Source organism: Schistocerca nitens, chromosome 1, assembly GCF_023898315.1.
Source record: "Schistocerca nitens isolate TAMUIC-IGC-003100 chromosome 1, iqSchNite1.1, whole genome shotgun sequence".
Classification (NCBI taxonomy): domain Eukaryota; kingdom Metazoa; phylum Arthropoda; class Insecta; order Orthoptera; family Acrididae; genus Schistocerca; species Schistocerca nitens.
The window spans coordinates 564,133,150-564,205,238 of record NC_064614.1 but is presented as its reverse complement, the minus strand read 5'-3'; positions in this window follow the sequence as shown (position 1 = coordinate 564,205,238).

Sequence of the window (72,089 nt, the reverse complement as noted above, 5' to 3'; positions counted from 1 at the left end):
TTATGTTAGCTTATTGAAGACTATTCAATGCTTAAGTAGTTACACATCTGTTAAAACTAATATAATCTTTTTTATCTACTTATGTGAGAAACTTGTTATATTTCTTTTGATGTTTTCTTATTATCTACATACTAGGCTAGCAACATTTTCATATTATTTTCGTAAAAGGAGCCATGTTTTCTCCTTTCCAATCAATTAGGCAAGCAACATTTCTGCCATTTTGTATAAAATTTTAACATTTTCTCTTGCCTATATGCCATGAAAGAAAATTTTCGTCCTTTTGCAAAAAAAATTTTACTTAGATGCTAAGCAAAAAATACTTTTAGTCATTAGATATAAATTGTAACATTTTTTCTCTTTGCCTAATTTTTTCGTCGTTTTGTAAAAAAATTTTACTGTTTGTTCCTTGCCAATATGTTAGGCAAGAATCACGCCGCAAAATTTTCAAAAATGAGGTAGGGCATCATGAGAGTTGGGAATACTCTCTTAGGATGTAAAGGTTGGCTGCAGCGCGCATACACAAGCTCTGGAATCTAAGATATTGTTGTCACGCCTCGCAGCGCATTGATTAACTAGTGGCAGTTTTGAAGCCAGTGTAGGAGCCCGCTTGCTGTGGTGCGCACGTGTGTTGGGCGAGGGGTCGTCGCCGAGCTGCCGTGCTGCCGTGTCAGCCAGCAGCGACACAGGATTTGGTATTTAGTTGATATTTTTTTATAAGTTGCAGCGCATTTATTAATTTAAAGAAAAGGATTTGTGTATGTGCGTAGCAGCAGACGGTAATTTTGATAATGATAGGAGTTGAATTCTTAAGGGGAAACCATTGTTTGATTAAGTATTGATTTTTGTCATTGATTTCTTTTGTAATTGTCAGGGAATTCTTTCACTATGTATTCAATTGAGAAGTATTTCAGTCTGCCTCAAGAGTTTGATTAATTTGTAATATTGATTTAATGCCACTGAAGGCAGATTTACAAACGAAGCGATTGTTCAAAGAGCTTCTAGCATTTTGTTAATTGAATGAGAAAGAATCGCTTTCAGAATATAGTTTTTTGTTTGAGTTATCATTTATCGAGTTTAGATTTGACCAAACCCTTTCTCTTGAATTATATGTAGTTGTAGTAAGCAGCAGCAGCCGCAGCAACAGCAGGAGCCGCCATACAGAACATGCATTGCACTCAGCATGAATAACAGGTTTCTTTATGTTTTTGTTAAATAATGGAATGCAGCAGATTAAGCAGTGGCAGCAGAAAGACCAAGTAAGTTGTTTGTTGCGCACAGGACCAATAAAAATAAAATAGAGTTTAGGCGATCTCTGTAATAGTAAAGTTAACAAGAGTACAAGCACGAGATTTTCAGTAGAAAACACGAGATAAGAAGATAGAGCTCGCGACTTTCAAGCTTCTCTGTAGTATTACTCAGAGGTACGAGGTTCACAAACATAATAATAGCATATTAAATAGTCTTAACATGGAGCCATTAAAAATTTTTTGTTGAAAATTAGTGATGGATGCGATGAGACCGAAAGGTGCTACCAGATAGAGGAGATTCACGGACGAGGAGGTAAAATGGAGCTATACTCAACTTTGGGCTACAATTAAGCTTCCAGCAAACCACAACGCTCCACTGGAAAGATGAAATTGCAGGACACTAACAACATAACCACAGACACCGACCCAGGTCCTTAAATTTCCCTCTTCCACAGTGATATCCCGATCGGAGTTTGCTCGCGTCGACCACTGACAATTAGCTGAAACATAAACACATTAATGGCAGACAACATTCTGGCGCATCAGACAAACATATGTGCCCAAATGGTTATAAATAAACCTTTACTTATACACAGCACTAATGAACCCAAGTCTGACTAACCTAGATTAGCACTTGCCCAGTAACGGCTCTTAAAATTTGATTAGCCAGTTTTCTAGAACAAAGAAATAAAATAATAACATAGGAACAGGAAATAGGAAAATTGTTTCTGCCAGTCTTGAAAGTCAGGCACAGACTCACGTCCTATTTGGCATGATCTCTAGCTACACATTAAGGACGGCTTCATGTCTATTGGTTGTGTTAAACACCATTAACATATCAGGCCCCCCCAACAAGTACAGCGACAAATAGCTGAAACAATCAAGACAGTTTTCAGTGCACTCATGTATTCAATTAACGTGAACAGCACTCACCAAGAAACAATTCGACGACTCCAGTTCGTTCAATTGCTCCTTCGTCGTACCGACTCGGTCACTCGCCAGCGCCACACGTCACTGTAGCTCACATAGCTGATACCCAAACGCAAGCCCCTGCAGAACGCGCGCCGCAGTTAAATAGCCATCCGCCAAAGATGCGAAGAAGACAAGCAGGCATCAAAAATCGACTCATTACCTACGGGATTACAATCGATGGAGACTGGCGCCAGCAGCGCACCAGCTCACACACCACCTGAAGGCCGTCTCAGAGACTCGTGAGAGAACTGCAATCGGTCTGCCGATTATACTGCAGTAAACAGCACATGTCGTGGGATCTGTACCCCTACGAGTTCCAGGGGGTCATGAATAATTTGCCGCATACTGCATCAGGGTTCACTCCAGTGACGATACTAAAGAATAAGGCAGTAGCCAACAAAATTAGGGAAATAATGAGATTCCCATGGAGGCAACACCACGTCATAGAGAAGAAATCGAAGTGGCGCTAAAGAAGATTCAAGCATTGTGGCCAAGTGAAATGAAAGGATGGGTAAAACGCAAAGATGTGGTTCAAATGGCTCTGAGTACTATGGGACTTAACATCTGTGGTCATCAGTCCCCTAGAACTTAGAACTACTTAAACCTAACTAACCTAAGGACATCAAACACATCCATGCCCGAGGCAGGATTCGAACCTGCGACCGTAGCAGTCGCGCGGTTCCGGACTGAGCGCCTAGAACCGCTAGACCACCGCGGCCGGCAAATATGTGGAACAATGAAGCAGGACAAAAGATTTTGATATGATGACACAGGCTACCGAGTAGGCAGAAGGTGGTGTGTCATAAATTATTTCCGCTGTATTATGGATTAGTGAAGATCCACCGGATTATACATCCCAATGTCATGAAAGTGGAGGCACTCAAAACAGGCAAATATGAACGAAAATTCCATATTAGCAACATAAAATCATCCAGAGAGTGACGCGAGAACAGGAGCAAAATCTATGGGGGGATGAGTAACGTTAATATCTCATGATAAAGGAGACAAATAAGTTATCCAGATGGGTGGCTGTCCAAGTGATAAGAGACAAGTGAATAGTGTTGGAGAGAGAGAAGAATAACTAGGTAATAGACTTTGTAAACCCCGTAAAAAGATGCAGTAGTGGACTGCACCGGTGATCTAGGGGTAGCGTCTTTGATACATAATCGAAACGTCTTCAGTCCCGCGTTCGACTCCCGCCACTGCTTAAATTTTGATTAATAATCAGCACTGGCAGCCGAAGATTTCCGGCATAGGAAGTCACCCTCATTCTGCCATTGGCCTTGTCAAAAAGAGCGGAGGAACGGACAGAGTTTCAGGGCACTATCTTGTCCTAGGGGTGGGAAACTGTCCCTAAAGGCGGAAGAATTAACAATGATCAACGGCATGTTGATGCAGAAGGCAATAGAAACCACTGCGTTAAAGACACGTAACGTGTATCCACAGGACATGGGGCCTGTAATTGAAGAAGTGTCATGATGATCTCTACATTGGCAAAAGTTTCCGGAATAGTCCCCCATTCGCATCTCCGGGAGGGGACTCCCAAGGGGGAGGTTACCATGAGAAAAAGATTAAATACTCAACGGAAGGATAACGTTCTACGAATCGGGGCGTGGAATGTCAGAAGCTTGAATGTGGTAGGGAAACTAGAAGTTCTGAAAAGGGAAATGCAAGGGCTCAATCTAGATATAATAGGGGTCAGTGAAGTAAAGTGGAAAGAAGATAACGATTTTTGGTCAGATTAGTATACGGTAATATCAACAGCAGCAGAAAATGGTGGAACAGGAGCAGAATTCGTTATGAATATGAAGGTAGGGCAGAGAGTGTGTTACTTTGAACAGTTCAGTGATACGGTTGTTCTTATCAGAATCGAAAGCAAACCAACACTGCATGGAATTCTACCAATGGCATCTACACCAAATTATAAACATTCCACACATCTATACAAGTGTTTTCTTTACTGACAAGGTAATGAGAAGTAGTTGAAGTGAAAATCTTAACGTCAGGAATGAGAAAGGAGAAAGACGAACTGAGTTCTGTAACAAGTTTCGGATAGTAATAGCGAATACCCTGTTCAAGAATCACAAGAGGAGGAGTTATACTTGGAAAAGGATGGGTGATATGGGAAGATTTCAGTTAGATTATATCATGGTCAGATAGAGATTCAGAAATCAGATACTGGATTGTAACACGTACCCAGGAGCAAATATAGACTCAGATCACAATATAGTAGTGATGAACAGTAGGCTGAAGATTAATACATTAGTCAGGAAGATACAATTAGCAACGAGATGGGATACGGAAGTACTAAGGAATGACAAGATACCCTTGAAGTTCTCTAAGGCTATAGATACAGCAATAAGGAATAGCTCAGTAGGCAGTACAGTTGAAGAGGAATGGACATCTCTAAAAAGGGCTATCACAGAAGTTGGGAAGGAAAACATAGGTACAAAGAAGGGAACTTCGAAGAAAACATGGGTAACAGAAGAAATACTTCAGTTGATTGATGAAAGGAGGAAGTACATAAATGTTCCGGGAAACTCAGGAATACTGAAATACAAGTCACTGAGGAATGAAATAAATAGGAAGTGCAGGGAAGCTGAGGCAAAATGGCTGCAGGAAAAATGTGAAGACATCGAAAAAGAAATGATTGTCAGAAGGACAGACTCATCATACAGTAAAGTCAAAACAACCTTCGGTGACATTAAAAGCAAGGGTGGTAAGATTAAGACTGCAACGGGAATTCCACTGTTAAATGCAGAGGAGAAAGCGGATAGCTGGAAACAATATACTGAAGGCGTCTATGAAGGGGAAGATTTGTCTCATGCGATAGAAGAAGAAACAGGAGTCGAGATAGGGGATCCATTATTAGAAGCAGAATTTAAATGAGCTTTGGAGGACTTAAGATCAAATAAGGCAGAAGGGATAGATAACATTCCATCAGAATTTCTAAAATCATTGGAGGAAGTGGCAACAAAACGACTATTCACATTGGTGTGTAGAATGTATGAGTCTGGTAACACAACGTCTGACTATAAGAAAAGCATCATCAACACAATTCCGAAGACGACAGGATCTGACAAGTGAAAGAATTATCGCACAATCAGCTTAACAGCTTACGCATCCACGTTGCTTACAAGAATAATATACAGAAGAATGGAAAAGAAAACTGAGGATGCGCTTGATGACTATCAGTTTGGCTTTAGGAAAAGTAAAGGCACGAGACTTTGCGGTTAATAATGGAAGCAAAACTAAAATCAAGCCACGTTCATAGGATTTGTCGACCTGGAAAAAGCGTTCGCCAATGTAAAACGTTGCAAGATGTTCGAAATTCTGAAAAAGTGGGTGTAAGCTATAGGGAGAGATGGGTCATATACAGTACGTACAAAAGCCTAGAGGGAATAATAAGAGTGGACGACCAAGAACGAAGTGCTCATAATAGAAACGGTGTAAGATAAGGATGTAGCCTTTCGCCCCTATTGTTGAGTGTGTACATCGAGGATGAAATGATGGAAATAAAAGAAAAAATTAGGAGTGGAAATAAAATTCAAGGTGAAAGGATATCACTGATACGATTCGCTGATGACATTGCTATCCTGAGTGAAAGTGAAGAATTACATGATCTGCTGAACGGAATGCACAGTCTAATGAGTACACATTATGGATTGAGAGTAAATTGAAGAAAGACGAAGGTAATGAGAAGTAGTTGAAATGAGAAGCTTAACATCAGGATTGATGGTCACGAAGTGGATGAAGTTAACGAATTATAATTCTACTACGTAGGCAGTAAAGAAACCAATGACGGACGGAGCAAGGAGGACGTCAAAAACAGACTAGCTACGGCAAAAAAGGCATTCCTTGCCAAGAGAAGTCTACTAATTTCAAATATCAGCCTTAATCTCAGGAAGAAATTTCTGAGAATGTACGTCTGGAGTAGAGCATTTTATGGTAGTGAAACATGGACTACAGGAAAACCAGGACAGAAGAGAATCGAAGCATTTGAGATGTGGTGCTACAGACGAATGTTGAAAATTAGGTGGACTGATAAGGTAAGGAATAAGGAGGTTCTACGCAGTATCGGAGAGGAAAGGAATATATGGAAAACACTGTTAAGGAGAAGGGACAGGATGATAGGACATCTGTTAAGACATGAAGGAATGACTTCCATGGTACTAGAGAGAACCGTAGGGGGCAAAAACTGTAAAGGAAGACAGAGATTGGAATATATCCAGCAAATAATTGAAGACGAAGGCTGCAAGTGCTACTCTGAAACGAAGAGGTTAGCACAGGAGAGGAATTCGTGGCGGTCTGCATCAGACCAGTCAGAAGACCGATGACAAAAAAAAAGGCCAGTCGGAGGCAAAAAGGAGGAGATGCATTGTGTATTCAATAGCAGGTGATTGTGTCTGTGCCATGAGTATAAAAACATGATACTTGAGCAGGAACAGAGTGGCCAACAGCTATCGTACGTGTGCTGAATTACTAAGGTAGAAAGAACTCCATCCAAACAGCCTCTGAAGGCCAAACGATACTGACGATACTGACCAACCGCTGTGTCATCCTCAACCGATAGACTCCAGTGGATGCTGTTACGGAGGGGCTTGTGGTCATCACACTGCTCTCCCAGCTGTTGACAGTTTTCATGGAAGGAAGCGCTACTTCTCAACACAGTAGACCCGAGCGGTGACCCATTCAAGTGCTAGCCAAGCCCAGCAGTGCTTGACTTCCGTTATCTGACGGAAATCAATGTTCAAAAAAATGTTCAAATGTGTGTGAAATCTTATGGGACTTAACTGCTAAGGTCATCAGACCCTGAGCTTACACACTACTTAACCTAAATTATTCTAAGGGCAAACACACACACCCATGCCCGAGGGAGGACTCGAACCTCCGCCAGGACCAGCCGCGCAGTCCATGACTGCAGCGCCTTAGAAAAAAATGTGTGTGAAATCGTATGGGACTTAACTCCTAAGGTCATCAGCCCCTAAGCTTACACACTACTTAACCTAAATTATCCTAAGGACAAACACACACACCCATGCCCGAGGGAGGACTCGAACCTCCGCCGGGACCAGCCGCACAGTCCATGACTGTCGGCAGCGCCTCAGACCGGTCGGCTAATCCCGCGCGTGAAATCAATGTTACCACTGCGGCAAGGCCATTGGCAGGTAAAAGGAAGAAAGAATTAATTTATTTGTAGTACGTAGGTCGCACTGCAATAAAAATGGCTCTGAGCACTATGGGACTTAACTTCTAAGGTCATCAGTCCCCTAGAACTTAGAACTGCTTAAACCTAACTAACCTAAGAACATCACAAACATCCATGCCCGAGGCAGGATTCGAACCTGCGACCGTAGCGGTCGCGCGGTTCCAGACTGTAGCGCCTAGAACCGCTCGGCCTCACCGGCCGGCGCACTGCAATAATTCTCAGAGATAGGGAACAAGTGTTTCAGCTGAAAAGTAGCGGAGGGATGTGAAAGATTAAAGTGCACTTACGAGTAGTACTCATGAATGGGCGTTCAACCAAAAAGGAGTAAAGGCTGGATGAGGATGACTTCTTGCAAGTTAAAGGTATGGATTTGTCTGTTCTCTTAGATGAGTAGGATAGTTCACTGGCAAGAAGAAGAAGTCCTAATGAGGATGGAGGAAGCAGGTACTGTGTGTGTGACTCCACTGGCAGCCATAGTGAAATATGCAGAGGACTACCGTAATCGACGCCACAGGAAGTACAGACCACTGTTCGTGCTAGGGAATAAATTGCGAGGAGACTATCCCACTAGCCCACACCACTCAAACGTAAGTTCGAGTAATACAGTAGCATAAGGACACGTAAAATGTTGGTGTTTTGTCAAGAGAGGAGGTAGTTCCACCTAAGGTATCAGGGGTAACACCAAAATAAGATGATATTGAACGGCAAAAAAAGAAGAAGAACAGCAATTGAGACAGACAGAGAAAAAGAATGGATTGAAGCTGAGAACAACAAATGTTGAAGAAACAAACAAAACTTGGCGACCAAAGGTTGTTCTATTGGGTGATGGTATTCCATTATCACATGGTTATAACAGATGAAAAGTAACATAGTCATAGAGAGATAGAACACCTAACATGGGATCCATGAGAAAGGAACTGTATGTAAATAAATGATTGGTGGTAACACCATATGTCCGACTAAGCAGTAACCAAACTTCTAACACCGAACATAATAATGATTGAGATGTGTGATGGAATAAAGGAACGCAAATATTAGGTTCGAAAGAATTGTTGTAGATACCACTAGGAAAAGAAATCTAAAAAACGCAAGCTCTGTAACATCATAATAGTAATGTTAGATTGAAAAAAGTAATTATAAATGTAACATTATCCAGTGCATTTTGATATAGTAACAAGCATACAAATTTATGATTATAATCAGGAAATGTATCTTGTACTGAGCGATTTTTGGATAGCCTCACGGCAATACTTGAGTAAAAAGTTGCATCATGAGGACTGTGCAGATGGGAGCTGGAAGAGGCAACTCGTAGCGAGCATGGGACGGCATAACAGGCATTGGTGCATGAGGGAGGCATGAGAGGCCACAGAGGTGAACTTCAGGCCAGCTGACGGCCTCCTAATCCCAGGACGATTACCCTCAGGATGGGCCCAGTGGGCAGTAGGATGAGGACGGGCGGTCGCACTGTTGCCCTACCTTCACCGTGCTTTTGTTCGCTGACAGCTCTCAGTAGACATTCTGCAAGCATCTATGAATTTTTGCAATGCTCTGGCCTTTCGCCAGAAGAAACTTAATGACAGCTCTCTGCTTGGAACACATGTCCGTAGCAGACGCCGTTATGGGGGCTACGTATAGCGAAATTATAGAAGTAGGAATATTCCACGGTGTCCCACAACAAACTGCACATTTTATCAGCCGAAACTGGCCGGCAAAACAATGTCTTGCGTTACTTATTCAACGCCCCTCGTAGAACTATTCCATGTTAATAAATGTCAGTTTAGTGTTCTCTGCGTTTTTTAAGTTCGAACAAACCTTTTGTTCGTGTTTATGTTAATAGGGAATTTTACTATAAATAATTTGGATCAGTGTGTCATTACGTAGCCTGATGACCCCCTGTTCAATATCTTTTGGGAGGTGCAACACCCATGTCTCATGTTGGTTAGAGCCACCTCTGTCCTGTTAGGTATCCACTGCGATACAGTTTTATTAAGACATAAGAGACCACGGGGAGCGTTCTGGCTGCCCATCAGTCCAATCGATGCAGTTCATACTGACATCAGCAGGGGAATGTTAAAAGCTCACTTGACTCCTCACACCCCTACGAGGTAGAATTAAAAGAGGAAGCAGGGAAGGTCCAGGCAACAGAGGCACATTTCGTCTCGGATTATTTTAGTAAGGGCGAGAGCCACTACAAGAGAGGCGTTTTGGACCGCAACGCTGCGCTGTCCCACTGTGTAGCCGGGTTCATCTGTCCCGTCGCTCTTCATCAGTATAAATGAGTGAGCCTGCCCCGTTCATTTCAGCTGTACGAACGTAGTTGGGTTATTTAGTTCATTATCTGCAGGCCAATAACTTGCAACTAGCCACACATGGCCAGCCGTCACTTCTACCCTGATGGAACCGTATGCCGCTGACATCTATCTCAATGACAACTTCACTATTATTGTCTTTCCTAGTGTCTCTCTGTCACCTCTCAAGTATACTCGTTATTACCAATAGCTTGTACACTAAATTTGTGATGCTAAGTTCAGCGTACAACGTTAATATGTAAATCATAGAAGTTGATTTAGCCTTTTCAATAGTTAACACGGTCCTTTCAGATGCGATTAAGATAGTAGATTATAGTATGTCATTCTATACATTTTGCTACAATGCGCTGTACTGTCGAGATAGCTACGTTACGAACACACTAGAAAAATATAAAAGAATTTACTGTGAGCGACACCTCATGGCGTATAGTTTCTGATTGCTAGTTGGTGATAATAGACTGTCTCCCAACTTCCTGTATGGAATCATCTCCACAGTTTTTGACACAGTGAGAGGATCTGACACGGCTGATGGCGAGGCTTTAGTCGGTACGGGCGTTAATTTTTGTGCCGTTCGTTTTTGCTATTGGAGAGTCTGCTTTCGTTCATTACCCGGGGCTTTCTCTGAAAACTGATAGGTGTAAAACTAATCTTCCTCTCTACTTGAGAAGAGTCGTGTATGTGTTGAGTCCAGTGTTCATCCTTTCCAGTCTTTTCATTTCTACAGTCAGTTGTAATCAGATAAACAACGGTAAACTTACACTGCCATCTGAACACAGCTGACGCTCTACTTTGACGAAAAGGAAGAGACCTTACCGCAGTGCTTTGCAGGAATGCCTTCGAAAGTGGATCCTAGTTAGTTCGAAGTAGAAATAATTGCTATTCAACCTTGTTGTCAGACAAAAGAGTTTCTAGAGACAATATGATTTTGTAGCAAAAAATATAGATGAAATGGAAAGCTAGGAATAGAGTTCGACATCTGAGAATAGATTCGAGTAAAAATGCTTAGGTTTTCTGTTCTTAATACCGTACGTTCGTAGGCACGTATGTAAATAGAAAATAAATAACCCAGATATACTACTTCTATTACATGATAGTAATTCCAGAAGTTGATTCTAGCTCTACGTTGATTGCAGTGTAAGAAAACCAATAGTTATCCTTTCATCGACACTTTTTTACAAGCATCAGATTATCTTATAATTTTTTATCTATTCGTAAGTCTAAAATGCATGTGAGTGGCGTATCTATTCTCCTGAATGTGGACGTTGATCTAGACTGGCCATATTCTAATTTTTATGCACAGTCAGCGAGGTACCTTTGTCTAAAAGAAACTAGAAGCTTCGTAAACCTAAATATAATGTGTTTATAAGACTTGTAAGTAGGCTGTTTAGGTTTTCTTATTGGTAACGCCACGTAGCGCTCTGTATGAAAAATCACTGGCTGTGCTGTGCGCAGTCTGTGGCTACTTTGCATTGTTGTCTGCCATTGTAGTGTTGGGCAGATGGATGTGTACAGCGCGTAGCGTTGCGCAGTTGGAGGTGAGCCGCCAGCAGTGGTGGATGTGGGAAGAGAAATGGCGGAGTTTTGAAATTTGTAAGACTGGATGTCATGAACTGCTATGTATATTATGATTTTTCAACACTATTAAGGTAAATAAATTGTTTGTTGTCTATTAAAATCTTTCATTTGCTAACTATGCCTATCAGTAGTTAGTGCCTTCTGTAGTTTGAATCTTTTATTTAGCTGGCAGTAGTGGCGCTCGCTGTATTGCAGTAGTTCGAGTAACGAAGATTTTTGTGAGGTAAGTGATTTGTGAAACGTATAGGTTAATGTTAGTCAGAGCCATTCTTTTGTAGGGATTTTTGAAAGTCAGATTGCGTTGCGCTAAAAGTATTGTGTGTCAGTTTAAGCACAGTCATGTGTAATTGTTCAAAGGGGACGTTTCAGGCTCAAGGTTTGTTTAAACCCTACGATTTCTGGTCCAACTAGATTAGGTTTATCGATGCCTTTTTTAGACGAGTGAACAGTCTGACCCAGGCATTTATTGTAGGAGCTACCCATTCAGCCCGAAAAGTCTCGAGACTGAATTAATAAAAAGCTGAGAAATGTTAAGATGATGGTTTTAACGCTTCAGGTATTCTGCATGGTCTCCACCAACTTGAGTACAACGCACAGAACGGTCATATAACAATTCGAAACTGTCAGAAAAGTCCTTCTTTGCAATATGGTTCAACTCGCACGTCACAATGACTTGAATGTCGATTATACACTGAAGAGCCAAAGAAACTTGTACACCTGCCTAGAATCGTGTAGGGTCTCCGCGAGCAAGTGCCGCAAGTGCCGCGGTTCTAGGCGCTACAGTCTGGAACCGCGCGACCGCCACGGTCGCAGGTTCAGATCCTGCCTCGAGCATGGATGTGTGTGATGTCCTTAGGCTACTTAGGTTTAAGTAGATCTTAGTTCTAGGGGCCTGATGATCTCAGAAGTTAAGTCCTATAGTGCTCAGAGCCAGCCAGAAGTGCCGCAGCACGACGTGGCATGGACTCGACTAATGTCTGAAGTAGTGCTGCAGGGAACTGACACCATGAATCCTGCAGGGTTGTCCATAAATGCGCAAGAGTACGATAGGGTGGAGATCTCTTCTGGACAGTACGTTTCAAGGCATCCCAGATATATTCAATAACATCCTTGTCTGGGGAGTCTGGTGGCCAGAGGAAGTGTTTAAAACTCAGAAGAGTGCTCCTGGAGCCAGTATGGACGTGTGGAGTGTCGCATGGACGCAGGTGATCAGACAGGATGCTTACGTACGTGTCACCTGTCAGGGGTCCCATATCACTCCAACTGCACACGCATTACAGAGTCGCCATCAGCTTGAACAGCCCCTGCTGATATGCAGGATCCATGGATTCATGATGTCTTCGTACCCATACACGTCCATCCGCTCTATACAATTTGAAACGAGATTCCTCCGACCAGACAACATGTTTCTAGTCAGCAACAGTTCAATGTCAGTGTTGACGGGCCAGATAAGTCGTAAAGCTTCATGTCGTGCAGTCATCAATGGTACACGATTGGGTCTTCGGCTCCGAAAGCCCATATCGATGATGTTTCGTTGAATGGTTCGCACGCTGACACTTGTTAATGGCCCGGCATTGAAATCTGCAGCGATTTGCGGAAGGGCTGCACTTCTGTCATGTTGAACGATTCTTTTCACTCGTCGTTGGTCCCATCCTTGCAGGATGTTTTTCCGGCCGCAGCGATGGAGATTTGATGTATACCGGATTCCTGATATTCACGGTACACTCGTGAAATGGTCGTACGGGAAAATCCGCACTTCATCGCTACCTCGAAGATGCCGTGTCCCATCGCTCGTACGTCGACTATAACACCACGTTCAAACTCACTTAAATTTTGATAACGTATCATTGTAGCAGGAGTAACCGATCTAACAACTGCGCCGGACATTTGTTGTCTTATATACACACGTCGCTGACCGCAGCGCCGTATTATGCCTGTTTACATATCTCTGTATTTGGATCGCATGCCTATACCAGTTTCTTTGGTGCTTTAGTGTATTTTAAAAACGATGAGTCTTCATGTGAATTTCTGCACGTTGTCGTATTGTGCTAGGCTTCTATTGAGAACAAGAATTCTCGTCACTCTTGTTAAAAATATACGTCCAGAACCAAACTCCAACATCATCGTCCTACAATTTAATGCAAATGGAAACCGCTAGAGATCTGCCTAACGACCATTAAGAAACTGGGCTCTTTCATGTCTGCAGAGACATTAAAACTACGTTGTGTTTTGAAGAGCTAATAAAAGACATTTTCCTCTGTTTCCATCCATATCTCTTCTGGCAGGCTCTGAGCACTATGGGACTTAACATCTGTGGTCGTCAGTCCCTATCTTTTCTGTGTAGCGCTTTTATCTTTCTATTTCAAATACGGCTTTCCAGAAAAAGAATTTCACGTCCTCATTGGTATTAACACTTTAATGAATTCAGCACCATGAGATGAGAAAGAGATCTGCTTCCTCGAAAGTTTCCCGTGGCAATTGAACGGTAGTCACAGTGATGTACATTATTCTTAATCACTTGACGAGTGCAGAGAAGACGAGGGGAGACTTGAAACAGGAGTAACGGGTTCTGAGTGTTAAACCTTTCACTGCCTTCCCTCTACCTCACGAAGCGGAAGCGACTGACATACTTACACGACGACCGCGCCTACTCGTCATGAAGATTTCGTGCAGACTTGTGGTATGTGCGGGACTTGGCCCGAAATGAAAGCGAGAGAAGTGGGAGCTCCAGTTGGCCAAGCATTTAGAAAATGTAACGTCTTTTGATCGGGTCGGGAGAGGCCTGAGCCATTTCTGCTGCCGCACTTTCCAGGCAGACGTTGGCGCTGCGGAATGGGTAGATCTATTACGGAACGGTAACCCGAGCGTCTATGGCTCGAGCCCCTACGCGGAAACAAGTGTTTTTGTTTTTTAGTTTAAGTTTTTACGCTACGCAGCAAATAAACCGAAATAATGCTCAATACAGTATACTGTACTTACTAATATTTTCATAAAAGGCATCAAAAGGACAGGGAAAGGAAAATTAGGGATTGAAAATGAAACGTCCCCTTAGAAAAATTATACATGATTGTGCTTAAACTGACACACAATATTTTTGGCACAACGCAATCTGACTTTAAAAATCCCTACAAAAGAATGGCTCTGACTAACATTAACCTATACGTTTCACAAATCACTTACCTCACAAAAATCTTCGTTTCTCGAACTACTGCAATACAGCGAGCGCCACTACTGCCAGCTAAATAAAAGATTCAAACTACTGAACGCACTAACTACTGACAGGCATAGTTAGCAAATGAAAGATTTTGATAGAGAACAAACAATGTATTTACCTTAAAAGTGTTCTAAAGTCATTATATATATAGCAGTTCATGACATCCATTCTTACAAATGTACTGTTTCTGATGGACACACGTCCAGATCATCCGCTCTCAAAAATCCGCCATCTCACTTCCCCACATCCACCACTGCTGGCGGCTCACCTCCAACTGCGTAACGCTAAGCGCTGTTAACAGCCAACTGCCCAACACTAAAATAGCAGCCAACAATGCAAACTAGCCACAGACTGCACACAGCACAGCCAGTGATTTTCATACAGAGCGCTACGTGGCGTTACCAATAAAAAATCCTATACAGCCTACTTACATAGCCCCCATGCTCCCTCACAAAAAATTTTACAAATTTTTTGGGCAGTGGCCAATGCAGATTTGAAACTTTTTTTCATAATTACAATAACAAAGATATCAAATGCACACACTTATTGATACACTGTTGGTCAAAAGCAAAGATTTCCTCACAGTCCATAAAGACAGTCCTAATCATCCATCACAGTATTAATTACAATTTTATCCACAAAGTCTGAGCAGTAAAAGAAAATGCACACAGAAGTAGTGGATTTCCATACAGTCTTGAAGAAGTATTGTTGTCCTTCCAATGGAGAGACAGTGCTGACTGTTGACATGCAGACAGGTAATGGGCCACAACAGAGCAAACCCACAGCAGAGTCATTCGAAGTTTTGAAAACTAGTGGTAGGTAGGTCATCACAGAGCAGACCCACTGTAGTCCTGGTAGAGAGTATGGTATTGGTGGGCCACCAGAGGTGCAGAACCACTGCAGTCCTTGTAGAAATAATGGTATTGGTGGATCATCAAAGGTGCAGACCCACTTCATTCCTTGTAGAGACGGCCAGCAGCCATCTGTTGCGACTGTGCAGGTGCACAATCACCATCGAAGAGTCTTGCAGACAATATCTTAAGTCCATAAACCACCACTTGCGCACTCACAAAGTTTTTGGAATTGTCCTTAGAACCAGCAATGCTGTTAACCAGTCCCTTGCTGAATTATTAACACACATGCAAACACTAACAGTCCCAACTTCTCACATATTGTGCATATACTATGACCAACAGAAACGTGTGCAGTGAAATGTATGCTTACAAGGTACTTAATTTGATCAACTGGTGTCCATTACAATTTTATAACATGAGAGTACAATCACAAAGGTACAGAAGACATAATTAAAAAACAGAATAATACAGATGACGTTTGTAGTAATACAGGCTTTACTAAAAAATAGAAATAAACATGTACATTAGTGTTACAGGAATTATGACATAAGTAAATACATAAAAGGTCAGAATAACTTTCGAAACATCAACTTCACACATGAGCATAAAAACAAAACAGAATAAATAATGTCTAAACATCTTTACAGAGTAAATAACATAGTATTAGAAAAATTCTACAACATAACTCTCATCAGCTAAACACATAAAGACAGGAAAAACACAAATACCCAAGGGTACACAAACACATAATGGGATAACACAAGGGGAAAGGGCAGGGTTTGTTTTCAGTGTAACATTTGGTACTGCAGTCCAACCCAAAACTTCATTCCATAGATCTTTCGTCTTATTTCAACATTTGTTTCCACCAAAAAAAAATCCTATCCAAGCATGCTTTCTGTATTTATATGTTCACATATTTCTTACCTCATTATTTATTTTCCATTATCTTACCTCATCATTTATTTCCAAGAAAATCCTACCTAAACCTGTTGTCCCTAAACCCTACTTTTTTGTTCATATCCTCATTCAAAATACTTTTTTGGCCAAACCATTTTCTTATAGCTTCTCAATCATTTCTTCCAATTCATCACAACTCGTTCTCTTATATAGCCTACCCCATCTTAAGCTAATTTAAATCTGCTGAGCTCTGATGCTAAACACTAAGGGACGAGGCAATGCAGCAGCACAAAACAATTAACACAAACAGCAATGACAACAAATGGAAATTGGCAAAGCAAAAACACGACAAACCCACAAGCAGAAAAAATAGTACACTAAAGACAACAATGCAGATAAGGGAAATGTATAATCACATCTTAATGTCTATGTAATTAAAGTGGTGCACCACAAAATCTTATTCTATAAAAAATTACCGAGTAGTTGAAAAGAAAATTATGTATGCAGTTACTGTTATTAATCCCTTCTTATTGTTCTTTCCATTCCAAGTGCTCCTTTTTCGAAGAATGTGGATCATAAAATTATTATTTAATAGATCTGTTGGCAGAATTTGTCCACATTAGCAAATGCATTTAATTTTATTTTATTAAACCAATGCTGCAACACAGCTAGAAACCAGATATTAAACAAAATGAGCAATCTCTCAACTAGAAAGACAATAGATGTAAAATGTTTCTCATCAGTTCATAAGCATTACAACAAGTAGCACAAAGTACGATATGTTTCCAAGTAATGAGTGTGTCGTATTTGCGATGATTTCTACAATGGAATGTCAATAACGAGGTTAATGGTCTCTTTTTTTTTCTACCTAATGGCTTTCTCTCCAGGCGACTCGCACAGCTGGTCGCCCATAACGCATTATGTCAAGGTCAATTAGCTTTCTTACCGAAATATTTACGACACCAGTTTGCACTACAGTGACAGTGTCACATAAAAAATTTCACAGGTCGAGAATTTGCGTTGCAAATGTGTAGAAACAAAATCCTATGAATATAAATGGTTCAAATGGCTCTGAGCACTATCGGACTCAACATCTTAGGTCTTAAGTCCCCTAGAACTTAGAACTACTTAAACCTAATTAACCTAAGGACATCACACACACCCATGCCTGAGGCAGGATTCGAACCTGCAACCGTAGCAGTCCCGCGGTTCCGGACTGCAGTGCCAGAACCGCACGGCCACCGCGTCCCACTCCTATGAATATAACAGTGTCCAAAAAATTTTTGTCGGCGTTGTGATACATTCACGCATGTACATACATCTCATAACTCTTAAAGTACGATTCTTGGTTTCCAACAACCTTTTTCAAAAAACCAGTGTCCCTAGCCACTACTCATTATTCCTTACCTTATAACACATATACATATTTGTCGACAATTCTTCAATATTTCATCATAATAAATACGTAGCATAATCAAATTCCTCATATAGCATCAGCTTATTGATCATAAACATACCTCAACAGCATAATACACATCGTCGTCGTAATAATAACATCATAATACCTCAGTCAAATCTCAAAAACGTCGTAGCTTTCTGCAATAATTTCAAAACTTAAAAATTCTCTGCTCATTTCAATAGTGTCATCTACCTGAAACGTACATTAAAAATCATGATCCCATACCAAATACATCATTCAAAGCTCTCATAGTATCACAATGGTTCCGAAAAAATATGAACAGTTCACAAAGTGCAGACAAAATACAATTTCATAAGTGTGAAGTTATCCAACTACGTAATTACGTAAACATCTGTCACTGACGTAGTAAAAAACAAATGTTTCTTTCTCTGTTAAATAATCAGATAGCTGTGTAATTCTGTGTTAGAGAAATATGGTACCGATGTGTAAAGTTGTATAAGCAAATACCATATTAGCTAGGGCTCCTTGTGCTTGCCAAACACATGGTACACAAAGTAGGCGTGTACCCCCTGAGGATTAATGTAATTATACCCTCAGGTTTTACACATTACAGCAATGGAATGAAATGTATCACGGAAAACTTTCTTTGTAATTGAAAAATCTTGAAAAATAAATGGTTTAAGTACAAAATTAATCACTCAAATGCGTGTCTTGTAGCGCTAAATGTGCGTCTTGCTGTAAGATAATTTTGTGGAAGTGTCGTAGTTATCGTCCTCTGTAAGCAAAGTTCTGCAGAAGTCAATGTACTTACCTCATCATAAACGAAAGTGAAATGCTATGCGTATAGATATCATAGTTATTACGTACCTTACCGTGATCAAGGAAGTACTATACTGTAATGTATTGTTGTGCTATGAAAAAGGCTGTCACATTGTAGCTAAACCACAAATGTTACTACTAAAACATGTTTTACTTTCCAGAATAATACATAAAACTGTGCAGACATAAAACAGAAACACCGCAAAAGCAACATTGTAAATTGTGTCATTCATTAGAAGCGTCGTGATAAAATCGTGTAGCTGCCACATAAACTAACCACTGTGTCATCTGGTATCTCACAGACAGTACTTTAAATCCAGAATGTATTTTCAAGTAAACCAAAGTGTTGCATTAAAATCTCATTAGCAGTACTGGTAAATGTTCTAAGTATGTGAGCCTTATAGTCGTTACGTAATCGTGCAACTAACAAGCAAGAATGTACAAATAACAACACTGTGTCGTCTGTTTACAATAACAATGCATTCGTAATTTCTGTTTAAATAAGTTCTCTTGGTTCTTGACTGGATATTTAACTTCAAACATTGTTGCATGTTAACAGATTCCATGTCTGACAAAGCATATTAGTAATGTAAAGTGAAAAATTTTATAGCAAAGACTAGGTTAAAAAGTAGATTATCTCTCAATAAATGGTTTTACATGTGAAATGTGGTGCAATCCTTTACTCTTCCTAGTGGACAGAGTTTAAACGTCAAAGCAATTATCATGTTGTATACGTCGGTAAGGAATGCTAAAATTTTTCTCAAGGTTAGCGTCTATGTTATTTTTCGCTGACCCAGCCGGCGCACGTGGCTGCCTGTGGTGCGAGTCATTGTCTGTTCCCTTGTTGGCGCGCGTCGTTATTGGGATTAGGAGACCTAACTTCTACAAATTCACCTTGAGGAGAAGGCCCTGCCCTGTTTGAAGCTCGCCAGCTCTGATGGAATTCAGGTCTGTCGTTTTGTCGGTAGTTTACATAGTTTCTTGTTCGTCGGTCATGTGGTGGAGAATTTCTCCTGGAATCGTAACTGCGTGGTGGACCGTTGCGTCTGAAGTTATTCTGTCTCCCTTGATAATAATTATTTTTGTTCCCATATTGTCTGTTTCTATGGTTGTCTCTGTCACATTCATTACTATGGAAAAGCGATCTTTCTCTGTAACTATTATTCTGCCAACGGTTGTCATAAGGTTGGTGTCTGTTTTGGTCACGATTAGTGTTGTGAGAATAGCCTTGTCGTGTCCAGTTATTATTTCTTTCATTTCGGAATTGTGACAGACGCGACCTGCAATTGTTCTGTTTCTGTTTTCGCGTCCCACGATTGTCAGTGCCAATTTATAATTCTTGTAAGAGTCCCTGAAAAGCTTCAATGGCGTCTTTGCAACGTCCTGCCAAAATAATATGTCGTAAATGTTCAGGTAGTTTGATTAAGCAAATGCGGATGAGTTCTGAGGGGCTGTATGGGTTTGATAGGTACTGATTCTTGTGCAACATGTCTTCAAAATATTTCACAAGACTGGAAAATTCAGATTGTTCAAAATGTTTCATCATTATGATGCTATGTTTTACTCGGTCTTGTGTAGCTTGAGACCAATATGCTGAGAGGAAGGCATGATAAAATTCTCATTCACTGTGGTAATCATGAATGACCAATCGCATTCTCACAGCTGGTTCATTCTCTAAGTAGCCACACATAAATTCTATCTGTGGTCTAAAGACCAGTTGGGAGGAAAACAATGATAGAATTGATGAAGCCACGCTTGTGGATGAATGTCATTGCCGAAATTCTTAAATGCTTTGAATTTACGTCTAGTAATAAACAGCTTATAGTCAAAATCATCATGTTGGCGAGTCACACATCGGTCATTGTTACTTCGTTTCGGCGGTTCCATCTCAAAATTCGGTGTACCATGCCAATTTCTTTCATAATTTCCGAAGTACCCCGTGTTATTATTTTGTGGCTATTCCGTATTACTATGTCCCTCTTCCCGTATTGGAGCGCGAGTGTCCTCTGAAATACGTAATTCTTGTATTACCTGTGTCAGCTGATCTTGTACTTCCTGGATTTCTCTTTGGCGTTGCGTATTAATTTGATTCTGATTTTGTTTGAATTTCCTAATTTGTTCACACTCTTCTGTGTCATTAAAGACTACCGGTTTTGTGTCATTCAGATTATCATCTACCTTCGTAGAAAAATTATTTAGCTGATCCGTAAGTTCAACTACTTTCTCTGATAATGAACTAATTTCCTCCATGTGTCTTTCTGAAGCAATTTTCAGAGTATCTACTGTGACCTTTAAGTTTTCCTGAGTTTTTGCAAGTTGCGTAACCGAATCGGTAGATGCAACTGAGTCAATTTTAGCTTGCAAGGTCTCATGATTATCATGAACAATAATTTGCAGTTCTTTTATGGCTGCTTCGTGATTCTGTAATGCATTTTCATGCCGCGAAAAAATAGGCTGAAAATGCTCACAAATTTGTGTTTTTACGTCATTACAGACTTTTTGACATTTCGATTCAATGTTATGTAACTCAGTAGTTAAATCTTCACGTGTTTGTTCAAGCGTGGTGTCTAACTTTTGATGATTTTGTTCCATTGTGTCTAACTTTTTAAGATTTTGTTCCATTGTGTCTAACTGTTGCTGTGTTTGTCTCTGGTGTTGTTCCATTGTGTCTAACTTTTGAAGATTTTGTTCCATTGTGTCTAACTTTTGAAGATTTTGTCCCATTTGTTGCATTAATTGCAATAATAATGTATTAGTGTCTGGAATCTGTTTCTCTATGCTTTTTTGCAGTGCATTTTCACCGGCAACATTCACATTTTGACAAGCAGAAAATGTGTCTTGACTCATTTGAGAAAACGGTGAGGACCCAAAACCTGAGTCTACAATATTTGCAAAATTGTGTCCTGTCATTCCCGATTCCTGAGGCGAGCTGTTGCCGACCGATCGATCGATAATGCTTCCCTGTTCACTACCTGTTTCACTGTCTACGCCATTGTTTGCCGCCCGCTCCATTTCCCTATGCACAATTACCAAATTTCTACTTCGATCATTAGTTAATTCATTACTCGGTGGCGCTAACACACTGCTTTCGTTTCCACTGTCATTTCTCAGTTTACTTTGGAGCCTAGTATTACGTTTTCCACACGCCATTATTGTCACAATATTTCACATGATAACACAGAAATGCACAATTTGAAGAGCAAAAATAAGAGAACACATTAACATAGCAGTGAAAATAATGTCTAGTAAATTGCAAGCGCAGCTGTGAAATACTTGGTGAAAATCTACATGCATGCCACAACTGTTTTACTATACAACAATGAAAGACTGCAACTACAAAGGAGATTCTCTCTACAATTACATGCTAGCAATGAACAAAAGCTACACTAATTACACAAACAACAAGAAAAAATCAGAAGATTCCAGTGAGGTATCCTGGCAGGGTCGCCATTTGAAATGTCCCCTTAGAAATACTATACATGACTGTGCTTAAACTGACACACCGTATTTTTGGCGCAACGCAATCTGACTTTAAAAATCCCTACAAAAGAATGGCCCTGACTAACATTAACCTATACCTATCATAAATCACTTACCTCACAAAAATCTTCATTACTCGAACTACTGCAATACAGTGAGCGCCACTACTGCCAGCTAAATAAAAGATTCAAACTACTGAACGCACTAACTACTGATAGGCATAGTTAGCAAATGAAAGATTTTGATAGAGAACAAACAATATATTTACCTTAAAAGTGTTCTAAAGTCATTATATATATAGCAGTTCATGACATCCATTCTTACAAATGTACTGTTTCTGATGGACAGACGTCCAGATCATCCGCTCTCAAAAATCCGCCATCTCACTTCCCCACATCCACCACTGCACTGCTGGCGGCTCACCTCCAACTGCGCAACGCTATGCGCTGTTAACAGCCAACTGCCCAACACTACAATAACAGCCAACAATGCAAACTAGCCACAGACTGCACACAGCACAGCCAGTGATTTTCATACAGAGCACTACGTGGCGTTACCAATAAAAAAAACCTATACAGCCTACTTACAAAAATAAATTTCCAGGAAGGAACTGTAAAGTGTATATAAAATTAGATACTTTTATTGGGCTATTTCACAGTTACTGATTCACACATGCTGGGAGCGGTGGAGGGGGAAACCAGTAAATTTGTTGGGACGTTGTTACACATTGTAACATTTTTACAGTTTCGTGTTTGTTTTAAAGTTTGTGTAGAAGAACAAATTTGGTTTACAGACATAAAAGGTTCTCTGCAATCGTACAGTTTGCCAAAAAATCACGTATCATTTCGCCAACGTAAAATGGAATTTATACCGACGCAATCTTCTCGGGAAATAATTTCTTGTTCTCTCTGTATGTGATAAGATCAGTATTGAAAGTTTTTGATAAAATTCTTTCCGTGACGATAAAAATAGATATAGCAGCATTGCACCAATGGAGTGCATTTGGGGGGATCACTTTAATAATGGACGATGGCAGTACTTCTCCATCATGAAAAATCGTGTAATTGTGGATTTGTTTCCCCCCACCAGACAATTAACGGAATAAATTTGTTCTTGTTCAGGTGAAATTTGGTCTCTTACTTCATCACATTAGCCAAGAAAGTTTGAATAATGCTGTGGTAAGATTCCCAAACTGTAATGAAGTAATGGCGACATTCCTGTGTTCTGCTGCGTACTAATCCACCGGTTTTTGAATCCGGGGTCCAAAATTTTGCTCTGGCTTTTCTTTTCATGCTTTTTATGGGAATATTAAAAAATGCAATATCTTCAGCATATTTTAGTTTGTTTATAGTGTAACTCCGCCTGGGGTCAGTTGCCTTGCAACAGCCACTGCCGGTTCCAAGCCCTGATAAAGGAGGAGGGTTGGGCATTGGGCTAACAACATAATCCTGTTTAAAAATAACTCTTTGTTGCGAAAAACAAACTTGCCTCGGACATGGATGGATACAATGGAATACGAAAACTGCAAAGGACAAGCGGCACACGATCTAGAAATTTTAATTTTGCATCTTGGAATGTTCAAAGTCTGTATAGACCAGGAACCATCCAGACTATGGACTCAGAAATTAATCAATATAAACTGGACCCGGTGGCGGTGCAAGAGACAAGATGGCTAGGAGAGGGAACTCACAAAGAGGATGGATACACACTATTCTACGGCGGATATGTAGATAAACAAGAATTCGGCACTGGTTTTGTAATACACAACAAAGCAGCAAATTCGGTGAAGGAATTCAAAGCTGCTAATAAGAGAATATCCTACATAGTACTTAGAAACCAAGTGGCAGACATCACATTCATCAATGTTCATGCCTGAACTGAGGATAAAACAGATGAGGGAAAGGAAGAGTTCTATGACCAACTAGAACAAACAATTGAGAGCACACCAACTAGAAATATTAGGATAGTGCTGGGAGATTTTAATGGAAAAGCTTGAAAAGAAGAATTCTACATACTAACTATAGGAAGGCACAGTTTGCACGATGAGACCAATGAGACTGGTCAGAGGATGATCAACTTAGCTATCTCAAAGAACCTGAGAGTAAATTCGACTTACTTCGAACTTATGAGAATACATAAGGGAACATGGTGTTCTCCGGATGGAAGAACCACCAACCAGATAGATCACATCTTGGTGGACCAGCGCTATTGCCATAGAGTCATGGACGTCAGGTCGTATAGAGGAGCCGACTGTGCGTCAGACCACTTCCTCATTGTGTGTAGGCTTCAACTCATGTTCACCTACATGCATAAGAAGCAGGGGACACTAGAACCTGCTTTGAATGTTGAGAAACTACGAGAAAGTGACATTAAAGAACAATATGCTATAGATATCAAAAACCGTTTTGAGGTCCTAGAGACCCTAGAACCAAGAGAGAACGTGGATGAAAGGTGGAAAAAATTAAGTCCACGGTACTAAGTGTAGCGGAGGATATACTGGTAAGAAAGAAGATAATGAAGAAGACGAAATGGTTCAACGAGACATGCCATAAGGCTACAGAAAAAAGAAGGAAGATGAGAGAGAAGTGGCTAGCTGACAGGGAGAATGAGCAGAAAAGGGAACATTTTATCAACATCAGAAGGGAGACAAAGTGAATCCTAAGAGCAGAGAAGGGAATATATATATCCAATCTGCTAGAACAAGTTGAGGTAGAGAGCCAAAACAAGAATTCAAGGCCATTCTTCAAAAATGGTTCAAATGGCTCTGAGCACTATGGGACTCAACTGCTGAGGTCATTAGTCCCCTAGAACTTAGAACTAGTTAAACCTAACTAACCTAAGGACATCACAAACATCCATGCCCGAGGCAGGATTCGAACCTGCGACCATAGCGGTCTTGCGGTTCCAGACTGCAGCGCCTTTAACCGCACGGCCACTTCGGCCGGCGGCCATTCTTCCAATACATAAAAAATCGGAAACGTGGGTTTCAGACCCCAACCTTTTTCATTAGAGATAAGAATGGGAACTTGATAAATGACAAGGAAAGAATTGTAGGAAGATGGAAAGAATACTTCTCAGAAGCGTTGAATCGCCCAGACCAAGATGGAATATTACCTGCAAACACTGCGGAGGAAAGGAAAGATGAAGAAGAATGGGAAGTTAGGAAAGGAGACGTGAAAATCGCAATCAAAGGACTCAGAAACGACAAAGCCCCAGGGGAGGACGGAATAACATCAGAATTAATCAAGGAGGGAGGTGACAGCTTACACTTAGAGATATATAAACTGATCAAGTTGATATGGGAGAAGGAGGCACTGCCAGAAGAATGGAAATTGGCTATAATATGCCCAATATACAAGAAGGGAAGCAAAATGGAATGCGGTAACTACAGAGGAATCAGCTTGTTAAATGTAAGGTATAAGGTGTTGCCCACCATTATCCTCAGAAAATTGCAATCATTCATAGACAACAACATACAGGAGTACCAAGCTGGCTTTCGACCAAACAGATCGACAATAGATCACATTTTCACACTAAGACAATTGTTCGGAAAACATTGGGAATATGATAAAGATATCTACAGCCTGTTCGTCGATTTTCAAAGTGTATATGACAGCATCCACAGGAGTAGCCTATACAATGCAACGTGGGACTTCAGAATCCCTGAGAAGATAGTGAGAATGGTGCAACCTTGTATGGAAGGGTCAAAGGCAGCAGTACGTTTCCGAGGAGCCACATCAGAAACATTGGAGATTGAGACAGGCCTCAGACAAGGGGATGGTCTCTCATGTGTTCTGTTCAATGTCATCTTATAGAAAGTAATAAAAGAGTGCAGGCAACGGGAGTGGGCTGGAGTAGAGATGGATGGTAGCTTCAATTGTCTCGAGCCGGCCGCGGTGGCCTAGTGGTCCTAGGCGCTTCAGTCCGGAACCGCGCGACTGCTACGGTCGCAGGTTTGAATCCTGCTTCGGGCTTGGATGTATGTGATGTCCTTAGGTTAGTTAGGTTTAAGTAGTTCTAAGTTCTAGGGGACTGATGTCCTCAGATGTTAAGTCCCATAGTGCTCAGAGCCATTAGCCATTTTTTTTTTCAATTGTCTCGCATATGCAGATGACATAGTACTATTAAGTGAATCAAAGCACGAGTTGCAAGAAATGTACCAGAAGATGGACAATTATGCACAGAAGGTAGGGCTCAAAGTGAATCGAGACAAAACACAGTTCATGCAATTAGGAAGAAGACAAGTGCAGGTAGAATTTCTTGAGTTAGATGGCAAGAGGTCCAAGAGAGTAGAACTGCTCAAATACTAAGGATCTTGGTTTACCACGGACAACAACGTAAAAATGGACATCGAGAAAAGAATAGCAGTGGGAACGAAATGCATGCATTCCCTGAGAGAGACGCTTGACTCTAAATCGATCTCAGTGAACACTAAGATGAAAATCTACAACACAGTGATATGCCCAGCAGCAATGTACGGTTCAGAAACATGGAGCATGACTAAGCGAGAAAGGGAAAAACTCTTAATATTTGAAGGAAGAGTAATGAGGAAGATACGGGGACCAGTTTTAGATAACGGAAAATGGAGGAGGAGGAAAAACGAGGAAATCTACCTTCTGATGCGACAACCAACAACACAGAAGATAAAGAGCAAAAGAACACAATAGGTGGGCCATGTAGCCCGTATGCCAGATGGAAGACGGGGGAAGATGGCACTAGCGGGGAAACCAAACACCAAACGTCCCATTGGACGACCAAGGCAGCCCTGGATGGACGACCTGGCGAATGACCTAGCAGCCCTGGGAACTGAAGACACCTAGAGGAACGGGGCACAAAACAGGAAGGAATGGAGGCAGTTTGTGGAAGCAGCGCGTGGTCTGCAGGGCCTGTGATCGCTGAATATCTATCTATCTTTTATAGTGTAAGTAATGTAAAAATTGAACATAAAAATACGTTTGCGGGTGCGGATGCGATCCTACGACCCTAGGACTTGCATTGTCTACTCTTTCCACCACACAACCCGACGCCTTTTTTTCCGTCTTTGTTCATCATTCTTCTTGGCTTTTCAGCTGGGCGGTTGTCACATGACACACCTTCCAGTTAACCGTTAAATATTTCATTCGGCTATGTTGTTAAAGAATCTCTGACCGAACACGATGGGCTACCATGCCGGCGATTTCAGAAAACAACGCCACTGTAAACGGCGTGTGCTTCATGCAGTGCGCGCCAGAAACGATAATTTTTTTTTGTAAACTCTTGGCCATGTGGAGCTCCCACTTTGTCACTCTTATTTCTCGCCAGGTCCTGCACGTACCGAAAATTTGGACTAAATAGGAGGTGAAGAGTAAAAGCGGTGCCCTTGTAAGTAGAAATGCACTTCGCCAGCCGGAGTGGCCGAGCGGTTCTAGGCGGTACAGTCTGGAACCACGTGACCGCTACGGTCGCAGGTTCGAATCCTGCCACGGGCATGGATCTGTGTGATGTCCTTAGGTTAGATAGGTTTAAGTAGTTCTAAGTTCTAGGGGACTGATGACCTCAGAAGTTAAGTTACATAGTGCTCAGAGCCATTTGAGTCATTTCTTTTTAGAAATGCACTACAAAATCGTTTGCCTGCCGAGTAACAATGTTGTTGTTGTTGTGGTCTTCAGTCCTGAGACTGGTTTGATGCAGCTCTCCGTGCTACTCTATCCTGTGCGAGCTTCTTCATCTCCCAGTACCTACTGCAGCCTACATCCTTCTGAATCTGCTTAGTGTATTCATCTCTTGGTCTCCCTATACGATTTTTACCCTGCACGCTGCCCTCCAATTTGGTGATCCCTCGATGTCTCAGAACAATTCCTACCATCCGATCCCTTCTTCTAGTCAAGTTGTGCAACAAGCTCCTCTTCTCCCCAATTCTATTCAATACCTCCTCATTAGTTACGTGATCTACCCATCTAATCTTCAGCATTCTTCTGTAGCACCACATTTCGAAAGCTTCGATCTCTTCTTGTCTAAGTTATTTATCGTCCACGTTTCACTTCCATACATGGCTACACTCCATACAAATACTTTCAGAAACGATTTCCTGACATTTAAATCTATACTCGATGTTAACAAATTTTTCTTCTTCAGAAACTCTTTCCTTGCCATTGACAGTCTACATTTTATATTCTCTCTACTTCGACCATCATCAATTATTTTGCTCCTCAAATAGCAAAATCCCTTTAGTACTTTAAGTGTCTCATTTCCTAATCTAATTCCCTCAGCATCACACGACTTAATTCGACTACATTCCATTATCCTAGCTTTGCTTTTGTTGAGGTTCATCTTATACCCTCCTTTCAAGACACTGTTCATTCCATTCAGCTGCTCTTCCAAGTCCTTTGCTGTGTCTGACAGAATTACAATGTCATCGGCGAACATCAAATATTTTATTTCTTCTCCATGGATTTTATTACCTACTCCGAACTTTTCTTTTGTTTCCTTTATTGCTTGCTCAATATACAGTAGAGCGTAGTATTTATCTGCTCGGTGCCGCGCGGTATTCAAGGCGCGTTCTCTATGGCGGGGCAGGACGGCAGCAGCGGGCCGCCTGCATGCGAGAGGCCGCGATAAGGCGGCGGCGCGGAAGCTGCGACCGGCGACTGCGGCGTGGTAACAGCTTGCGAAACAGCCGGCACGTGACCTCGGTGTCACCTCCGCTAAACAAGGAGCGGGCAGCGCGGCTGCCAGGGGACCAGTGCTGGCCGTATGTACCAGTGCACACAGTGTAGCAATGTCCACACCAGCCAATGAGCTGCTGCTGTTGGGAGCTATGTAAATGCCTCTGATAAGCACTGCGAACAAAAGATTTAATACTGCCACGAGACATCACGGTAATGCCGTGTAACACCGCCTCTGTCGTGATAGTAACGTAGATTCGCTGAGGAAGAGAGCACATACCATATTTCGATAAAGCTACTCATGGATGATCAGATCCCATAGAGGTACCAGACAGTCTCAGGCATTTTCAGTGAGACTGAGATCGAGTGATTTAGTGGGCCAATCGAGGTGCGACAGAGTCCTTAGCCTTGTGGACAGTTCAGTTCTCACCTCGGAAGACGGGAATCGTCACACCACAATTAGTATGAAGATGTAGAAGAAAGGTCAACACATGGCCACGGAGGATTTCGTGTTCGTAGGATCTACATGAGTCGGTCCAATTTATGGTATTAAAAAGACCCCCAAATCACTTATGGCCTGAAATTCAAGCCCACATACGTAACGAACTACGGTCAGCAACTGCTCAGGTTCTAAATTTTTGGGCCCATTGCAGACGTCTAGCTTTATGAACCAATGCGAGGAAAGGCCTTTTGCGGTGTTAGCAATATTCAGCCGGAAATTCATTGACGTGCACCTGCATTCACGGACAGCAGCGTTTGAAACGGATCGCGCGTTAGCACGCCGCTTACAGGATTCGCGGGAACACCCCGGCCCTAGATAAAATCCACGCGAGGGATTGTCGACGAAGGCTGGTAAGTCAGCCGGCCAGGGTGTAGTTTTTACGCGGTTTCCTACATCTCGTTAAGCCAATCCTCGCCGGTGTCCACGTCCCTCCTCAGTTACCAAATTCACAAATATTTAGAAAACATTCGCACATCTCCACGTAGAATAACACAAGAATCAGTCAGCTGGGGTACACTAATTGCGCCCCAGATGGAAAGATGGGGCGACAAGGAGGTTATCTGCCCACCCCCCACCACTAAAATTGACAAATCCAACAGTTAACATGCCGACGCCGTGAAGAAACGGGATAAAGGCCAGGAAAAACAGAAAAGGTTACTGACAATGCCTAAAACTTGTCTCCGTTACATGGCGATTAGAATCTTCTTATTACCGCGACTCTTTCGCCGTGTTTCATGTCTGCGTGTGGTACACCATTCCTTGTAGACAGGCTCTACAGTCCGTGTCGACACACCAGTGTATTGGGTAACTTCATCAAGCTGTGGTCATGGGAACCTCCAAACTCCTTAGCTCCTTGCCGGTTTGTCACGTCTGCATGTCGGCCCATCTTACTTCGATGATTCTATGCAACCGAATGGCACATTCGTGATACTTCTCTAGCGCGACTTCAGTAGAGAGACACATGACCGCCTGGTACGAGTTTTGCACCGTCTACAGAGTTCCAAAGCAATCATTGTGCTCTTTTATGGGGGTGACCGCCGGCCGCGGTGGTCTAGCGGTTCTGGCGCTGCAGTCCGGAACCGCGGGACTGCTACGGTCGCAGGTTCGAATCCTGCCTCGGGCATGGGTGTGTGTGATGTCCTTAGGTTAGTTAGGTTTAAGTAGTTCTAAGTTCTAGGGGACTTATGACCTAATATGTTGAGTCCTATAGTGCTCAGAGCCATTTGAACCATTTGGGGGTGACCAATATTTTCCCTGCGGAGTTTTGTTAGATGGCTCACGCTAGTAAAGAAAGCACTTTAGTAGACCAACTTACCAAACGCATCCACATCCTAAGAAAGCAGGAAAGCTGGATAGGATAATACGTCTTAGATACAATATCGCCACAGGAATAGCTATGCACGTGGATAGGTACTGCTATCGTACACGATAAACGACTTGCAAGCTGATCACCGGACTACGATGTGCCGTTAGTTTCCAGCTTAACAGTGTCTGTCTGCCGCATAAGCAAAGCAGTAGTCCATATGGAACTACAAACACAGAACATGACTCATAAAAAGTTCGTAGACTTATAAGCAAATTATACTGGTGAATCAAAATACCAGGACAGAAACTAATTTCTGTCGAAACACGGGATACCTCCAACAGTAAATTTTTCCTGAAAGTTTCGACTCTCACCTGCGCGGAACGATAAGCACAATTACATTTCAGAACACTCTCACCTAAGAAGCTTCTAATTACATTACATAGCAACAGTGTCCTTCAATCTCTGACATTGTCCACTGTGGTGGAGATGCCTCAAAAACTCATTCTGGGTACGAAGCAATAAGTGTGAAAAAGCAACGTAGTTATCTAAAAGGTACAGTTTATGAGGAGTAGTATTCAGAGAGCATGTGGACAGACCAGTAAAAGAGGGAATGAACACACCGCAAACCCGCTATTTCAAAATATCACGAACTGAAAGTAACAGTATTATTAAAAGAAAAATGAGCCTTTCAAAATTGAGATAGCACATAGAATATAAGGCAAAAGCTGAAGCCGGCCGCTGTGGCCGAGCGGTTCTAGGCGCGTCAGTCCGGAACCGCGCGACCGCTACGGTCACAGGTTCGAATCCTGCCTCGGGCGTGGATGAGTCTGATGTCCTTAGGTTAGTTAGGTTTAAGTAGTTCTAAGTTCTAGGGGACTGATGACCTCAGATGTTAAGTCCCATAGTGCTCATAGCCATTTGAACCATTTTTCAGCAAAAGCTGACCGAAAATACAGAGAGGTAGTTCCCGAAAAGCTTGGTTTAAAAGAAACTAAACTCCGCCCGAAAAGGCCATGAAGGGCCAACGGTACCGACCTGCCACCGTATCATCCTCATTAGCACACAGGAGTCACTCGATGCGTACATGGAGAGGAATGTGGTCAGCACACCGCTCTCCCCGCCGTATGTCAGTTTACGAGACCGGAAAGCTTGGTATCCATCCTTTGAATGAAACAGAAAACAAATAGCATCGTGAATAAGGATGAGATTGAACCCTGGTTCCTTATGCAGTCAACTGCATCGTGTCAAAGTTACTAAGTTGTGAGTGTGATGGAACATAAACTGAAGTTGTCAGTCTGATCTTTTTTCTGCAGGTGGCAACTCAGCCACCAAAAGAAACCGCTTAACAGTTAGTGAAATCTGGCAAACAGCTACCAACTGCTCTCGACTATCTGTTATTCGCGAACGATATGGCAGTGTATTAAATAGTAGCTAAATTTTTGTGTGACTGTAACACATTTATTTAAACGAAATTGTACGTGTCCATGAAAATGTAAAAAATGTAACCTCGTAGTTTATATGCATAAACCAGTCTTGTAATGATTTAAAATGGAATGATCATATAAAGTTGATCGTCGGTAAAGCAGATGCCAGACTAAGATTCATTGGAAGAATCCTAAGGAAATTCAATCCGAAAACAAAGGAAGTAGGTTACAGTACACGTGTTCGCCCACTGCTTGAATATTGCTCACCAGTGTGGGATCCGTACCAGATAGGGTTGATAGAAGAGATAGAGAAGATCCAACGGAGAGCAGCGCGCTTCGTTACAGGATCATTTAGTAATCGCGAAAGCGTTACGGAGACGATAGATAAACTCCAGTGGAAGACTGTGCAGGAGAGACGCTCAGTAGCTCGGTACGGGCTTTTGTTGAAGTTTTGAGAACATACCTTCACCGCGGAGTCAAGCAGTATATTGCTCCCTCCCACGTTTATCTCGCGAAGAGACCATGAGGATAAAATCAGAGAGATTAGAGCCCACACAGGGGAATACCGACAATCTTTCTTTCCACGAACAATACGAGACTGGAATAGAAGGGAGGTACTCAAGGTGCCCTCCGCCACACACCGTCAGGTGGCTTGCGGAGTATGGACGTAGATGTAGATGTAATGCATAGTATCATCAGTATGACCAAATGGCAGGATAAAAAATTACCTCCCAGGACGAACGCTACAAAAAAAAATTCTTTGTTACGTTTCATTCTAAGGATATCTCATTAATAGTTAATTTAACCTCTGCGTAGCAAAACAGTTTCGTATTTAAGTTTCACAAGCTGCGATATTGTGGCGAATAAAACAATGACCCGAATATAGAATGAATTTCCTTTACATTACGTCTATGGTCACAAACTTTTTGTCAACAGATTACCGGTTTCGGTCTATAATGACAATCTTCACATCTGTTTTATAAAAAGGACATTGTAAACCGAAACTGGTAATCTGTTGACAGATGTTTGTGACCATAGACGTAAAGTAAAGGAGGTTTATTCGTATTTAAGAATGAAAATACAAATCGTGTTCTCTTTTACAAGCAGACTTCAAGAGATAAGTTAAACCTTATTGAGGAAGTCCAAGTGGCTTTTACTGGATGCTGCACTACACTTCAAAGTGACACATACGTACAAGGCACTATTTTTCAACACATTCACCAAGTCTCACGAAAGAACAGTCGTAACGTCTCACCACTCTTTCAATTCCTCGACGACGTGGTCACGGAACCATTCGAGACAAGCTGTGCGACCTCCTCATCGTTTGGAAATCTGTTTCCCCAGACGTTCTTTCATCTTGCCGATTCCCCGGACGTCGTCTATGATCGATGTCGATAGCCTTCATTCCCGATCAGCATCACTGACGTACTGCGACCTTCGGCACGCGGTCTGAGGCGTCTTGTCACGGTCCGCGCGGCTTCCCCCCTCGGAGTTTCGAGGCTTCCCTCGGACACGGTTGTGTGCGTCGTCCTTAGCATAAGTTAGTTTAAGTTAGATTAGGTAGTGTGTAAGCTTGGGAGCAATGAGCTCAGCAGTTTGGTCGCATTAGACCTTACCACAAATTTCCAAACTACAGCGGAAAGCGACATTGCATTTCGCCCACACACCGCCAGAATAAAAGTGCGAATCTGTGTGTAATTTGGACGTTTCGCTCACAAGGAAAATACGGTTCCACGCACTTCAATTTTGGAGTACATATCCAGTTTCCTTGCAACTTCGCCCCCTCACCGTGATGCACCTATTATCCTTACCGCAGCAGAACAATGTCTGCAGGATTGTGTGTGGCAATGCATCAGTCTTGTTGCGCAACGCTGTTGGTGTGGGAAGACACGTGTAACTTACTTTGTGAAGTCCCTACGTATTTTTCCTAGAAAGCCTTTTACTGCGTAAAGGGAAGGAAGACTTGGTTTTAACGAACCGCCAACAACTCGGTCATTAGTGACAGGTTGCAAGCTCGTGTTGGGAAAGATTGGCAAAGATATCGTCAGGGACGTTTTTTAAAGAAACCGTCCTATCATATGACTTAGGCGATATACGAAAACAATGGAAACCCAACTCTGGATGGTCAGATCGGCATTAAAACTCCAACCCTTCACAGTGGGAGTGCGATATGCGAACCACTGCACCACCTCAGTCAGTTTCACGGCTTCGAAGCGTGATTAGATGTTAATTGACTACTGAGGTCACATCCTTGGTTAACAAGGACGATCACTAAGCCCATCGCATCACTGATTTATAAGGGGCTCTCAAATGACAACCGAGAGTCCACCACAACGGGACCATGGAACGGCTTCATTCAAAAGAGATCACCACAGGCTTTAAGACATTTATCCCACTGGGAGACGACACGATCAATTCCTGTTTCGTAGAAAGAGGTCGACCGCTGACGGATCCAGAACAGCATTCACTTTTGCACTTCCTCGTCCGACCGAAACCGACGTCCACGATTGCCTTTCTTCAGAACATTAAAGATGTGGAACTCACACGGCGAAAGATACGGGATTAACGGTGGACGTTGCAACGTTTCTCAGCCAAATTGCTGAAGCGTGGCCTTCGTCCGATTAGCAGTGTGGGAGCGGGCGTTATCATGCAATGGGATGATTCCGCCCGACAGCATTCTGACAGCCCAAGGGCAAAGTGCAAAGTCAACAGTGGAAACTGTGGTGTCACTGCCAGACACCACACTTGCTAGGTGGTAGCCTTTAAATCGGCCGCGGTCCATTAGTATACGTCGGACCCGCGTGTCGCCACTGTCAGTGATTGCAGACCGAGCGCCACCACACGGCAGGTCTAGAGAGACTTACTAGCACTCGCCCCAGTTGTACAGCCGACGTTCATAGCAAGGGTTCACTGACAAATTACGCTCTCATTTACCGAGACGATAGTTAGGATAGCCTTCAGCTACGTCATTTGCTACGACCTAGCAAGGCGCCGTATTCAATTGATATTTATTATTAAGAAGCATGTATCATCAAGAGCGATGTTCTACAACTATGGATTAAAGTTAAGTAGTACATCATCTACGTACTTTATTTGCAATTCTCAAGACATTGTCCTGTTCCAGACCTCACGCCAGTCTGCGTGCATTTCGGCCTCCTCTAGTAACACGGTGTTGGCTCTTCTGCCAACACTACAGAAACATCCAACAACTCCCCACCAAAGAAATCCAAATCTGTTCGCACAAGTTTTCGTATGGCCATAATGATACCCTTCTTCGACTGCAGGGTCCTTCTGTTCGTCGAGTTCCTCTAGCGTAGAAGCTCAATTAATATGCAGAGCTATGAAGAGCCTTCGCAGAAACTGCGACCTGTCACAGAGCCAAAACACCCGGGAATGCTGTCAGGCGGAATCATCCTGTTGCGCAACAACGCCCGCCTCCACACTGAGGAGGCATTCTGAGACGATAACTGTTGGTATCAGCAAGTCATTGCCTGCTGCCTTAAAGCAGCGTCTGTGAGCCAATAGTTTGTGGTCAATAACGTCGCTGAAATAGATTAGCTCCGGCTGGAACCATCGACAGTGCAGCGACCATGCACTTCGTCATGAAGCTATCCTAATGAAACACCAAATAATTGTGTAGCAATGCGTAATACCCGCACTCGTGACTATTGTCTGAATAAGATCCCTACGATATTTAGCACTGTTTGGAGAGATGTTCTTGCCAAGAGCACGTCTCCCTGCATCGACTTTGATCTTTGCCATCTAGATAACTCGAAAAATAAATAATCCTACAAATGAGCAAATGAAGTTAAATTATATAATTCTTATATGCTGCAAACCCCTGAAAACTATCGCAGTAGCCGGCCACGGTGGCCGAGCGGTTCTAGGCGCTCAGTCCCAAACTGCGCGACTGCTACGGTCGCAGGTTCGAATCCTGCCTCGGGCATGGATGTGTGTGATGTCCTTAGGTTAGTTAGGTTTGAGTAGTTCTAAGTTCTACGGGACTTATGACCACAGATGTTAAGTCCCATAGTGCTCAGAGTCATTTGAACCAACTATCGCAGTGGCTAGCACACTGGACTCGCATTCGGTAGGACGACAGTTCAATCCCGCGTCCGGCCATACTGATTTAGGTTTTCCGTGATTTCCCTAAATCGCTCAAGGCAAATGCCAGGATGGTTCCTTTGAAAGGACACGGCCGACTTCCTTCCCCGTCCTTCCCTAATCCGATGAGACCGATGACCTCGCTGTCTGGACTCCTTCCCCAAACAACCCAACCCCTGAAAGCTATAGTTCTTGACTGACTGTATGAGAGTAGATGAAACGGATGTGTCTTCGCAAGCATATGGGTGTGTTTCTGTAAAGTATTGTCCTGTGTTCAAATGGTTCTGAGCACTATGGGACTTAACATCGGAGGTCACCAGTCCCTTAGAACTTAGAACTACTTAAACCTAAGTAACCTAAGGACATCACACACATCCATGCTCGAGGCAGGATTCGAACCTACGACCGTAGCAGTCGCGCGGTTCCAGACTAAAGCGCCTAGAACCGCTCGGCCACCAGCGGCCGGCTGTCTTGTGTTCACAGTAGACCAAAGAGTAACATGATTTGTTTCACTGCTCGCTGACCTTAAGTGTCTCCTTACTGGCTTTAGGTATCACAGCAAAGACGGCATTTTTCAGAGCTGGGGATGTATCGTAACACAAGGCTAAGATCTTTCGCCACTGAGAAGTCTTCTAAACAATTTGAACGAGTAAGGCGCGCATTCAAATAGCCAAATCTGAATCCCTGAATCCAGTGTATCGTCCTTGCTATAGTACGGAGTATGTACTCGTATTTCTCATAAAAGGAGGTAATTCCCGAAATTAAGTAGGTGTCCGGGCTGATGTTCATAGCGTCGCCGACATGCCTTACAGCTGTCGGTAATGTGGTCTTTATCGGCCGCACTAATATGTGAGACGAGTTCGATTAACATTGATGAGGCATAAATGTTTAACAGATACTGAAATAAATTTCTAAAAATCAAACACAACACGCCTTGGAAACGTTTAACATTACTTAATATTACTATACCACACACGCGTATTGATTCCTGATGTTATCAACTGATCTCTCTCTCTCACACACACACTCACACAGACACACATACACACACACACACACACACACACACACACACACACACACACACACACACACACAAAGAAAGTACCTGTGACCTTTGTCACTGCCTTGTGAAAGACGCGTAGACGCATTGAAACATCAACAATACTAGCCTCGACCCGAATAAGACAGCCGAGGGTAATACAAGAGGACGAAGTGTGCCGCGCCGGCGCCTGTAAACATCCCAGCAGACAGCCTTGCAGAAGAGCTGGGTGAGTTGAATAGCGCGCAGAACGGCTGAGCCTTGGGCGCCATGGTGACCTCAATACGCGCCGCGAGTGGTGTTTACACGAGAGCGTATCTACCGGAAGTCCGCACTTCCCGCCCGAGCGCCGCATTCTGCTGGAACCAACAAAATACCGCATTCTCTGCCGGCTTTTCTTCCGTGCGCCCGTTCCCAGCTACCACGTGAATGAGGCTGTTCTACAAACGGGACTAGCGGAAACTAACACATTTCATTCACGTCGGAAGAAGCGCCGGCTTCCCTCGTCTACGTTTATTTACTATTACTACCTTTTCGGTTGTTCATTGCTCCTCGTAAGAATATCACTTGGCTAGTTTCTGTCTTACGTTTTTCTCTTTTCAGTAGTCTTTCGACTACAACCGCTTTCATCAACAGCAGCGTAATAAGCCATTTATCTGGTGGATAAAGGTTCCTTTCAGCCTTTCCTATGCATTATGACCTTTAGTTATAGAAGTGCATATTGCTCGTAGATGTTTTACAATGTCGTCTGTTCACCTTCCAGTAGGATGCAATCATGATCTTTTCCTTTCTCTCTTGGAATCCAGTAAAAAATATCCTTAGCCACACCTTCCGTCTACTGAACTAGTTGAGTGTCACTCCTAGCACAAGTTCTTCATGTCAACCTATTTTCCGGTCCATTTACATGTTTTCCTGCTTTTTTTGTGTAATTTACATTCTGTATTTCTCCATTGGTCGCTCAACAACCTCCAGTTTCCCAATGCTTTTTCGTGTTTATTGTCTTTATCTCACTCATAGATAACATTATTGGGATTTAACAGCGATCCATCAGCTCGAAGTTTTGCGACGTGGGGTCAGCACACCTGCTCCAAGAGTCATCATCGTAAGGCGGACAGTGCATTATCTGAAGATGCCACACTACTAGAGGCTAAATGACTGTGTGATTGATCCTGTTTTTTTACTAATTTTTCCTTGTCTCCCTATTACAAGTAAAATATAGTACTACACATGAGTCATAGGGCAACGCTGGCACCACCCTATTCTGCATTGTTGGCAAAGTTATTCAACATGGTGGATCCAAGATGGCGGCCAAAGCTGTGGCAACGTCACAGTCACGTCACGGCTGGAAATAGGTCAGTTGGGCTACCTTCACTAATCTAACTCCACCCTCCTCCCATCCCCCTCCCCTCCCCTTCTCACTCCTACCTGGAAATTGGCAGGAAAAGAACTCCGTCCATGCAGGGCTGCCAGATGGAATGGGTGTAAGTCATTATTTTATATGCATTGTTTATTTAAAAAATCTGAGTTGTCATACCCTCCCCTCTTCTCTCCCCTCCCCAGTCCGTAAATTGGTGGGAAAAGGACACAATTGGTGCTGGGAGCTGGACAGGATGGATGAAACTATTTTGTATGCATTGTTCATTTAAACAATTTTTGTCATAGGCAGTAGCCCCATCCAGTGTGTTCACCTTGAGGACCAGAGACCAACTGACCTAGTTCACAACACCACCACCAGACGGCACTGTTGGCACTTCCCCTCTACCATCCATTACATAGTCCAAGATGGTCTGGGGAAGATGGCGAGAACTTTACTTAGTCTGTGCCTAGTTACTGAACTGAGAGGACAGACATAATTGATTACTGTGTGTACAATGTGTTCAGTGGATGAGATGTCTGTGCAGGAGGAGGAGGAGTTTAACAGGAATATTGGCTGTATTCATGCAGCAGAGGACTGTGTCGATAGCCACCTGCAGGACATTTGGAAAGCAATGATATATGGTGAATGTATGAAGAAGACAAATACAGTTCATCAAATAATGAAGATCCAGCAGGACAAGTCAGTCTTCCGAAGTGCAAGAAGCAAGACGTTCACCCACTCCAATACAAGCATCCAAGTATACAATTGAGGAAATGCTGGTCATGAGTGAGAAAGAATTTAAGAAGTGCACTACATGCAAGCACATGGCTGAGGACTGTACACATAGCCTCCTACACAATGAGTGGAAACAAAAAATAATAGATGAGCATTTGGTGAATACTTTTCATCAAATAATGGCAATGCAGTGGGACGGCATCAAGATGCATTTCAGTAATCAAGCTCAAACCGCTTGGCACGAGGTGTCAAGTGGACTAATCTGCTCGACGAAGCGCCTATGGAACACGACATTCCATATGCTGCAAATAAATATCTCCCAATTCGTCACATTGTAGACAGGTTCAAAATGGTTCAAATGGCTCTGAGCACTATGGGACTCAACTGCTGAGGTCATAAGTCCCCTAGAACTTAGAACTACTTAAACCTAACTAACCTAAGGACAACACACACATCCATGCCCGAGGCAGGATTCGAACCTGCGACCGTAGCGGTCGCGCGGTTCCAGACTGTAGCGCCAGAACCGCTCGGCCACCAGCGGCCGGCTTGTAGACAGGATTTTACCTGATAAGGCTAAGGGGATAGGCAGAAGAAAGGATATTGGTATAGGTCAACGCCTTGTAGCACTTGCAGTTCATCCACCCTGAGTGAAAAAATTAAGTTGAGTTTAGGAGTGATGAATTTCAAGCGAGTTATGAATCATGCACGTTGTACACTAAAGAAGAAGTAGGAGAAGAAGAAGGGTGGGAAGCAAAAGTGTTTGAAGAACTGTATTCTGACAGCGATGTATGCAGCTAAAAACGCTCTGAAGCAGAAGGGTACGGGAAGAAGAAGAGGATCCGTTAAAGCACCTCGCGTTCTACTAATATACAAGACGTCTGGTGGTTTTCTTCCATTCCTCATCCCAGTCCTCTCCGCTCTCTCTCTGCGGTAGGGTCCCTCGCTGATGGTGCTGCAACTATTGCTCGAACAGTCAAGAACACGCAAAACTCCCACGTGCAGTTAGAAGAATTAGGAAAACGTAACCGCATGATGGAAGCCGCAGCCTTCGGAAAAGGACTATACTTGAAACTGTACAGGTAAGGGCTTGGTTTACTCATAAATAGAAAAAGGCTCATTAGCAGTCGTACCTGATCGGGCCCTCACAAATACTGATCTTCTTAAGTTCGTTAGAAAAAAAAATTCAACGTATTTATGCGGGATACATTACCGAAGACGATGTGGAAAATTGATGAATGTGGTATTGTGAATTTAGATGTTGCTAGAGGTCCCGGCAACAACTAGGTGTCAGATGTTATGAAAAATGAAAATACCGTCTACTATTTCGACTCATTTGGTGATCTGCAACTGCCAGAAGAATTACAACGATACTTCAATGGCGGAAGTGTGTTCTACAAGTTTCGGCGCTATCAGGACCTCAATACACACCTCTGCGGACAACTGTGCAGCATGTTTCTCTTGACGTTTATAAAGAAGAGGAATAATATATAAGGAAGAGCTTTAAAAGTTCCTTCATCAGTTGAGGTTCAGCATCTATATTACGTGCAAGTTATTTCCCGCCATTTGATCACTTGTAAATGGAGTATTGCATTGTTTGGACTGGAGACGTACAACAGCATCCCAAATACCACCGAGGCTAACAACAAACTGCACTGAATATTTGAAATCTTGTAGTCAAGGGAAGGCAGGATTCGGTTACGATTGTCGACGGGGCCGTAATCACTTACTATTGGTTGCCTTTTACAGTTACACATATTTAGTTTTAGAACAGTGACTCCAGACTCAACAATAAATAAAAAAATACCACACGTTATTAATGAAGGAATAAACAACTGTGTAAATAATAGTATTTCAGTGCGTTACAATTAAGCAAATCACCATAAAGTAGAGATATACACTCCTGGAAATTGAAATAAGAACACCGTGAATTCATTGTCCCAGGAAGGGGAAACTTTATTGACACATTCCTGGGGTCAGATACATCACATGATCACACTGACAGAACCACAGGCACATAGACACAGGCAACAGAGCATGCACAATGTCGGCACTAGTACAGTGTATATCCACCTTTCGCAGCAATGCAGGCTGCTATTCTCCCATGGAGACGATCGTAGAGATGCTGGATGTAGTCCTGTGGAACGGCTTGCCATGCCATTTCCACCTGGCGCCTCAGTTGGACCAGCGTTCGTGCTGGACGTGCAGACCGCGTGAGACGACGCTTCATCCAGTCCCAAACATGCTCAATGGGGGACAGATCCGGAGATCTTGCTGGCCAGGGTAGTTGACTTACACCTTCTAGAGCACGTTGGGTGGCACGGGATACATGCGGACGTGCATTGTCCTGTTGGAACAGCAAGTTCCCTTGCCGGTCTAGGAATGGTAGAACGATGGGTTCGATGACGGTTTGGATGTACCGTGCACTATTCAGTGTCCCCTCGACGATCACCAGTGGTGTACGGCCAGTGTAGGAGATCGCTCCCCACACCATGATGCCGGGTGTTGGCCCTGTGTGCCTCGGTCGTATGCAGTCCTGATTGTGGCGCTCACCTGCACGGCGCCAAACACGCATACGACCATCATTGGCACCAAGGCAGAAGCGACTCTCATCGCTGAAGACGACACGTCTCCATTCGTCCCTCCATTCACGCCTGTCGCGACACCACTGGAGGCGGGCTGCACAATGTTGGGGCGTGAGCGGAAGACGGCCTAACGGTGTGCGGGACCGTAGCCCAGCTTCATGGAGACGGTTGCGAATGGTCCTCGCCGATACCCCAGGAGCAACAGTGTCCCTAATTTGCTGGGAAGTGGCGGTGCGGTCCCCTACGGCACTGCGTAGGATCCTACGGTCTTGGCGTGCATCCGTGCGTCGCTGCGGTCCGGTCCCAGGTAGACGGGCACGTGCACCTTCCGCCGATCACTGGCGACAACATCGATGTACTGTGGAGACCTCACGCCCCATGTGTTGAGCAATTCGGCGGTACGTCCACCTGGCCTCCCGCATGCCCACTATACGCCCTCGCTCAAAGTCCGTCAACTGCACATACGGTTCACGTCCACGCTGTCGCGGCATGCTACCAGTGTTAAAGACTGCGATGGAGCTCCGTATGCCACGGCAAACTGGCTGACACTGACGGCGGCGGTGCACAAATGCTGCGCAGCTAGCGCCATTCGACGGCCAACACCGCGGTTCCTGGTGTGTCCGCTGTGCCGTGCGTGTGATCATGGCTTGTACAGCCCTCTCGCAGTGTCCGGAGCAAGTATGGTGGGTCTGACACACCGGTGTCAATGTGTTCTTTTTTCCATTTCCAGGAGTGTAGATAATGTTTAAAAAAGAAAAACAAGCCACTGTGATCATTCCTAAAGACCTTACACGCCAAGAATGGCAATAAATTAAGAATGTTTTAAGAACTCGCTGCAATTGCAACTTACAGGTACTGAAATATTAAAAGTGGCCACAAATACAGCAGAAGGTATCAGACACCAGGAATGGCAGTAAATAAGGTTTTAAAACTTACTGCTAAAATACAAATACCAAATAGGATTTTAAAGCAAATGACCGCAATCGCTGCTGAAGGCCTTACACGCCAGGAACGGCAATGATATTAAAAAAAATTGCAAACTGCTGTAAAACAGCAAATACAATAGCTAAACTTAATTAAAAAACAAGCAACTGATCCAGACAGTGCTCCAGGAATCGACCTCTGAGAAGGTCCTGCAAGAAACACTTTCACGAGCGATGAGATAGGCAGCCAAGGGTTGCATTCACTTTACAAGATGGTAACTCAGAGTAGTGGCAGTCTAATGAATGACTAATGATAATCTTGCTGAAACCACCTGCCGTCCGATAAACCAAACGCAACGATGGAACAATACGCCAAAGCCGGAACCGACCGTCTACACTGCGTCCCCAGAATACTCTGTTTAGAGCGCCCGGAAAGAGACCTTCTCTTTCTGGGCGCTCTAAACACAGTATTCTGGGGACTACCAGATTTCCGTCCGATTCCACAAACCCGAAAATCTGAACAAACAAGTCACAGTACAGAACACCAGACAAACTAACAGTAACTAAAACCCCATTCGATTTGCGTGCGAGCCAAAACCGAAATGTAACCAACCCGAATCAGCAACCACAGGTCATTGCGGAAACAATCGTAAAGCGAGCCAAAACCAAGCACCAAATGAGTGACATCAAATTCACAAACGCACACTAAACTCACCGTGACAACTGTGACGATGGTTGGCAGAATTAATTCACAGTTGAGTAACCGCACCGTCTAATCACTGAGTCAAGTGCTTTTAACACAGTAGGGTCTTCAAGAAGATCCACCAAACTGCACATGACGGCGTGATGATAATCTGTCACAACATCACATACGTACTACGGAGCCCACACGGGTGACTGATTGCGCCCTACTTGGATTGAAATGCACTCATCTTAAAGCTTGCTGGATCCGGTTTTCGACGAGGTCGTGCATCCTCGTGACCACAGCCCTTCCATGCGGCAGTCCATGTGTTGTCACCAGCGGACACGACGTGTTTGCTTGCACTACACGGACCTGGCTCCTCCTGAGGCCCCAACCGAATTGGCCTCTCACCCAACCCGGAAAAACAACGACGTCGCCCCAAAATTAGGGCAACAGTTACTAGATATCGATAACCGCCGCTGCTGCCACTAGCGGACAGGCAACGCTTGCGAAACCGTGGCGGCAGTCATCACAAGAAGAACTAAACGATACCGTCTGGCCTCCAACAGAGGGCGGAAACCTACTAACAGCGCCAACGCGAGCTGCAGCACGACTCAATATTAATGGTGAAAAACACATTGTGGAAATAGAACCTGGTGTATACCATATCGACGATTTAAATGAAGTCTTAAAACAGCCGGGAAAAGGTATTGAGCTACGTGCAAATATTAATACTCTTAAATCTGAAGTATGTGAACGCAATGATTGACTTCAGCAAAAAACAGTTTTTGATGTTGAGCACGTCATACAATGATTTTTAAATGAACACACCGACATTTGACTGTATTGTTGTTTACTTAATCATGAGCCAAGTTTCGGCCTTTTATGCCATTTCCAAGTAATTGAGGTTATATTATTAACGTATATTTCAGGACATCAAGTTTAAAATTGACCCTATATTAAGAAAAATGTTCCATGGGGAGCGAATATTTTTCTTAATTTATGGCCAATTTTGAGCTTGATGTCGTGCAATAGTCACTTGAAAATGGCATAAAACGCCAAAACCTGGATCGTAATTAGATACACAACAATACAGCCAAATGGCGGTGTGTTCATTCAAAACTTTAATCAGAAATGTTCAGTAGGACGCCTACAGGATTTCACAAAAGGACAGGATTGAAAAAGGATCCTAGTAAATTTTACAAGTCATAACAGACTGTGGACATGCTGCCCGTCAGCACATTCCGAATCGAGTGCAACATTGCACTCAACTCCTATCTCAACGAAGGTGTGATTCATATTATTTACGGATTCTTCCCCTCTGCAACAGGGTATCAGATTGTTGCGTCTACCATTAATGCAATATACCTTCCCGTAACAGTTCAGACACTCGGGTGTTTGAGTTGCGTATTGTGGGCCAAAATAATCAACTTGTTGACTTTCGTGGCGACGAAATCATTGCATGGCTACATCCAAGGCAGGATGTGCGTACGGCATAAAATCAATGCAAGCAATCCACAGCACGCCACTTCGCTGCCGAACGCAAAGTTACAACACGTGCGAACTACGAGTTTCTTAATTAGTTAATTAGAAACCTCGCAATGACGTCCTCACTCATTGTAACCAGTCCAACAGAGTAGGCTGAGCGAATTATACTTCCGGAATAATGCTCTCATAAACCTTATACTTCAACCACATTTAACAAGAATGATGAAATTAGGATTACCATCCAACACCAAGACGCACTGACGCTTCCATGCAAGAGTTTCATATATTTGGAGGGAACATTCAAGAAAACCGACGACAGCGCTACAGTGAGATCCAAGCTTATAAGTAACGCTTTAGCTTTCAGTAGGGCGCCTACTGTTCCAAGAGACACGCTATGAACTCAAAGGCTCTGAGCTTGACCGTACATGCAATGTCGGCATAACATCTACCATTAAAACATACGTCTCTGCATCACGCACAGATTTGAATGGTCTAGAAAATGCGGGATGGTTTATAGACTATCCGGCGGATAGAACAGTTGCAAAGTAAAAATGATTTACTGCGTGCATACATCCAAAAATGCCTATAAGCTACTTTGAGGACATGAAGCAGATTATTATAAATGCTAAATAGGAACTCATTCTAGTAAGGAGTGCGACGGAAAATAACCCGTACATTTAAGGAGTTCAAGAGGAGAATAAGATCGCAGTCAGAGATAATATGGAAAAGGTCTCACATTAGTGTATCAGATGTGGAGCGTTTGAAGCTTTTAAAAGTCCTGAATTCCGATACACATCACTAATATTCCGCTCTTGGGAAGTTTTCGAGCACCCAGTGGTACCGAGTGTGAGCAGACAAACATGAGCTATTAAAATCTCTTCGCAGCTAGAGATGCATAGATTCATAATACTTGCGTTTCAGACTGATAAAAGAGGGAATATAGTGAATGATTCCGCTGTATTCGACAACTGCAAGTTAACTAATGACAGAGTCTACCTGAATTCAGAATTCTATCCATACGACAATTTACACCTGCAGTGGGATGAAAATGTATACCGTCTAGAATATGAAATTATGTGAAGTTTTGTACTTCTTACTAAGAAAGTGCGGAAGAAGATGGAGAACGATGTCTACTCGGTCCACAGAAATTCAAGGATCTATCAGCGATCATCGTAATACACTACTCAAAACAAAACGAGATAATTAAGTCTGGGCCTATGGATGTACGAATTGAATTTGAATCTTCAGCAAATTTCCCGGAACATGCTGCCGCGTATGCTCCAGTTCTATATGTCGTACGTATGCTGTCCTGGGCAAGTTCTGCTAATGCATGACCTCCTTCAAAAAGATTTTCCCGGGATGAATAGGCCTCTAGCTTTTGTCCTGTCTTCACACTGAAATCCCCTACCAACGGCACCTTTGAATCCCCGCCAGCCTAGCAGTTTTACTTTTGGATTACTGAACATGGTTGGACAGGGATCGAATACAATGCGTGCTACAGTCGTACAATTGTGGTCATCACAAAGTAAACCACCGACAAAATCCGTAATATGGTAATGAAAGGCCATCGAATAAATTTGCTGAGCCTGTAGATAACATCCTGGCCGGATAATTGTCTATGAAGAACCTTTGTGCAAGGTAAATGCCACTTTTGCTCACATTACAACATTTCAACTCAATAGCTGGAGACATTTAATCACAATCCACAAGACTTTTTGCGCCGATTTGTGACTGTTGATGAAACTGGCATCCATCATTACACACTAGAGTCGAAACCGAAGTCAAAACAATGGGCAAAAGCTGGTAAAAGCGCACAAAAAAGGCAAAGTCCATTTTGTCAACTGGTAAGGTGATGACAATTGTTTGTTGGGATTCCCAAGAAGCAGTCCCCACAGATTACTTGAAGAAAGACAGCGCCATAACTGGACGTAATATGCTTCATTGCTGGATCATTTGATGTTTGGATTGGCTGAAGAAAAGACCAAGGTTAGCATTCAAAAAATTGCTCTTCGCCAGGATAATACACCTTCCCCCACATTAGAGATAACAACTGCGGAAGTGCATTAATTTGGCTTTGAATTGGTTCCTCGTCCACCGTTTTACCAGTCATAGCCCCAACTGACTTCTTCTGGAACTTGAAACTTTGGCTTGATGGGAAGAAATGTTCATCAAAGGAGGAAATGATAGTTGCAGTCAACGAGTATTTTGCAGAGTTTGACAGAACGTACTTTTCTGATGGGATGGAAAAGCTGGAAGATCGCTGGACCACGTGTATATCCCTCAAAAGAGACTATGTCGAGAATTAAGGTGAATTGCTTAAGAAGCAAACATTTTTTTTCTTTTTTACCAGACCTTTACACGTGCATTAGACATTCGACCATTGCACTCCACTCTATGACTACAAATGTCTCTCTAACAATGAGAGCAAAGTTCTAGTCTACATGTGTCTCAGATATAGATCAATGACGTTTCTTTTTTAATTTGCGAAGACGATCTACCTAAATCAGTTGCTAGATGCCCATCAGTAAAAGCGTTTTGTTTCATTCTTTGTTTGATAAGTGTCAAAAGAACTATATTCAGAATCAAAGTTGCCATTTACGTGCAGTAATAAAAACAAACAGAACTTACTCACTTTTCGATAAATAGCGAAAAAGCTTAAGCATCAAAAGTGTAGAGGAATTTGTTAATAACGTTTATTTGAAACTAAGAGCTTCATGAAAGCGAAAGCCCGCAGATGCTCATTAGCTGTCGTAAACGAAAAATATTCCAAAACAGCGACTTAAGCATAAGCAACATCCCTTTTACGCAAATGTATTCGGAATATTAAGTCTAACTTTCAAAAGCGAAAAGGCCTGCTAAATGCGCGCTCAGAGCTCGAGAAACATCCACTTGGTTTAAGAATAAAAAAAACTCCCACTTCGCTAAAGAAGCACTCTTAATACTCTTTGCAGCACCTTGGCAAACAAAACGGCCTGAGAAACGCGAGCACTGTGTACAAAAAAGGCCTCCTTAGAAGTGTTGTCAAGACAATGTAGTTACTGTGCGGTGAAATATTGTGTAAAACCCGGAGGAAGAGTGCAGAAAAACAGACACTTCGTTTTAAGAACTCTCTTTTTATGAAACTGGAAATCTTAATAAAAGGTGTCCATAATTTAAGTTTCAGTTTCAAAACGCTGTAGAAAGAGAGCCACTGCTAAAAATGACGTCAAGTTTGAACAAAATATTATTGGTGCAGGGGGAAACGTCACGGAACAAATCAATTTAACGAAAATTTTCTCAATAGATGGCGCTGTAAGTAGGATCGGCTACAATTGACAGATGAATCGCAATACGAAGGTTATGATTTGCACATTACACAATCCGTACTGTTCAATGTGTAGGACTGCACAAGTTCGGCAGTTTTCAGTTTTTGTACTGTTAGTTAGGTGAGCTCATCCACTACGGCAAGTCGTACCACATCGAAGAAGAAAAATCGATTTGTAATTTACCTGAGGCCAAAAACTGCATAAAAAGCCAAATGACCTCGGCTTTTAACTGTTCTGAGTCCAAATTTCGCATAAAAAGAAAAAATGACATCGGTTTATAATTGTCGTGAGACTGGCGCGAAACATGTCGAGTAAGCTGTCCACCGTTTTCTGCCAAAAATTCAAGTCGAGCAACAGCGTGTTCCACAACAGATCGGAATGTCTCGAGGGTCACGCTCATTACGCGTTGCGCAATGCGATTATTCAATTCAGCTACGTTCGTAACTGGAGCACTGAACATATCTTTCAGATAAAGCCACAGGCAGAATTCACACGGATTAAGATCAGCTGATCTGGACGGGCAGGCTGTAGGGGAATATCGGCTGATAATTCTAGCATATCCGAAATGCCTCTGCAGCAGCTGTTTCCCGGGCTGTGCCATGTTCGGAGCAGCGCCATCTTGCATAGAAATGATCCTACCCACAGATCCACACTTTAAAGGGTTGGAATGACGTTGGTGCGCAAAAGACTCTCATAGCGTTTATAAATGACGGAACAGGTGAGAAAACCCACAAAACTGATCTCCTCGAAAAAATGCGGCCCTACGATAAACAATGATACGCACCACTTAGGCACCTTTGCAGAGTGAAATAGTACTAGCTGATGTGCGTGTGGGTTTCCAGTTGCCCATTCCAGTTCTACGTGTTGACATGTCCTTGGAGATGGGAATGGGCTTTTCAGTCATCAGAATGTTCCATGGCCGTTCATTGTCCACTGCTACCAGAGCAAGAAATGCCAGAGCGAAGGTTTGTCTTGATGACAGGTCAACAGGATGCAACTCCTGAACCTGAGTGTTTGTGTATGAACAACAATGCAGGATGTTTCGTAAGATTTTATGCTCTGTATTCGAAGGCATGTTCAACGTTCAGGCCATTCCCCGTGCACTGTATGTTTCCTCGCCACTGCTCGACCCCTCATGCAAAGCCGTGGCCACATTTTCGACTGACATCCGATCAATTACGATCCTTGCTCTGCCACACTGCACTTCGAAAGGATCTGTCTTTTTTTTTTACCTTTGTAATCATTTTCTCCCAACCCTTAGCAGACATCGGGCCAATGCCTTTTTTTTCATACCACTGAGTGTCCGGAACTTCTCCAGGGCTGCTGGCGCACAGTCAACGTTCTTGCAAGAAGAGCTTTACGGGCAGCTCGCTGTCTTTCATGGAGACAGTCACGTAGGGAGTCTCGAACGTAAAGTGAGGAACGGCCGTGTGCTGTGCGTCTGTTGGTGTGCTACTCTGACGCTTACAGCGCCATCTATTGGTAAAATTTTCGGTCAATTTTGTTTGTTCCATGACGTTTCTCCTTGCGTCAATAATACGTTCAAATTTTACACTATTCTGAGCGTGTTTGTGTCCTGCACCACGAAACGGAAATTATACTCTTCGTTATATGACACGCCCGCGAAGCGCTAAACACGTAGTTACTTACCTGTATGTAGCGTGGCTGCGATGCGCTATGGTGAAACTGCTGTTGCACTGATAAGCACGGGTGTTCTTTATGTACTATCTTTTCTCACTTCTAATGCCGCAGTAGCTCGATTCTACTCCCGTCACCTGTGAGACTGACCAATGAGAAGGTAGGCACAAAATGCTTATTGTCTGCTTCAATTAACCACTTCGGGTACGTAACATTTCTCCATATTCATAAACTGATTCAAATGGTTTTCATGTACAAACACACGCAGCCAGGTTTCCAGTTCCTACGAATTACATGACTCTAGTAACATCAATGCCAAACTATGCGTGCTTTCGTTTCGTTTATTTTCTTAAAAAACGAATTAGAAAAAATGTCAGAAGTGGAATAGCGTAGGGAACTTGATTACCGACAGTGGGATTGAAAATGAACTTCTCTTCTTCGAAAAATTATTTTGGCATTCTAGAGCCAAGTCATAATCTTCGTTCATATTTTTGTGCTGTAAAATGGGTGCCCATCGTATTCCTTGCAGTTGTGGCATGTCATTTAGTGGTTAGACCATCAGTACCTTGAAGGACCAGTTTATTGAGCATAAGCGTTCAAAAATGGTTCAAATGGCTCTGAGCACTATGCGACTTAACTTCTGAGGTCATCAGTCGCCTAGAACTTAGAACTAATTAAACCTAACTAACCTAAGGACATCACACACATCCATGCCCGAGGCAGGATTCGAACCTGCGACCGTAGCGGTCGCTCGGCTCCAGACTATAGCGCCTAGAACCGCACGGCCACTCCGGCCGGCGAGCATAAGTGTCATACACGCTTACAATAGAGCAGTAAATCTGCTATTGCTGAACAATGCCTTGGGACCCGTTATCGTATGGAATATAACAACACCGAGATTCTGGATGCACTTACAGCTATTGTGATAGTCGTATGTAAGAAAGCAATTGAAATTAAACTAGCAAGTAGCCTTATAAATAGAGATGGAAGTATTTGCTTCAGTTCTGCATGGAATTCTGCTCTCTCCCTGGCAAATAACAAATGGCGGAGGTAACCCTACCTCAGACGTTGGATACTAACTTCTCCTTTTTTTTCATCTCAGAATAGCACTTGCAACCTACGTTCTCAGTTATTTGCTAGATGTGTTCCAGTCTCCGTTGTCAGTTTCTTTCCTCGTCGATTCTGTGGAGAACCTCCTCATTCCTTACCTCATCAGTACATCTAATTTTCAGTATTCCTCTGTAGCTATTCAATTCTCTTCTGTTCCGTTCTCCCACAGTCCATGTTTCACTATCGTACAGCGCTATGCACCAAAAGTTCTCAGAAATTTCTTCCTCAAATTAAGACCTGAAATGTCCTTTTTGGCAGTGCGAGTCTGCTATTTGTACTCTCCTTGCTCTGTCCATCATGGGTTATTTTGGTTCCAAGACAGCTGAATTACTTAACTTCGCTGTTCTCATCTCCGCTACTTCTCATTACTTTCATCTTCCTTCGATTTACTCTCAGTTCATGTTCTGAACTCATTAGACTGTTCATTACATTCAACACTTAATTCCTCTTCACTATCACTGACGATAGTAATGTCATCTGCAAATTTTATCATTGATATCCTGTCACCTTGAATTTCAATCCCACTTCTGCACGTTTCTTTTACTTCCCTCATTCCTTCTCCGATGTACCGATTGAACAGTAGAGCTGAAATATTACATCACTGTCTTACACCTCCATCAACCGTGCACTTCGTTGTTGATCTCCCAGTCTTATTGTTCCGTCTTTGATCTTGTACATGTTGTATATTGCCCCCCTTTCTCTATAGGTTACCACTATTTTTCTCATAATTTCGAACACCTTGCACCATTTTGCATTCCAAAAGACTTTTTCCAGGTCGACAAGCCCTATGAATGTGTCTTGATTTTTCTTTAATCTTACTTTCTTTATCAGGCACAACGTCAGAACTGCCTCCCTGGTGCCTTTACCTTTCGTGAAGCCAAACTGACAACAGATCCTCAATTTTCTTCTCCTTTTGTATATTACTCTTGTCAACAACTTGGATGCATGAGCTGTTAAGCCAACTGTGGGATAATTGTCGGCCCTTGCTATCTTCGGAAATGTGTGGATGACGTTTCTCCGAAAATGTCCACCTGCTTAGCTGAGTGCTAACGTGTTTACCTCCCATGCTGCGGGCCCGGGTTCCATTCCCGGTCGCGTTGGAGATTTTCTCCATTGGTGAACTGGGTGTTGCGTTGTTCTGATCACCGACGAGCAAGTCGCCAAATTTGGGGTCACCTGAAATAAGACTGGCACCCGGCAACCGAACTTCCCCAGATGGGATCTCCTGGCCAACAATGCCACACGATCACTTACTTTTTTTCCCAATTGTCCGATGGTATATCGTCAGTCTCAAACATTCTACACACCAACCAGTATAGTCGTTTTGTTGCCACTGCCCCCAATGATTCCAGAAATTCTGAGGGAATTTATCCATCCTTTCTGCCGTATTTGATCTTAAGTCGTCCAAAGCTTTTTTAAATTATGATTGTAATAAATGATTCCCTATCCCTTCACTGCCCAATGTTGATAGCTGTAGTCGTTGGTCATTTATGGTTGTGTGGTGGCACCGATGTTTACATTATGTATGTGTGCTGTCTTTACGCATAAGTTCTGCATATTGAAGTTTTAAATTTTCTTTCTTAATACTCTCACCTAGCATTTGTGTTAGAAAATGAGGGTGTATACACCTGTCTAAATATCGATGGTTGTCGAAGACGTCCCCTGGCTGCGTTCCTGCGAGTTATTTGAACATTTTATACTCCGGGAGAAACTCAACTTTTAAAACTGTGTAGTCCTACGTTGAAGGTAAAACTTGCCCCAATTATAATTATATTATATGAACCTTTTTGAAACACCACGTATTTCGCCACGTGGTTGTATAAGCTCACAGTCTTGTTACCAGGCACTGTTGAAGATGATATACATGGGACACAAATATTGGTCTCGTCAGTGTTTAAGCATCCAGATAGTGAAGAAAGAGATGTAGCAAATACAAATGTAATCGATGAAGAACAATGGCTACAGCGTTATAAGGATTCAAGGTCTAACAACTCTCTCGGAAAAGAAGAAGAAAACGATGAGCTTATTTGTGGAAATGTGTATACCATTACCTTAGAGGAGTTAAAAACAGCGTTACAAGAAATGAAGAATAAGAAGACTACAGGATAAAATGGAATAAATGCAAAATTATGGAAATATTGGGACCCAGTACTAAACCAGAGATTTCTGAATCTAATTATTAATTGTTGAAATGGATATCATATTCCAAGATCCTGATCGCATGCCCAAGTTACGCCTACATTTAAAAAAGTTGCTAGAAACAGGTGTGAAAATTTAGGGAAATAAGTGTTTTGAATACAGGATACAAAATATATGTAAGAGTATTAAGTAAGAGGGTACGAGCCATCACACACGCTTTATTACACAAAACGATTTTAAAAGGGAGTGATACTGTACAGGTGCCACTTTCGCACTTAAGCAAATAATAGAAAACAGAAGGAATATGACCATGAAATTCGATTCATACAGCTTTTATTCACTATGAAAAATCATTCGACCACGAAAGTAGGGAAAGATTATGTGAAATAATTATTCGAGGAAGGTATTTGAACCATGTAACTAAAGTATTAAAATGTATTATAAATACACAACAATCACTGTACATGTCGGAAACAGCAGGTATAGTAAAAAGACGGATGTAAACCGAGGTGTAAGGCAGTGTTTCCGCTTGTCTCCTACATTATTTACTATTTATATAGACGATCTGATTAGGGAATGGATGCATCATATTAACGGAAGCATGTGTATTCTAGCTAATCTTGTACTTTAGACGATGCTATCTGCTGATGGTCAAATTTTTATAAGTTAAAATGAAGACGAGCTACCAAGACCAGTATATATGTTGCAGAAATTATGTGAGAATTATAAATTTTCCATAAAGAAGACAAAAACAGTGGCCTCCAAAGGTAAATATACTAAAACTGTAGTCTGTGACACTATATTACAAAAAGATACATGTTATAAATACAAAAAGGATTTTAAACACAAATTTCCGTGTTCCAGTAAACACGCAGTGCAATAAATAGAAGCCTAAAAACTAAAACGTTAAAAGAAACATGAAAGTAGTTCTACAAAGCTTTTTTTCTATGGATCTGAAACCCGGACGTTGACAAAAACTGATAAAAACAAGACACAGGCTGACGAAATGAGATTGAGATAAAATTCCAGATGAAAAAATAATGGAAGAACTAAGAATAAACACTTTGGAAGAAAAAAATTGTGAATTATAGCATGTTGATAGACTGCTGAAGGGGAGAATCCCATGAAAAGTTGTACTGTAAGCCTAAGAGAACGAGATATCCGGGAAGTACAAGAAAACGACGGTAAGATATGTTTGGAAGCCGGAACGGGCAACTTTGTCTGATCCATGGAGTGCAGAAGAAGAGGAAGAGGACTGTAGAATTAGCCTGTTTGTTTCCCATTAGCCCACTTAAATGAACAACAGGGTTCTAAAATGTGCTGTGAAACCCAAGTTTGCTATGTAATTAAATAGTGACGTGCAAATGTATCCACATGACAGACAACAAACTCATACTGCATCGCCTGATCGGAGATGAGTTCACCGCATTATTGATGGGATCCCCTGACCTGATTCTGAACTGAATACCAATGAGAATGCTTTGTTGAGGCGAGACAGCGGAAAAGTAAATCATCTGCTGTCGCAGTCGATTTTCCAAATAAATCTCTGTCCGCGTGATCTGTAAGGACGGCTGCAAGACTGGAAACTGCAACAAAGGCATAGTGCGGGAGGGCATGAGATGCTTTTACGAGTACACTGGAGGCTACAGATTCAGGCCGACGTCCAACTACCTCATGTCGCCAGTGTGTGAGACAGAAGCGGCAGACAGCATGTAACTCGCAGTCCGATTGCAAAAGAGTGACCTTCGGATACTGTGCTTGGGTAGCATCGGAGATTGTACTTCCGTTTCTTACTAGGACGCGAGTAAATGTCATTTGAGACTCGTTCCCAAGGTTGTGACTACTCTAGCTCATAGCACAGCAGCGCTGAGTCAGCGTTTGCCAAGGCCGACTGGTTACGCGTTGAGGATTGTTCTTCCGCTAAACAGACAAAAGGAGATTGCTCATAAAATTATTCAGTTTTAATAGAAAGTAAAGAATTCTGCGTATCTACGCGTATGTGAACCAGATTAACGCGCGCTGAACAAGTGCCGTTAGGACACATGTGAGAGGGAAATTTGAGAACACAAAGAATAAATTGTAGGGCTACAAATTTTGTTCCGCAATAGAGGGCAGCAGCGGCAAATGATGGTACAGGTAGGACATCGTTAATGTTATACAATAAGCTTAGGCGTTTGTAAACATAACGCCACGTAAATATTTGTCGACCTTTGATTGCATCATAAAGTTATTCCCGATTGAATATATTAACTTTAGAGCCGAATTGTCGTCATTTGCGGGAATTTTTAATTTTCTGATCTAACATGAAGAAATATGCGGCCAAGGGTCATAAAATTCTGGTTAAGACATGTGATGATGCACCTATTAGTGAAAGAACGAGTAGAGGATGGTTTCACCGCTTCAAGAAAGGTGATTTTTACGTCGAAGACCGGGCTGGCAGTGGAAGAGAGAAGCTACTGAAACCGACAGAAACAGTCACAGGACATCGTTACCGAAAGTAACTGAGTCGTTTGAGCCGAGCACTGAAAGACGAACGGCCATAATACAGCGATACACGTGGAAATGTGATTTTGCAGCGTGACAGTGCTCGATTCCATGTCGCAAAACCGGTCACAACTTGGAAATACTGAAATGGGAAGTCCTTCCCCACCCACTGTATTCTCCGGACACCGATCCCTCTGATCACAACCTCTTTAGATCAATGCCTCATAGCCTGGCTGACCAGCTCTTCCGGTCGTATGAGCAAATGCAAAATTGGTCGATTAGTGGATCTCCTCAAAAGACGCCCATTTCGTCTGCCACGGGATTCGCATGCAGCCCAAAAGACAGGAGAAAATAGGGGCCAGTACTTTTAATCGTAAATTTTGTGTAAGTTTTTCACAATAAAACCTCGAACTCCGAGAAAAAACGGTGGAAGCACAGTTCTAGATCTAATATTAGAACGCAAAGAATAGCCACTCTCTATCCATTTGCGTTTGATAGCTGGTCGTGTGTGAGTACAGCCTAATATTTTCTGGCGAAACCTGTGTGGCATCGAAGAAGTTTTTGACTGTTGCTAGAGGAGCCTGCTGATCCTCTTATTAGACTCTTTCCATTTCCTGACGATGGATATGACCTCCCTATGCAACAGCCAGCTGGACATGCAAGACAATACGCTGTACCCCCAAAGACGTTCCACTGATTTTCTAACGCAATGAAATCATGTGGTTTGATCAGATTCCTCTACTGCTGTCGTCAATTAAATCTCTTGTAAAACTTGACGGTATCTCAACAGATTAGACATTCTCTTCATTACGTAGCGTCCACAAATGCTTTCAGGCCCGTGCTGCCAACTATAAAGTCAATGGTAAGTTGATTCATAAAAGTCCCAGTACGACTCTGTGGCAAGAGCGCCTCTCTCTGACACCCTTTTCAGTTGGCATAACATTAAAATTGGGTTACTGGGATAAAATATTACACTGAAAAGATTTCTTTTTTCGAGTACCAGTCAACTGCGATTGCACATAATGTTTATACACGATTAGTTTCGGTCATAATATCAGTCTCATCTCGACAAACAAGAGAAGACTAAATACCGAAACAAGACTATACAGGTACAATACAGCCTGTGAATAAAATATTGTAAAATTAGTTGAAAGACTCCGCACTGCACTGGTATTCCTTTTGCCAATTTTGTATTGGAAATGAAAAACAAGAAATGAACTGTGATTGTAGTGAATTATCGAAAATATTTCATATCCATGTTTTCGTGAAAACACTTCTGAAATTATGAAACAGTCGTACATACAAATCTGCATAATGTATAGATGTATAAATACATTATCCAGATTAAGAAAGATATCCCTAGACAGTTTCTGTGAGCTGAGCGCAGCTGCTTCGCGTGTCAACAAAGCAGTTTTGTAGACGTCCCTACGGCAATGTCTCTTCATAGCTCTACAGACGGCTTACAGCCGTTTGCGCTTCGCAGATGAAAGCTGTCACATTCGGTGCCAAATGTCAGGGATTCCCTTCAGCTGACTCTACTGTAGAAGTCTCTTAGTAGTAAAGAATAAATGTACTAAAACTTCATGCATGAATGTATCTCAGTGTTTATGAGGTCATATCCCTTCATTAATGTGTCGTACAATGATTTATTTAGGTAAGAACACTCACCGGCATGTGTGGATACTGTCAGAGAAATACACTGATGAGCCAAAATGTTCTGAACACCTGCTTAATAGCTTGTTTGTCTATCTTTTGAACGAAATACATAACTGATTCTGCGGATCAGGATCCGACAGTTTGTTGATAGGTTTATGGGTATGTGGCATTAGATGTCAGTAGCACGTGAACATTCGACTAACTTCGTCGCTTTCGAGATACTTGTTCACAGACGTTGCGTAATAATAATCTGCCCTTTGTCAGACTCGCTTACCTCAGTGGAGCCCATATCTTCGCTAGGGTGATCCCTCATCTGTGTCTGCTCCGCTTACATACTTTTTTTACCACATCACGTTCCCGAAAAGCCACGAGGTTGCATCCAGCGTCGCGATGGGAAGTGGTCATAGATTTGACTTATTGGTGTATGTTGCTAACAGAGTTAGTAGCAAGGAAGTAATAAATTTAGTCATGCATGACGCGGCAATTTTCCACGCGTCCCTGTGTTTATGACAGCATATCTCCTGATTTATGTATCACACAACGATATAATTTTGTAGGTACATCAAGCGGCATATATGGATACTGAAATTGAAATACAATGCGAGTGCAGTAAGTAGTACAGAAGAAATACATTTGAACGTCTTGCACGATGCGGCAGTTCTTAACTGATCTCATTCCTTATGAGTATCTTCTGAAATATTGTAGGTAGATTGATCTTACCCCCACGGCGATTGTTGCCTGGCAGTAAGGGACGTGGGTACCAAGTTAGGTTGAAATCGGTGGTTTACACACGTACGTACATCCATTTTTACAACATGTATGGATAATATAACCGGCAGCTTCGAAGTCCATGTCATCTAGGGACTGTTTAAGACAAATTACACCGCCTGACAAGAAAGGGAAGCACCCAGTCAGGGAGGAAGAAACTAAATAAAACTTCGTTGGTAGAGAGGCTATTGACGTCACTTTGGTGGTAACCAGCTCGAGTCAAATTTTTAAAAAATTTGGCAGTATGAGCCCAGTTTGCTGTGTTCCCATGCACAGTCTCTGGCCTGGATGCATACACTGATTCGGTTGGGAATGGTGTCATTAACCTGTTGCATCCTCTCCAAAGGTAATCTGGTCCATAACTGATGTAAGTGGTCCTTGGTCCTCTGGATACAGCCCCCGTGACGGAGCTGATGTCTGAGCTGGCTTATGTGGCCACTGGAGTACCTCAACATCACACAGAGAGGAGAGTTGCCCTGCTAAAAAATAGTACCATAATACTGTCGCATGAGAGTTAACAAATGGGGCTGCAGGATGTCTCTGAGGTACCATGGCGCCATCAGAGTTCCTTCACTCACTAACAACCACGACCTAAAGTCATAACTGAAGGCTCGTCACACCATAACGCCAGGAGTAACAGCGCTATGCCTCTCATTGGATGAATGGGACCTCTATACAGGTCGCCGCAATTCTCGCCAACGATGGTTCCAGAACAGTGCACAACAGCGATTCATCGCTGAACATAACGCGAGTCCATTTGTCAGCATTCCGTGCTTCCTGGTCATGACATCACTGCAAACTCAGCCGTTTGTGCTGTTGTGTTAACTGCAATCTACGCATGGGATGGTAATTCTCTACTCCAGCTGGTACTAGTCTCTGACCAATGGTGAGGAATAAGGCAGAATGTTGCAGGGAGTCTTGTGTCCTTCACATATCGTCCTACCAGGACTGGGTACAACGTTAAACACGGGCAACACTAATGCACTCTGGTTACCGTTCTATCTGTCATAGAGAATTACGATTCTAATAGACACCCGCTGGTGGCGTGTACCTGTACGAAAGTACAACGATATGTCTTCTGTGTGCTCTTTTGTCAGTCAGTGTATATTTCTAATGTAATTAGTAGCCCTGTGTGGCACTTTAATTTTACGTGAATGCTAATGACTTCTCTGCTTACAGATTGTTATTAAGTTCAGCCGGCCGCGGTGGCCGTGCGGTTCTAGGCGCTGCAGTCCGGAACCGCGGGACTGCTACGGTCGCAGGTTCGAATCCTGCCTCGGGCATGGATGTGTGTGATGTTCTTAGGTTAGTTAGGTTTAAGTAGTTCTAAGTTCTAGGGGACTGATGACCTAAGATGTTAGGTCCCTTAGTGCTCAGAGCCATTTGAACCATTATTAACTTCTAAGGTTGGAGAGCAAATGTGTGGTACGCACTTACCTGAAAACTGGCTTACATTTTATATGTTTATCACGAGTGGCCGCCTGCTTTAAGTGACGACTCACCTGCCCGACAAATTTTGCGAGTAGGACTGATCTTGCTCTTTTGGCCAGCCTGAACGACTGGATCTAGTATCTAGTAGTAGTAGTAATAGTAGTAATTTTATACATTAGTAGATCACTTTAACAAGGATACTGACTCTCTTCCTGGAATTTCGCCCTGCAAAAAGTGGTTATCCAGGCTTTTGACAGGTGGGCAGTGGACAACTAGAGACGATGTCTGGGACTGTTAGCAATAGCTGTGAAAATTAGCTATCAAAATCCACGCAGTTTGGTACCTCAGCGGATCTGATCTTCAATGGGTGACTTCAGCGGTATACGGCATACCTGAAGAACATTCTAGGATTCTTTTTTTTTTTTGAACACACATAGCCCTCGTCTGAAGGATTGGTATGAGATGACGCCAAGGAGTAGTAAGAACACTAAATGTAGAGTGACTATGTATAGTTCCATAAATTCATTTTTAGCTACAATACAGATAGGATGTTTACATACTGTAGGGAATTCTACGACTTCTGAGAAAGTACAAACTTGGTGACACTGTGAAAAAAGTAAAATAGCGCTGTGCGTGGTTAATAGCAATCTTTCCTATGATTCTAAAACAAAAGAAGCCAATAACGGTCTCACTAAAGTATTTACACCAACAGTGCCTTCGCAAGTTCCAGAAAAAGGAAACGCTTCTGTATTTGAATATAAATGAAAATTCGCTTTCCTCGAGGCAATGTGTACTGTCCGCTAGTTATAAGCGTATCTTCACAATCATTTTAACCATCCAACTAATGCAGTGTGCGCAAGAAAAACTTTTACAAACTTTCGGAGCTAATTTCTCACACCCACGTAAATAAATTCCATATAACTATTTGTCAGTTAATTCTTCGTTTCTAAGTTATTAGCGAAAATTTATTTTCATTGGGTTTCAAGATAAGTTAGAGTTCGTGTCCAGTTGTTAAAATTCATATTGTTAAATAATCGAGTGATATTATGTATACATGCAGCAGTTTAAGATTAATGTGCGGGATGGAACTGCAGGTGACTGCCTGGTTGATTTGTATGTTCTCCCCGCATGTCATAGAGGTATTGTCTGTGAGTAATTTATTCAGAACATTCTTTCACACGTGCCATAGGGTATGACTTGCGTAGGAACGGAGGTAAATGGTTTAACCAGGTGGGAAAAAAGCTCATTCCAGCCACATTGTCCGAGATACAATGATTAATATGTAGGAAGACAGATGACAGGATGAGAGGAATTAGTTTAAGTAGTGCAAGTTCCTCTGATATCAATCCTCTGGATTATCATCTGTGCGGTCACCTAGGACGACAGATTCGTACAGTGCTCATTCCTTATACCGTACCGCGTCTCGTGAAGCTTGTGGAACCATTCTCCACCGTCTAGCGTTTGGAAGGGTACTGGAGTCCGCGACTCCGCGAGTTCCTGTGCTTGTAGTAGCAAGAAGACGGCCTTCTGAACATATGTTAAGAGTTTCCAACTTGGGAACATTGTGAAATGATCATTCATACATTACGCAGAAATGAAGTATTTTTGACAGTTGTTTATGCGTACTTTTTATTGTTATGTGAGAAATGGGACTCTGACGTATGATACCGCAATAGGAAAAGAAACTTATTACAGATTTTCACACGTCAGATGCACAACGTACACGTACCGTCGGTAGTTATGCGAAAGAACTAAATTTCTGTGTATATTCGTGCATAGTGTGACGAATTACACGAAAAAGCTAAAGGTTACACAATAGCACGTTTATTACCTAATGCCTTCATTTCTTAAGCTACAATAGCTCTTACTGCCATCTTATTGGTAAAAGAGTCGGGCGTATCACTTCTGAGAAACCGCTCACTACCGGTTAAAGCCACTGCATGTGCACTGCTTTATGAGCTCTTCTACACTATCGCCTACGGCCGTGGCCTTCACTTACGGCCATTCGTATTCCTCCTCTCAATAAAAAATCCGCGAATGTGAGATGCTGCAGAATTAGTACGCAAGCATCGCCTTAGCGTACCACTCGCTCTGTAGTCGTTGACATCCATGTACTGGATGGTTATAATTAACCTTTCCCTATTTAACACGTTGGGACACGGAAACTAACTACCGTACGAGGGCCAAACTTGGTAGCATTAATTTCAAAGACATGCGGAAGACAAGAAAGCAGAATTAATTCAATTGAACAGTTTTAATGTGCTGTTACGGCACATCATACCATTATACACCGGTACCGTTACTGCTACAAAAGAGGCTCAAATATGGCGCCTGTCAGTGTCCAGGAGAGTCCGAATGCGCAGGATCGCATTCTGCATGTCAGTAGGTATGCTGGCTACCTCTCTTGATATGCTGCCCTTCAAATCAGCACATGTGTGAATGTTCCCCTGATAAACCCAGTCCTTCAGGACGCCCCACAAACAGAAATCACAGACAATGAGATGAGGTGATCGTGTCGGCCAAACATTTGGAAACGATCAACTGATAATTCGATCTTTTCCAAATGTGTTTCGGAGAAGCAGTTGGACTTTTCGAGCGATGTGCGGTGGGGCCCCATCTTGCATGAAAACTGTTGAATTCAATGAGACTCTCTCCTGTAGGGCGGGTATGACATACTGGCGAAGCAAATCGCAGCAACGCTGGCCAGTCATACTACACGTCTTTGGTACTTGAGCGCGAATCTGTTCAAAAAAGAATGTGCCAATGATCATCGTAGCCGTGAAGCCACACCATACGGTGGCACGTTCACCGCACAGAGGAACTCCACGCACAGTGACTGGTGGTGAAGATCCCCACACTCGGCAATTCCGTGTGTTCACGTCATCAGTCAGAGAAAAATGAGCTTCGTCTGTCCATAGGATGGTCCAGGGCCAGCATTCGTCAACACAAATTCTTGCGAGAAAGTAGAGAGCGAAGTCAACAAGTTGTTATGCGTCCTGTGGTGCAAGCTGCTGTACGATATGGATCTTGTACGGATACCATTTGTGAATGGTTCTAAGCACCTTGCGTACAATGGACCCACGGGATGTTCAACTCTCGTGACACAGCACGTCCACACCCTGACGCTCGGGAATTGTGCGCACCGTTGTCTGCCATAGCAGCCGTGATTTCGTCAGCCACGTGTGGTGCAACCGATCTTCGGCCTCTTCCTGGAGCGACGCCCAATTTTCCAATTGATTCCAACTTCTTCGTTATGCTCCAACAGCAGGAACCGGCCAGGGTGGCCGAGCGGTTCTAGGCGCTACAGTTTGGAACCGTGCGACCGCTACGGTCGCAGGTTCGAATCCGGCCTCGGGCATGGATGTGTGTGATGTCCTTAGGTTAGTTAGGTTTAAGTTGTTCTAAGTTATAGGGGACTGATGACCTCAGAAGTTAAGTCCCATAGTGCTCAGAGCCATTTGAACCATTTGAACCACAAGGTACTTCGCAATCTATAAGGAAGGAAATACGTCCCGTCGAGTCTCTGGTTATTACAAATGGAGCAGATGTTAAGCTTTTCAAGGAGCCAGCTCTCTTCGAAAGCGATTTAGGCAAACCACTTTTAACGTAAATCAGAATGGCTAGACAAGAATCTGTGTCTCACTCTCCGTGAATATGTACCCAGCGTGTAAACAGCGCCTCGTCCTTGGACACAGCACTACAAGCAGACAATGAAGCTGAAATAATCTGTACTTACTATGATGAGATTACAATTTTTCCACTTAGCCTAGTGTACATTTGGAAACTTAAAACAAATGTCAGTAACATTACCGTTCCAGGGAGGAAGGGGGGGGGGGGAAGGGGGTCGGGCTTGGTAGCTATCGTCAGCTCTCCATTCACCAGAGGGCGAGTGCACAACGTAAGAAAACTGTTATTGGTTTGGTTGGCCGGCCGAAGTGGCCGTGCGGTTAAAGGCGCCGCAGTCTGGAACCGCAAGACCGCTACGGTCGCAGGTTCGAATCCTGCCTCGGGCATGGATATTTGTGATGTCCTTAGGTTAGTTAGGTTTAACTAGTTCTAAGTTCTAGGGGACTAATGACCTCAGCAGTTGAGTCCCATAGTGCTCAGAGCCATTTTTTGGTTTGGTTGCTCAGTGTTGCACTATGGACAGAACGTCAGGTAAGAATTGTGTCGGCTTACCACACGTGTGAGCTTTTTATATAGACATTTGTAGAACATGGCTCTGAGCACTATGGGACTTAACATCTATGGTCATCAGTCCCCTAGAACTTAGAACTACTTAAACCTAACTAACCTAAGGACGTCACACAACACCCAGTCATCACGAGGCAGAGAAAATCCCTGACTCCGCCTGGAATCGAACCCGGGAACCCGGGCGTGGGAAGCGAGAACGCTACCGCACGACCACGAGCTGCGGACCGACGTTTGTAGATTATAGACATTTTATTCACGAATTATATACTGTTACCTTGATTCAGTATGGTTTAATTCATTACAATTATACTGTCTAAATCATTTACTGCAGAGAGCATAGCAGTCACAGGCAATCTAAAAGCGTTAGACAGTGCATTAAGATCTCCTTGCAATAAGTAGTTCAGTAAGAAAGTTCGACCACACAAATTTCTCACCTTTATAGTTTATAAGTTTCTAAACCACCCACTGATACTACTAAATACAGAAATCTGCCTCTCTCAGATACATTCGAACATATGTGGCGTTCTGACCACACCATCGACCTCACTTCGCCAGCGGCCACCATCAAAAGAACACGATGTCTCACCTTACATCCTCTGGTCTCAGTTGTATGACGTGACACGAACTTGCTCAAATGAACATATATTTTCTTCACCATCATTCCTATACAAAATATTTCAGAGGTCTTAAATATTTTAAGTATGTATAAGTTTAAAGCTTGTGAAATGTATTTTGTAGGATGATGTTGAAGAAAACAGATGTTCCGCTTGCATCCCCTATCCTCTGTTGTAAGACGTGTCACGAACTTTCTCAAATGAACGCCCATTTTCTTCATCATCTTTTCTATTCAAAATATTTCACAAGCTTCAAAAAATGTATACGAGGAACTTTCTATAAGTAATGTTACAAAATTTTCTCCTCAACCAATTTCAGTTGAAAAAATGCGGGATTTGTTGTGGTACATCGTGGAATATTCCCGCTTAAGTTCCTATAGTTTTATGAAGCTCAATAAGGCGGCTAGAATAGAGGTGCGTTCCAAGCAGAGAGATGTCACTGAGTTTCTTCTGAAGGGAAACCTGAGCATCTCAGATATACACAGGCGCTTACAGAACGTCCGCTGGGGCTTTGCTGTGAACGAAAGCACGCTGAGTCGTTGGACGAGGCGTTTCAGGCTATCACAACAAGATTGCGCAGACCTGTCCGATCTCCCTCGTGCCTGCCGACGGGATACGGCTGTGACTCCTGCAGTGTTGTTGGAACGTGCGAACACTCACCTTCCAGGTGACCGACGGATCACAAACAGCTCGCCGCTCAACTGGACATCTCTGTTGGTGGTCCTGACACACTCGTCCAGTAGCTGGGGTTCCTCGCCGCCTAACAGAAGACCGTAAAGAGCAACGAAGGACCACCTGTTCGAAATTGCTTGCGCGTTGCGAGTCTGTGACAGTTTTGTCGAAATCGTTACAGGCGATGAAACGTGTGTTCATCACTCCATGGAGTGACGCGACTCCACTTCTCGTCCGAAGAAAAAGTTCAGAGGTGCACCCTCTGTTGGGAAAATCATGGAGCTGGTCTTCTCGAACTCTGACGGTGTTATTCTGTATTATGTGCTCCCTCATGGTGCAACGATCAACTCTGCAGCGTATTCTGCTATCATCAGGGAACTGAGGAGGCGACTTCAGTGTTCGTCTTCACAAAAATGCAGACGAACATTTTCTTCTCCATGACAACAAAAGGCCGCACACAATTCTGCGCGCCAGAGAAGAGCTCACAAGTCCTCATCTGAGTGTTCTCCCTCATTGACCTTACAGCCTGGCCCTCGCACCTTCCACCTTCCAGTTGTCTGGCTCAATGAAGAATGCACTCACCGAGAATCAGTAGGCCTACGTCGATAATGTGTAAGTCACCGATGCAACAGGACATTGGCTGTGACATCTACCAGTGGCGTTGCAGATTACGTTGAAGAATAGGGTTTTGTTGCCAAAGAGTGGGGAATAATATGGTGTATAGGAATCCTGAATAAAACCAATCTGCATTCAGAAGAAAAAGTTGTCGAATTACTTATTGGACGCCCTTCAGGCATAATGTAATACTGTTTACACGCCTTCAAAAGTAGTTTCATTGCATTTACACTGTGTCGTATAATAACATTTCTTATTTACAACGGCGGAAACATCGGAACAGCTACTGTGATTAATCATGTTCAGATGTGAAGTTTTATAAGCAAAGTGTTATAGACGGCATGAAAGTCGAAAAAGCCGTTTTTAAAGTTTATTCCCTGTTTCTCTGACTCAGGGACATTGATGAGCCTTTTTTCTTGATATCCAGTGTGATTTTCTCAGTCATTCTGACTTTTTCCTATTCAGATATTTAATTTTCATTTTCAATCTAACATTACGGGGGTGTGAAGAAGCTACTTCCCGCTATATTTTTTAGGTTTGTTTCATATTTCACTTGATAACCTGGATTTGAGAATGTAATTGTAGATCGTTTGATGAAAAAAGTGCCATAAATATTCCTATCAATAACATAAAAAGAAGTACTTTGCGTATACTATTGAAATACGCTTACTGATATTTTTGTTGAGTAGAGATAAGAGGGAAAGCTGTCGTTTGTAAATTCGAAAGCGTAACTCTATCTGAAGGGAGGGACGAAGTGAGAAACTGAACAAATAATTTTTCTGAAGAGCTCTGACATCACAGATTTCAGTTGGTTATAAATCGTTAATTCCCGATTGCCGATCAATGCGAATGGGGATTTTAAACTGGCTTACATTGTTGTCGAATGGTTTACTATGTGCTAAGTTTGTCATCTACTGCGACTGCACTGGAACACGATGAAGAATAGATGAAGTGTACACCACACATTTACTTATCCTCGTTCAAAAGAACTAAAAGCTGGATCATCGCCGTTAGTAAACTATCGGTAAATGAAAACACTTTGAAATATTTCATTCATTAAAGGTAGAACTGGAATAAGAGTGTCACTCCATTACTGCCAATTTCGGAGAACCATCCATCCGGATTATGAGGCGACAGCTTATTTCAGTCACATTGTTCGAGATACAATGACTAATATCTAGGAAGATAGACGATAGGGTGAGAGGGATTAATTTAAGGTGTGCAAGTTCTCCCGATATCAGTCCTCTGGATCATTATCTGTGTGGTCACCTAAAACATTAGATTTGTGTAGTACTAATTCCTTATACCACTACGCTTCATCATTGTATCATGAAGCCTGAGGAACCATTCCTCATCTTCAGGTATTTATATAGGTCGGCGAGTTCATGCGCTTACAGAAGTAAGCAGTTGGCCTTCTTAACATTTCTTACGAGTTTCTGACTTGAGAAGATTGTGAAATGATTATTCGCAAATCATCCAAAAGCGAAGGATTTTTTGGACTTTTGTAAATGTGGAATTTTCAATTGTTTTTTTTATTTTTGTGAGAAATGTAACCTTGAAGTGTGATACGCCAGTAGCGAAATAAACTAGTTACGAAAACTGTCACGTTAAATGCACAACATACAAATACCGTTAGTCGTTATGTTCGTGTTCCTGCAGTGTGGGACGAACTACATCGATAAAAGCTAAGGGTTACGTAGTAGCAAATTGGTTGCCTAATCCCTTCCTGTCTTAAGCTATAATGGCTCATATTGCCACCTCACAGGTGAAAGGTCGGTCGTATCACTTCTGAGAAACCGCTCAGTACCGGTTAGAGTCACTGCGAGTGCGCTGCTTTATGAGCTCTTCCTGCAGTATCACCTGCGGCCGTGGCCTTCGCTTACGGCCATTCGCATCTCCTCAATAAAAAATCCGCGAATGTGAGATGCTGTAGAGTTCGTATGCAAGCGTCGCCTTAGCATACCACTCGCTCTGTAGTCGTTGACATCTACACTCCTGGAAATTGAAATAAGAACACCGTGAATTTATTGTCCCAGGAAGGGGAAACTTTATTGACACATTCCTGGGGTCAGATACATCACATGATCACACTGACAGAACCACAGGCACATAGACACAGGCAACAGAGCCTGCACAATGTCGGCACTAGTACAGTGTATATCCACCTTTCGCAGCAATACAGGCTGCCTATTCTCCCATGGAGACGATCGTAGAGATGCTGGATGTAGTCCTGTGGAACGGCTTGCCATGCCATTTCCACCTGGCGCCTCAGTTGGACCAGCGTTCGTGCTGGAGGTGCAGACCGCGTGAGACGACGCTTCATCCAGTCCCAAACATGCTCAATGGGGGACAGATCCGGAGATCTTGCTGGCCAGGGTAGTTGACTTACACCTTCTAGAGCACGTTGGGTGGCACGGGATACATGCGGACGTGCATTGTCCTGTTGGAACAGCAAGTTCCCTTGCCGGTCTAGGAATGGTAGAACGATGGGTTCGATGACGGTTTGGATGTACCGTGCACTATTCAGTGTCCCCTCCACGATCACCAGTGGTGTACGGCCAGTGTAGGAGATCGCTCCCCACACCATGATGCCGGGTGTTGGCCCTGTGTGCCTCGGTCGTATGCAGTCCTGATTGTGGCGCTCACCTGCACGGCGCCAAACACGCATACGACCATCATTGGCACCAAGGCAGAAGCGACTCTCATCGCTGAAGACGACACGTCTCCATTCGTCCCTCCATTCACGCCTGTCGCGACACCACTGGAGGCGGGCTGCACGATGTTGGGGCGTGAGCGGAAGACGGCCTAACGGTGTGCGGGACCGTAGCCCAGCTTCATGGAGACGGTTGCGAATGGTCCTCGCCGATACCCCAGGGGCAACAGTGTCCCTAATTTGCTGGGAAGTGGCGGTGCGGTCCCCTACGGCACTGCGTAGGATCCTACGGTCTTGGCGTGCATCCGTGCGTCGCTGCGGTCCGGTCCCAGGTCGACGGGCACGTGCACCTTCCGCCGACCACTGGCGACAACATCGATGTACTGTGGAGACCTCACGCCCCACGTGTTGAGCAATTCGGCGGTACGTCCACCCGGCCTCCCGCATGCCCACTATACGCCCTCGCTCAAAGTCCGTCAACTGCACATACGGTTCACGTCCACGCTGTCGCGGCATGCTACCAGTGTTAAAGACTGCGATGGAGCTCCGTATGCCACGGCAAACTGGCTGACACTGACGGCGGCGGTGCACAAATGCTGCGCAGCTAGCGCCATTCGACGGCCAACACCGCGGGTCCTGGTGTGTCCGCTGTGCCGTGCGTGTGATCATTGCTTGTACAGCCCTCTCGCAGTGTCCGGAGCAAGTATGGTGGGTCTGACACACCGGTGTCAATGTGTTCTTTTTTCCATTTCCAGGAGTGTATATCCAGTGTTTAGACACTGCACCACATTTGGACACAGCTCTACATACAAACAAACGAAGCTGAAATAATCCACACTAACCAGTAAGATTGGTTGATTGTTTGCTATGGGGGAGGGGACCAAACAGCGAGGTCATAGCTCCCGTCCAATTAGGAAATAATTGGGAAGGAAGTCGGCCGTGCCCTTTCATAAGGAACCATGCCGGCATTTGGCTGAAGCGATTTAGGAAAATCGCGGAAAAGCAAAATCAGGGTGGCCGGACGCGGGTTTGAACCCCCGTCCTCCCAAATGCGAGTCCAGTGTGCTAACCACTGTGCCTCATCGCACGGCAACCAGGAAGAGCTTACAAGTTTTTCTTTTTCACTTAACCTGCTGTAAATTTGGAAACTTAGAAGAAGAAATGCCCGTAAAATTTGCAAATTTCCCCGGGGGGGGGGGGGGACGTGGGTAGTTGGTAGCTGTCTTCTTCAGATATGCATCCACCAGAAGGCGAGTGCACGAAGTAACAGAACAGTTAGATGGATCGTCTACACAGGGGTTCGATTGCACAGTGTTGCCTTATGCCCTACGCATCCAAAGTTTATCAAGTGACCTTAGGAACCACTCAATGAATTATATATACTTCATGTGTAAATATAATGAATTCAATCACAGTGAATCAAGGTAACAAGCCCTAAGGATAATTATGTCGGCTTACCACATGTGTGAACTTTTTATAAATGTTTTATTCGTCTAAAGTATATATTTCTAGCAAAACTGGCAGAGCAGTCGCAAGCAACCTACAAGCGTTACACTGTGCATACAGACCTACTAGCAACATGTAGTTCAGTAAGAAAGTTCAGCCACGTAAATTTCTCACTTTCACAGTTTATAAGTAAATGCGAATGTGCGTGAGATTATAACGTCTCGTCTTGACAATATTTTCCAATATAGCAACTTTTCTTTATGTTCAACCCACGTGGGGTGTACTTTGTGAGACCAGTACCACGTGCTTGTACAGTTGTTTGACCCATCAGGTTAATATCAAGACGTTAGTAACCAGTTCGAGGTTTTTCTTTTGTAAATTGCGTTTCGATATAATTTATTTTAATTATCAAAATTATTGTGGAGTTACACTCTTTGTGTAAACCAAGTTGACCACGTGAAGCATGTGGTGTAATCATCAAAGTAGCCCTCAGCTATTCTTTTCGGGAAGATTTCACATAGAGTTAGTATGAATTTAGTATACCAGTGTGTGGTAATTACATGACGGACAGGATTGCGCTACGAACGTAACTTCTTTGGGTGAAAATTGAATCGGTTGGTTGTGGTTAATTTCCTCTTGGATATGTTACAACGTTCTTCGTGTGTTATTTTATGAATGCAGTGTTGTATGTAGACTTCCAATCTTGGCTCCCTATTTGATGTGTTCCGTAAGATTACAAACTCACATTTTCACAGACCTAAATAAGGCAAGTTATGACTCAAGTTTAATATGCTGAAATTGCAATGATCAATGTTAAAATAAATTTCCAAATATAAACTGATTTATTTCTTTTTATTTAAATTCTCTTTTTATATGTATATCACCGGTTGTCGTATGACGATTAAAAGATTATAATTAATGTTAGTCTGGTTGGGAATTTGGTAAGCTAGACTGGATACCTGGTGAAACAGTTGCTCAGTAATGCAAGGTTAACTTCCCCAGACAGCTCACAGCTTTAACCCGCTTTTATTGTCAATCAGCACCGCTTTCATAGAAAATTAAAGCAACAACGTTACAACAATGTCCTCCTTGCATCCTCTGTCGTCAGTTGTATGACGTGTCACGAACTTGCTCAAATGAACATCTGTTTTCTTCACCATCATTCCTATGCAAAACGTTTCACAAGCTTTAAAAAAATATAAACTAGGGACGTTCTATATAAGTAATGTTAACAATACTTGTGGAGCAAGATGAGTAAGTAATGCAAGTCCAGTAAGTAATGCAACACAATTTTTTTCTCGGCCACTTTCGGTTGAAAAAATGCGGTATTTGGTACGGGACGTCCTGGAATATTCCCCCTTCAGCCCCTGTAGTTTTATGAAGCTCTGATAGATGGCGTCGCTACATGTAGTCTTCAAAATGGCAGCTGCCACGGATGTGCGCTACAAGCCCAGAGATGTCAGTGAGTTTCCTTTTTAGGAGGAAAGGCAGAGCTTTGTTGTTATTCACAAACGCTTGCGGAATGTCTGCAGAGACAGGCCAGTGAACGAAAGCACAGTGAGTGGTTCAGCAGGACGTCTCTCATCAAGGCACGCAATCCTGTCCGGTGGCACACGGCTGTGACTACCCCAATGTTGGAAAGTGCGGACACTCCCATTCCAGGTGACTGACAACCAAACACCTCGCCGCTGAACTGGACATCTCTGTCGATAGTGCTGCCACACTCGTCCACCAGTTGGGGTACTCAAGGGTCTGTGACAACTGTGTTCCTCGCCGCCTAACAGAAGACCACAGAGAACAAGGAAGGGCCAACTGTGAGGAATTTCTTACGTGTTGTGACGCAGATCGTGACTTTTTTTGTCGATTATCGTCACCGGCGATGAAAAGCATATATATCAATTCAAACCGAATACAAAACAGCAATCCATGGAGTGGCGCCACACCACCTGTTGTCCGAGGAAAAAGTTCAAAGCTGCACCCTCACCCGGTAAAATCATGGCGACGGCCTTCTCGAAGTCTGAAGGTGACATTCTGTTTCATTTCCTCCCTCATGGTGCAACGATTAACTCTGGAGTGTATTGCGCTATCTGCAGGAAAATGAAGAGACGAGTTCAGCGTATCTGTCGCCACAACAATGCAAACTAACTTTTCCTTTTCCATGGCAACACAAGGAACACTCGAGAGGAGCTAACAAAACTTCGTTTGAGTGTTCTTTCTGATCCACTCTATAGCCTGGACTGACATCTATTTCGCTAACTTCGGGATGCACTCCCTGGGAAGTAGTCCGTGGATGATGTGGAACTCACTGATGCAACAAGACATTGGCTCCGACGTCAGCCAGTAATGTGGTACCAAATGGGCGTACAGGCACTCCCTCTAAGATACGTGAGGCCATCGCACTGACAGGAGATTATGTTGAAAAATGGGGCTTTGTAGCGAAAAGAGTGGGGAATAATATTCTGTATAGGAATCCTGAATTAAACTAGCCTGTGTTCAGAAAAAAAATGTGCTATATTCCTTATTGAACGCCCCTCATATATAAAATAACATTTTTCACACGAATTTAAAAGTAGTATCAT